Source organism: Equus quagga, chromosome 1 (genome assembly GCF_021613505.1).
Source record: "Equus quagga isolate Etosha38 chromosome 1, UCLA_HA_Equagga_1.0, whole genome shotgun sequence".
NCBI lineage: Eukaryota > Metazoa > Chordata > Mammalia > Perissodactyla > Equidae > Equus > Equus quagga.
The window spans coordinates 160839456-160911544 of record NC_060267.1 but is presented as its reverse complement, the minus strand read 5'-3'; the positions used below and the strand labels follow the sequence as shown (position 1 = coordinate 160911544).

General features: G+C 37.6%; 2 protein-coding genes and 1 pseudogene across 2 annotated transcripts in view; 2 read left to right on the top strand and 1 right to left on the bottom strand.

Moving 5' to 3' along the window:
• KAT2B (lysine acetyltransferase 2B) overlaps positions 1-11253 on the top strand; it is a 94945-nt gene extending 83692 nt beyond the window's left edge. The window contains exons 15-19 of the mRNA XM_046640543.1: positions 3575-3689; positions 5251-5287; positions 5774-5837; positions 5936-6020; positions 9180-11253. Of these exons, the coding sequence (XP_046496499.1) occupies positions 3575-3689; positions 5251-5287; positions 5774-5837; positions 5936-6020; positions 9180-9373 (495 nt within the window). The 3' untranslated portion in view covers positions 9374-11253. The remainder of the gene's footprint in view (positions 1-3574; positions 3690-5250; positions 5288-5773; positions 5838-5935; positions 6021-9179) is intronic.
• Positions 11254-24905: 13652 nt separating this feature from the next.
• On the bottom strand, positions 24906-38513 carry SGO1 (shugoshin 1). The gene is made up of 8 exons (XM_046674912.1): positions 38384-38513; positions 36158-36306; positions 35876-36072; positions 33368-33441; positions 31632-31690; positions 29822-30634; positions 27353-27542; positions 24906-27129 (listed from the first exon to the last, which is right to left on the bottom strand). Exons 2-8 carry the CDS (start codon positions 36297-36299, stop codon positions 27027-27029), a joined length of 1578 nt encoding a protein of 525 aa, XP_046530868.1. The 5' UTR covers positions 36300-36306; positions 38384-38513; the 3' UTR covers positions 24906-27026.
• Positions 38514-43686: 5173 nt separating this feature from the next.
• Positions 43687-45452, top strand: LOC124225472 (transcription initiation factor TFIID subunit 6-like; annotated as a pseudogene).
• The last annotated feature ends 26637 nt before the right edge of the window (positions 45453-72089 follow it).

Sequence of the window (72089 nt, the reverse complement as noted above, 5' to 3'; positions counted from 1 at the left end):
TATTTGAATTTAAGTGTTTATCCTCTTACATAAACATTTATCTTAGTGTGTATTAATCTCTCCTTTTACCTTGCCAGTTCTGAAGGCTTATACTTCTAGGTATTGAGTGATTTGTTATCTGATTTTGGGGTGAAGTCTTTTATGCCTATGAACTAACGGAGAAGAAGTAAAGGGAAAAGTTAATAGATTTGACTATATAGCAATTTTACATTTCTCTAAGACAGAGAAAAGATCATAAACAGGGTACAATTGAGGAGTACACATAGGCCATTTATTAAATGAGTGAACTTTGTGTGTTAAACCCAGGATCACCTCTTTGCTCCCCCTAATTCATTGGAGTTCAAAAACTGGGAGTTTGCAGCTGTGTCATCCCACATCAATTCCACTTTATAATTCTGTTAGTCATTCTAGTGTACTTTTTTCTACCAAGTAACTAAAAAAGACATTTGTCTTAAACCTGTCTTTGTTTTCTGGTTTCTACTAATGTCCCTTAATCCCAGTTCTTAGTTATTTGTCGGCCATCACTGACGTAACAGACATAAAGCTCCTTACACAGTGTCTGGCGCATAGTAGGTGCTCATTAAATATTTTCCTTTTACTAACAGTGGCTCAAACTTGCTCTTATTCTTCCTGTGAATGTGAGCAAAAGGCTTTTTTCAAATTCGAAAATAAAAACAACCTTTGTTGTTTCTTGGTCAAAGATGTCAGCCTAGGAGAGAATTCCAAATAGGGTACTTGGAGAGTTAATAAAAGCCCAGCAGGCTCCTCTCTGTCTCTCTCTGAAGAGCTAGCTTTCTTCATTGTTCTCTTTGGGGCTTAATGAGCAGGTCTGAATTCAGCAGCTCATTGTTCATCATTAGAGGCTGCTGGCCAACTAAAGCCATCACGGTGCAGTCAGCTGCGCTTTCCTAATTCCTCCTCCCAGCAGCACCGGTTCATCTCCACAGTGTAAGCTGAGAGCAGGATTCCCCTGCCAGGGTCTGCAGATTCACATAGTGCAGATCTGTTGGTTCTTCCCATGTAATGGGGAAAGCCATAAGCACAGGGCTAACCAAAGCAGTCAAGTTTTTAGAAGACAATGCTCCCTCTCTCTTCTTCTTTCTCCTCTCCTCTTGGATCTCTTCTCTGTCTCTCCTCACCTTCCCTCTTTGCCTCCAGCCTTCTCTAACACACACCATTGAATGGCTGAGGCTGGCTTGGAGCTGTTAACCTAGTTCTTTTAAAAGAGATTTGGGAAAAAAAGAGATTTGAAGTCACCATAATAATATATTTGTATTCACATAGTATCTTCTTCCACAGAATTCAAATTATTTTCACAAGTATCATTTATTCCAACTTTGAAAACCCCTTTGAGGAAGGCAGGGACTAATGGTGGTAGCAAACAAACTAAATATATGGAGGACTTCCCTAGCCCCCAAAGCATACAAGAGCAGAATAAGTTATAGTTATGGTTAGTGGGGATGGAGAGAGAAACCTGGTACAGTTGGACAGGTGGAGTAGAGAGTGGGAGTGGAGTACTGCTTTGTGAGTGATGACTCCAAGGGAAAGGTAGGGTCCGTAACAGCCTAGCATCATCTGAGATGGCTTTGTGGGAGACGTGTTTTGAATTGGACAGCCTGGTAATGGAATCAGCATGAGCAGAAATTCAGAGTGCAACATAAGTAGATTCATGGGCGCATGAACAACTGGGACCATAGTTGTGTGGGTGATGGAAGCTACTATTTGAGAAATTGTGAATAGGCCATAAGCAGGTAGAATTGAGTGTGTGTGTGTGTGTGCGTGTATGTGTGTGCATATGTGTGTGTGGGCTGGGAGGTGGGATAGTTCTTAAATCTTAATCCATGTGTGAGACTACAAGGGCCTGGGTTTGAGGGGCCAAAGTAAGGGCGAAGCAAAGCAATATGACTTTTGGTAAGAAGACATTTTGAGACTTGGTGACATATTAAAGATGGGGTAGTCTCCCCCAATTTTCTGTTTGGGAAAACTAAAACTGACAGCAAATGAGAGATGGATTTGAGGAGAGGAAGATGATGACACAGTGGGGAAGTGAAGACAGCTTCTAGGGTGGTGAAGATAGGAGACTGGAACAGAAGTAAAATGTCCTCTTTCTCCAAAGTGATCCTTGGAGGCACCGGTCACTCACCAGGAGCCCACCACCTTCAGGGTGTTACGTGAGGGGTATGGAAGCCGCTTAGTCAGGTATCACCTTAGAGAGTATCCTTGGTAAAGAGAAAAAACTTTTCAAATTATGATTGAAATTATATTTTCTGAAGGTGTCCATTTAAGAGATTGCCATTGGGATTCTTTTTACAAAAGACTTTGATTTATAAATAAAGGGAGAGCATCCATCTAGATCAGCCTTGTCCAAAGTGGCAGCCACTTGGATATGTGTGTGGTCAAAGTTGAGATGTGCTGTAAATGTAACGTACACTCCAATTTTGAAGACCAGTATGAATAATAGAATGCAAAATATCTCATAATTTTTTTCTATTGATATTATGCTGCAATGATAAGACTTTGGACATATTGGATTAAATAAAAATATATTGTTAAAGTCAGTTTCACCTGTTTTTACTTTAAAAAAATGTAGCTACTAGAAAATTTAAAATTACGTGAGTGTTTTGCATTATATTTCTATTGGACAGCGCTGAGCTAGATTTACAGGAGTGTCCTTTTACTAGTCCCATTCATTTTGTGAAGTTCTTTGTTTAATTGTTGGGATTATGAATTCATGCTGCAGCGTTTACCGGCAATATGTTTGAGATCAAGCAGTTAGGAACTGGAATTCTTTGTTTTCTTCTTTGAATTAAATTGATGGCTGTTATTGTTTTGGTTTTTCTTTTCCAAAATTTAGTTATGATATGGTTGATTTCAGGATGGTGGTTTTTAAGTTTTTTTTTTCTTCTTCTTTTTTTAAAGGGAAAACTGCACTGTTTTGGAGATGGTAACCTCAGTACATTAGGAATTATATAAAACAAACACCTCTCAAAATTCCCTCACATTGTGGTTGTGGTTGTGTGGCCTTAACAAACAACTCTTTAGAGCTGCTTTGTTGATGCAAATAGCATAGGGTGAGGTCAAGCCTTGAAAAATGTGAATAACAGTAAGGCCATCCTCCCAGGCTGTGGGGACTTTCTGAGCCTATTCATTTGCCCTTGGGTCTGCGGGCACAGTTCCTAGTCCCGGGATGTAAGAGGTGCCGACGCCTGACTGGGGAGCAGATGCACAGGCCTGCTTTACCTTAGCTCTGGCAGAGGCTCTGCGGAAAAGCAGGGCGAAATAATTGACTCTGATGCTAAAGAGGACAGTGGGCCCTTCGGGCAGTGTGTTCCCTCAGGATCAGCTTTTCTGGGTGGCAGAGGACAAGTGTTCAGAGAGTTGTGTGAATGATACTACGTGGGCATGGGGTAATGGCATGTTTTCATGGCTTACCTCTTAAATAGCGTTCACCCCTTTCTCCCTTTTATTTCCTGAAGACTTGGTTTTGTTGGAAGAACGACTGCTTAGGTTGACTGACTTAAACTATAGCCGCAGACTTCTGTCCTTAAACCCATTTTCTTCCTGTGCTTTACAGATAATTAAAAAGCTGATAGAAAGAAAACAAGCCCAGATTCGAAAAGTCTACCCTGGACTTTCATGTTTTAAAGATGGAGTTCGACAGATTCCGATAGAAAGCATTCCTGGAATTAGTATGTATAGATCTTCTTTTAAAAGCAAAATCTTTTGGTAATACTGCGAGATGTGTTTGAAACAGTTACCAAGGTGCAGTGATTCGGAAAGCTTTTTGCCCTGCCTGTCTCCATTTGTGTTATTTCTAGTCTTTTAAGAAGGCAGCAAATGCTTTCCTTTTGTCTCTTTTCTCTACTTCCCAATGCAAATCAACCAAAGAGAGCTTCAGTGACCCCTTGTTATGGTTATTAATGTCCATGTTTATTGAGCGCCTGCGGTTTGTAGCACAGTGCTAGGGCCACCCACATGTGACCTTGAAGGTAGGGGAATTCTCCTTTTACAGATGGGGAAATTGAGTCTCCGAATGCTTAAGTCCTTAGATGGTTAACCTTAAATGGCACCTGGCTGGCAACTGTCAGAATTAGAATTAGAATTAGAATCAGCCCAATTCGATCTCCAAACTTCTTGCTGTCCACACTGTGTCTCATTGCCGTCGTGGGTGCAACCTGCATAGAGCTGGGCTTGGCTAAATTCGTTTCCCCAAACGTCTTGAAAAGATGATTGGAAAGCATATAATTTGTTTCAAGTTCCCTATTTTACAGTATTTTCCCAAGGGTTCTTATCTGCGAGTATGTTAGAGGCGAGTTGTATTGGATTAAACATACAAAGTAGCTATTTTTGTAGATGAGGAACTATCAAATATCAGTGCTTTCATTCGGTTCAAATCCAGGATTTTCTAGTATATTGAAGATTTAATAAACAACACAAAATCAAACGAGCTAAAATTCTCCAGAAAAAAAAAGATATGTAGACAAGGTATATTTCTTCATTACAAAATCTACCCTATTGCAGATCTTAGTTTCACTGGCAGACCCAGAAATCTGACTTCCCTGTATTATCCCTATTAATGGCTTAATAGCTGCCAAATCAGTGAATGGCAGCTTGTGCCAGGCATTCTTCTGCTTTTTTTTACATGCATCAACTAATCTTGAAAGGGATAACAGTGCCTAAGTTTTAGAGTTCTATTTTATAGATTGGTAAACTATAGAGACAAAAGGTTGAGTAGTTTTTCTAGAGTAAATTAGCTTTTAAGGAGAGAGCGAGAAATCAAATCCAGTTCTATTGGATCCAGACTGTGTTTTCTTTCTGCTGCACTAAACCGTCTTGCATTACAAGCAGGGTCTTCGCCAAACAAAATAGAGACCAGGACAGAGTTTGTTCTAAGCTAAAATAACAGCTTAACTCTTTCACATGGTGATTCGCAAAAACTGTGACTTAGAGCTTAAAATATATACATACCCACAGTAGTGGACAGACTTACTTTTTATGTTTTCCTATGAAAAGTTGGGGTTCCTGCTTTAAAAAACACTAATGTATACAGCAGTGTTGTCAGTCTAGGAAGTGTTTCGTGTTGTTAGATGTATAAGGAAGTCACTAATGGCAGTTAATTTCAGTCTCTTCCTAGAAATAGATATTTTTGAGGCATGGCTGTCATTTATTGCATTTTTAATAAGTATTAATTATGTTATTCTCTTGACCAAAAGCAGTTCTCATTCAGTGTTTAATTTCATTGACATATAGGAGAGACAGGCTGGAAACCGAGTGGAAAAGAAAAAAGGTAAGTGTGATGGGCGAGAGATATTAATGGAAGTGATTTTTTCCCCTCCCAGCAACTTAGAGAAAATGGGCAAACTGATTGTAACCACCTGTTCAACGCTTGTTGGGTTTCAAATTTTCATAAAAAATCTGGAATAGTTCTTAATTTTAGGTTTTTGTAAAAATGACCTGAATAGGAATCACCTGGCAGGAGGATAAAAAACTAATTGTTGGGGCTGGCCCCGTGGCCGAGTGGTTAAGTTCGTGTGCTCTGCTGCAGGCGGCCCAGTGTTTCGTTGGTTCGAATCCTGGGCGCGGACATGGCACTGCTCATCACACCACGCTGAGGTGGCGTCCCACATGCCACAACTAGAAGGACCCACAGCTAAGAATATACAACTATGCACCAGGGGGGCTTTGGGGAGAAAAAGGAAAAAAAATAAAATCTTTAAAAAAAAAAAAAACAAACTAATTGTTGTTTCTTGTTGTTCACTCTTTTCCTTTCAAGTAAAGAGCCCAAAGACCCTGACCAGCTGTATAGCACGCTCAAGAGCATCCTCCAGCAGGTGAAGGTGCGTGGTTTCTCTTCATTCGCCTCGTGCAAATATTTTGAAATGATTTCCCACATGGAATTTCTATATTAGATACCTTACTTTTTTCTTTACTCAAGAGCCATCAAAGCGCTTGGCCCTTCATGGAACCTGTGAAGAGAACTGAAGCTCCGGGATATTATGAAGTTATAAGGTTCCCCATGGGTAATGCCATTAACATTTTCTAAGTATAGCTTTAAAACTCTCTGGATGGCGGTGTGGGGGACAATGGGTGCTGAGGTTGATGTACTCTTCTGTTGGAGGGTAGGATGTGTATGAAGGGCGGTGGGATTCCACATTCCCGTGGAGGGCAGTGATATCAGAGCAGAATGGTAAAGGAGAAGTGGGTGGCTGTGTTCTTTAGAGACATTCTGCAGCTGTCTTTTAGAGCCTACACACCAACATCACCAGATGCAGAAGGCCCAGGTGGGGAACTGCAGACAGCACTAGCTCTGAAAGCAGGCTGTTGGCACGTGACCTTGCTTATATTGTACATGGTTGGCTGCAAATGGAAAAGCCTCAGATTGTCCTCTTGATGTATTTTGAGAGTCTGTCTGAGAATTTTTGAAGGCAATACAAGAGAAGTTAGAGTAAGCTGCTTGACTGCTGTACTTTCAGAGGGAAAAATTCTGGTTAATGCAGTTCTTGCTTTTCCATGCTCTTGGTGGATACTGTTAGTGTCACTGTTTATGCTGCTATTTTAAGCTTTGTCTCACATCCAAAACCAAACAAACAAAAATGGCTTTAGAAATGTAGAATTGTGGAATTTGCTGCTGTGCCTGCACCATGATTAATTGAATCAAATAAATGAGTTATTAATTGAATGAACTGAGAATGCCCAAATTAAACCAATTTGGAATTGTGCAGATGACAGACAACTAGCTGAAATGTTTTCTTTTCAGTCAGTTATGTGGCCCTTTTTTTTTGTGAAACCCTCATGGGAGGTTGTGTGAGTTTGGGGAGAATAATTCTCTTTCAACCCCTGTCCACATGTACTCTGAGACCTGCAGGTCCAGTCTGTCGTAGCTTACTTAACAGCCTGCTTTCTGAAAGCTTTTTGCCTGGTCCAGCCTGACAAGGCTGTGGGCCTCTCCAGTTGGCTACCACCTGTGTGCATTGCTGAATGCTCATGAGGGGAAAATTGACCCCATTGAGCAAGGCCAGTGGTAGGGTGAGGTGTATGCTAGACAAAGTTAATTGAAACAGTAAATGGTGCTCTTTAGTGGAGCAATAATATGTTTCTTGGGATGCATTTAGGTGCTGGGTGAAATGTTGTAGCCTTACCCCTAAGATTGACATGTTTTTGAGGACAAGACTGACAAATCAATAATTTTACTTTTCTCCATTGTTGCCTCCTCGGCTTTTTCTAAAAACGTTTCTTCTCTTTCCCCCATTCCCTAAAAAACTCTTTTCTCACACATGAATGAGATCTAACCTGTTTCATTTAGGGAGTCACATTCAGAACAGCATCTGAATAGTTGGGTACAACGTGTCTTCTTACCACACGTGGATTGCTAGGCAAGGTTTTCCTGTTTCCCCAGATTTCCCAAGATGGTGGGAGATGAAAATAGAATAATTTAATGATATCTCCATATTTGGTTATCACTGATGTTTAATCACCTTCTTTTTTTCACCCATGCCATTTGGTCAACTGAAAGAATGTAAGAAGGCTAGAGGAAGAAAGGTGTTATCTATAACTTTAGAATAGAAAGGAAATGTGCAGAATTGATTGTAATTATTCAGAAAGGTCCAAACACTTCTATGATTTTTGTTTTGTTTCTGCTGTATTTTAGGCTCTCCCCTTCTCTTCTTACTCCCTCCTTCTGAAACAGTTTGGAAAATTTTGGATAAACTTTTTGTGTCATTTAATTCTTTTTTTCGTTTTCATTTTCTTTTTTTAGTTGCATGTCTCTTCTTTCTAAACCATTACAAACTTAAGTGGTAGGCATTTAGTGGGAGGAAGGTAAGCATCTAATTTTACCTAAAGAGGCACAATTTCCTTGTGCTTTTTTCATTAAATGAGAGAACATCATCATCTGGTCAGTCATGCTCTGGTGATAGATTTAGTTGGGTATTTGCTGAGCCTTTGTGTATCTTAACACATTTCGATTTTTCTTTCCCTTGAAACTTTCAGTTAGAGAAGAAAGAAATTGAAAGTTGAATTCACAGATGTGATGACATACCTCTAACCGAGATAGGCTTTAATCAAGGGAAATAGGCAGGAACAGATATTTCTCATTTTTTTCTTTGGTGTTTGGTGGTAGATTTAGGATTTCAATGCATATGAATTTCTCCCCATATTGGGTGATGCACATAAATGTATTTATATTATTAAATGATAATACCAATGTATTTAGTTGTAAGTCTCTTTCCCTCTGGAAAATTTGGTGATATAGTGGGAATTTGGGTTTCTGGTTGTCAAAAGTATTTATTCAGCAATTTTGACTTATTTTGCCATGTATAGTTAATATAAATCTTAGTGATAGAACCAGACTTAGATACAACTAGGGACCTATAAGTGGACAAATGTTAGTATCTTCTAAACTGCATGGAATTCTTTAAATGGTCCTGAGAATAAGAATTAAAGAAGCCACATTGTATTCTTATAAGTTTAGATGAAGTACTATTTTCGTTCGTAAAATAATACAATTTAAAGCAAGTAGGTATTGGGAAGATATTCTTTTTATAATAGTCTCACAAGGCTTATTTGCTTTAGGAAATAGATTATTAAGTAAAGTTTATCATTCTTATTTCATTGATGGAGCCTGAAATTAAATTTGTTTGAACCATTTTACATGCAAGGTCAGTGGTGTATTTGCAAATGTATTTATGATCAGTTTTTCTGCTTTAGTTTTATCTCTGCAACACCAAAACAACTGTGAATTTAGTGAAACAAACTCAGTCTCATTGTTTTTATTTAAGTAATGAAATGATTCAATACAAGTGTTCCACCTGCTCTGCTCCGTGTAGATAGAGCCTCTTCTGTGTAATTCTGAATGACTAGCTAACAGTACTTAGCTCACCATACTTACCCCTGCTAATCTACTTAGTTCCCTTGTGCTGAATAGGGGATTGAGCCAGATGACTAATAATGGTTCCTTCAATGTTAAAATGCTGTGATTTTACACAAGAAACCGTCACAAAAGAACGAACATGAAATTTAAGAACTGTTTTCTTTGATTATATGAATTTCTCTTAAACAAAGGCATTGGGATGGTAAAAATGTAATCAAACCGATGACATAGATTTCTTTCCCAATTTCACTTTTGTCAGCTAGTGTTTGAAAGGAGTCAAAGATTGCTAATATTCTTTTTTCCTGTGCAGATCTGAAAACCATGAGCGAACGCCTCAAGAATAGGTACTACGTGTCTAAGAAATTATTCATGGCAGACTTACAGCGAGTCTTTACCAATTGCAAAGAGTACAACCCCCCTGAGAGTGAATACTACAAATGTGCCAATATCCTGGAGAAATTCTTCTTCAGTAAAATTAAGGAAGCTGGATTAATTGACAAGTGATTTCTTTCCCCTGTGCTTCTTAGAAACTCATCAAGCAGTGTGCCTAAAGCAAGGTGGTTTAGTTTTACAAAGAATTGGACATAATGTATTGAAGATACTTGTAAATGTAATAATTAGCACTTTTGAAAAACAAACAAAAAACCTCCTTTTAGCTTTTCCGATATGTATTTAAATTGAAGTCATAGAACGTTTTTATTTTATGGAATAGATTTTAATCTATTTACTACTATTAATGTAAATTTTCTATGGCATGTCCATTAGCTGAATATTCAATAATAGATGATCAGGGGTTTCCTCAAAACCTGTATGTGAGGAAATTGCACATAGTACCAAGATTTGGGGGAATGCAGAAAATTTTCAGACCGTGAATGTTTCCATTTTTTATAATGGAATGTGAGAGTTTATTTTTATTTTATTCTGAAGGACTTTAAGGAAGGAATACATGATAAAAAGCCCGTAAAAGGTGAAATATGTGATATTTGAAGTCTCATTGTAGACTTTTTATATATATTTTTTAAAAACACTCATCTAGATGAGGTGCTTTGAGCAGTTCTGAAAAATGCAGTTCCAGAAAAGCAACTACTTTGATTCCTAAGGAAGAAATTCTAAATAATGCAAACTTTTTTATAAGCATCTGGGTTTTTGATAATTCTGTCTACCTACAACAAACTTGTGAGTGCATAACCACTATTTTAATAATTATTTTCTCTACACAAGTGTGTAATATTATATTTGACTTTGCTTATGCAGGCCATAAGTTCCAAAAGGCAATTTCCTGGCCACAAAGGCATACATTTGAAAACACTTGAGATCGAATCAACGTGCTTTAATAGGAAAACGTGTAATCTATATGTGTATCAAATTTGGTGAATCCTTGTTCTGATAAATGAGGATTTTTTTTCCTGTTCCATGATACACACAACCTCACCAATATGTTTATATGAACATTTTTCCTTTTGCATCTCCAGATTATATTCATTGTCTGAGGTGAATTAATTAAATTACCACCAAGATTTGCTGTCAGTATTTGAACACCTACGCTGGTTTATAGACCCAGGGTAATATCCCACTAAAGCCATCATACAACCTGAGTAACCTGTCTTGGGATTCCAGCTTAGTGCTTGGATTTATTTTCTGATTAACACTACATAGAAAAGTGGGACATCTGCCATCCCAACTCTGGGAGAACCAACTAATGTAAAACAAGTGAAGGCCATCTTGATGGTCTCGACACTAATTTTTATGATACAAATTTATAAACTGATTTTTGTAAAGGACTAGGTTTTAAAAGTGTATTTAACTTGATGTTTTCTATCAGCATAAGTGAATTAAAATGATCATTTAATAGTCATTAAAAACAGTTGCCAGAGATAATCTGCATGAAGGGAAAAAAACCTGCAAATGGCTATTAAGTTGGAAGTATTGTTTTTAATATGTAACAGATATTCAGAATGCTCTCACTGAAAAATGCCTCAGCTTTTGTAAGTATAAGAAACCACCTTGAATGGCATCTAGATTTCTAATGAAGAATGATGATACAGTTTGGATTAAGTATCTTGGACTGGTTTTAAACAGTGCTTTGTACCGGATCTGCCGAAGCATCTGTCCAGCTTGGTATCCTGTGAAAGTCTGTTATTTTCTTGGTAGACATTCTTATAGAGTATTGTCTTTGAAATCAGATTGTCTCTTCTATATTGAAAGCATTTTTATGTTTTCTAATTTAAAAATTAATATTTTCTTATAGATATTGTGCAATAAAGCTGAAGTAGGATGTGTGGTTTTTGCAAATGCTTTAACAGCTGATAAAATTTTACATTTGTAAAATTAATATATTGTACTGGTACAAAAATAGTTTTAAATTATATTTTAAAAAGCTCTCATTTGGGTGGTGTGTTTTCTTCTAGCAGATTATGTTTACCAGGGCAAGTATATAATCTAATGGATGACCATCGACTATGTCCTTAATTCTTAACTCTTAAGCATTTTGTTGAAGATGTTTAGAATTGTTGCATTTGTGGGAAGTTTTATAAAGATTCACGGCCCGTCAGTGAGAGATTTTTTAAGAGGAGAGACACTTACCGTGTCTGTGTCTCTTGAGTGGCCCACTGCATCTTGCCCACTGTTATCATTAAACAAAGAAAAAAAATCCAGCTAAAGAAGAGAGTTTTGGGTTTAGAAATTAAAAGCTTTTTTCTCAGTTTTTCTACTTTGCCTTTGTGAAATAGATAAATGAGAGAGACAGATAAAAATTCAGCTGATTTTTAGACATCTCCCATATGAGTTTCTAATGTTATTGAAAATGCTCACTGTAGGGAAGAATACTGTATCCTGTTGAGGTATCAGAGGACCCACCAATGGGCACCCCTCTTCCTTTCTGAATTCCGAACCAATTGAGAAGTCAAAAGAATAAAGAATATGATGGCCAAAATATCTTTATTAATAATAAAGTGGCTATTGGAGAATGTGGCTTATATATCTGTGGAAAATGGTCTTTCTAACACTGAACCCCAGAATGTGATTGACTTGCCAGTTGCCAGTCGCTTTACACCACTGCTGACTTCGCCCTCCAAGGGCAGGGCCTTTACCATTGAGCTTAGTACACAGCCGAGAGCAATGGTGCTCTCTGAAGCAGGCCAACTCCAATGAGGTACAGGTGAGGGAGGAGCAGAAGAACTCAGTCCAGTTCCTTACCCGTACTCATCAGTGAGGTAAGTCCCTCCAACGGCAAGAATGAGTGAGGGGCAGCGGGAAGCCAGGGGGTGATGGATGTCCTTCTACAGGAGAGTAAACATCTGGAATGGAGAATGTCTCTCTCCCACCCAGCCCCATATATCCATAGTCAAAAATCTCTATAATTTTTTTTGTATTATTATTCATGTATTTAAAAACTGCTTGTATTCTTTAGAAGAAAATAGTGAAAAGAAGACTGAGATTATCATATTACTTGGAAGTAAAATTTATAATTATGGGACCTAAGAAGTAGAAACAGGATCAGAACGAAATATACTATGGGCATGTTAATTGTGTGTCACTCCTTGAAGCTGATATTCTTCAGACCAGCCCTCACTGGTTATTTAAAAGAGATTCTCAGAGCTGCACAAGGGCTGGTTACTGATGGCCACCCTTGGCCTTTTCCATATTGTTCTGAACTCTTCTCTGGCCGTTAACTAGCATTTTCCTTTTGGCAAAGTAAAAACCCCAAAGAATAGAGGGCAGCTATGCTGGAAGATCAAAGGTCATGATGGCTGGAAGTTCTTATTTAAGAAGTAGTAGTTAAGTTGAATTTTTTTTTTTTTTAACTATCTTGAAATGTGTATTTAGATTTCTTGACTATTCAAACATTTTCCTGACAGAAAAAAGGTGTGTGTAGAGGGTGGTGGTTGGGGGCAGGGAGGGTGGTGTCAGCGACTGAAATCAATGCCTCTACTTGAGTCTCAGGCTCTTGCTGGTGGTATTTACTTTCTCCTTTGGGCTCATCAAGTGCTGGTACTATAAAGAATGATGGAGATTGGCAGGGAAAAACTAGCATTAGTAAGGTCCCAGGGAGGTAATGAGATGAAAAATGAACTTAAGGAGGGAAAAAACCAAAACGCAAGTGGAAGAAGAAGGTTTCCAGGTATACTTTGAAGGGTGAGCTTCGACAAAGTAACAGAAGATGTTGAGAGCAGGTAAGAGAACACCCATGAGCATCATGGAAAAGTCCTCTCAGGTAATTTATGTATATTTTTGCTTTCGTTTCTTTGTGGGAGCATCTTTCTTTGTGGAAAAAGAAAGCGAACAATGACAAAGCTGGAGATTTTCTTTGGGTTTATTAAAAATCAGTACAATTTCAACAAAGCAGAGGAAAGCAAGGAGAGCAAAAGTCAACCGTCCTGCTCCCTCTTATTAGTAGGAAGTCCAACACAAGCTTGTCAGAGTTAGTTTAAAAGGTGAGGAACAACATGTGTAATTTGTGTGTGTGTAATTTTCTGAGCTGAACTGAAGCTTAGCAGCTTTAGTTTACCTAGGTTTGACGTTCTTTAAAGAAATCCCTTGGAGAATTTGTTGGAAGCTAAGGACCTTCCCAAAATAATGCGTGTGTTCACACGTGTGCACTTTTTGGATACCACTTCACTTGGTTCTTGGACCCTTCCTAAAACTCATTGGTCTCTGTTCTTTGCTCTCTGTTCACCTCTATTTTCTACAGTTAATAAATGGACATCTAATATCTGCCTAAAAATGTCTAAGAACAGACACTCTGCCTTTTGTTCTGTCCAACAATGGAATAGGCAAAGGGTTATAAGAAGTCCTTCGTTTGGTTGATGTTGGCTGTTTTAAAGAGTTGAATAGAATACACACTTGGTTCATACTAAGTTTGTGATCAAACTCTAATTAAAATCTTTTTTCCACAGAGTGCTATTAAGTAATGTGCAACACTGCTCCTGCTGCTCAACACTCCCAAACACACTTGTCCTGTTGTAGCTTCGTGCACAACTCAACATCCCTTTTATATTTTTTAACATTTAAAAAAATTGAAGTATAATTAACAATATAGTAAAATGCACAGATCTTTGGTGTTCTGTTTCATGACTTTTGACAATTGTATGCACTAATGTAATCACTACCCTAAAGAAGACAGAATATTTCCATCACCCTAGGAAAGTTCCCTCCTGCCACTTTCCAGTCAGTTCCCACCCCATCTCTAGGCAACCACTTCTGATTTCTATTACCATGGATTAGTTTTGTCTGTCCTTTGATTTCGTATAAATGGAATCATACAGTATGTACTCTTTTGGGTCTGGTTCATCCAAGTTGTAGCATATATCAGTCGTTCATTCCTTTTTATCGCTGAGTAGTGTTCTTTTGGTGAAATACGCCACAATTTGTCCACTCATCTTTAGTGGACATTTGGGTAGTTTTCAGTTTTTACAATAAGGCTGCTATAAACATTCTTGTACAGGTCTTTTTGTAAACATATGCTTTCATTTCTCTTGTGTAAATACCTAAGAGTAGAATCATTAGGTTACAGAGTAGATGTGGGCTTAATTTTATAGGAAATTTCTTCTGCATTTATTTGTGCTAACCTCTGAAATTCTTGATTCCAGTTGCAGTATTCACTGTTGTCTGTTCTTCTAGGTTTTGCATTTATAAATTTGATAATGTTTTCTCATATCCCTGTTATGTAAAAATATTAAACAAGATGGAGGAGAGGATGCAACTTTTCATTAGGATGTTAGATACCAACCTCCAAGATGCCAGAGATCAATACTCCTTGGGTGTGATCATGCAGCAGTGTGTGAACCTACTTAACAATCCTCGTCCAGGCCACATATCTCCGTCTTTTTAATAAATACCAAACTGGAATGAATTTTAGATACCTTTCTGTTTTGTTTTTTACTTTGTTACATGTATCTTCTTGCACAAATGCTACTTTCTGACAGCCTTTATGGATGAAACGCATGTATAGTTCTGGGGAAGCCAATTCACCATCCATGTCTATGCCCTCATTAGACAGACACCTTTTCACTCAAAGCTGTGGTGAAGATTGTTTAAATAATGTATGGGAAGATCCTTTGAAATATGAAACATTATATACGTTTTTAAGTTAATACTATAAATTTACAAATTTAGAAAGGCTTTTTACCTAAAACTATTTTCAAATATTGTTAATATACTATGAACATTTTTTTTATCTACACTGGCACTAAGTGGGTTTGAACTAGCAGATAGAATTTAGTGCAGCTAGTCCATCTGGGGATGCTACCTGGATACATATAATCAAGTAATTTCCTTACCCAGGAATCTACCACATATCAAGCACTGACTATGTGTCTTCTAAGTATTTTACACATGTTAACTCATTGAGTCCTGGCAACAATTTAATGAAAACACTGAGATACAGAGAAACAATTTTCCTAAGAAGTCAAACGCAAGGACTCTTGATCCAGAGTCAGTATTCTTAAACACTCTGCAATGCCATATTTACATCTAAAGAGTAATTGTCCTAGTTTGTTGCAGTGTGAGTATCTGGATATTAAAGGCTGCAACTGTAGTTCCAGTTTCTTTTACATTCTTTGCTGTTCACTACGAATTCTTATCTCATTCCACATTGATTGAGCATCTCCTATGTATAAAATGTAAGGATACAAAGATGCGTTTCCAACTTTTAAGACTAAAATCTATTACTGGAGAAGAAATGTGACAAGGTAACTTCTGTGAATTTAGAAGTGAGAGATTGATGTGAGGTTGGGGTGAAGGTTGATGATGTGTTATAGGGATCAGGTTGGATAGAGTCAAGAGACACCTTGCTAAGGAGCCTGGGTTTGTTTTCGGTTTTGAATTATAATTGACGTATAGTACTATTAGCCAGGGCTTTAAAAGTAGGCCCATGAGAGCTCTTGAGACTTAGAGTGTGTGTAGGTACCAAATGTTCAAAGTTGCAACATTTTCATGGGGAGGTCAGACGTTGAACAAGCAATTACTTGTCAAGAGTGCTACAAGGGAAGGTCGAGTACAGTGGTGGCACCAGTGGTGGCTTCAATTAACATATAAGTTAATTGAAAAGATAACTGTTAAGCAAATATAGCTTCAAGATAAGTTTCCCTGGCACTCCCTTGTTCCCTCCCCCAACCTCAAAAAATCACCACCACAGGGCCCTGTCTATAGGGAAATTCTGGTGCTTCCATTAGTAAAGTGCTATGAGACTATAAAAAGGATGGCAAAGGGACCGGGCTGGTGGTGTGGTAGTTAAGTTCGCACACTCTGGTTTGGCGGCAGGGTGTTTGCCAGTTCGGATCCAAGGCGTGGATCTATGGCACTACTCATCAAACAATGCTGTGGCGGCATCCCACATACAGAATAGAGGAAGATTGGCACAGATGTTAGCTCAGCAACAATCTTCCTCAAGCAAAAACAGGAAGATTGGCAACAGTTGTTAGCTCAGGGCCAATCTTCCTCACAAAAAAAAGAAAAAGTATGGCACAATCTGGTAAGTGGGTTCTTAGGGAAAGCTTCTCAGAGGAATTGACTTTTAAGCTGTTTGCTGAAAGATGAATGGGCATTGACTAGGCGTGCCCATTGGAGGATGGCAGGCAGAGACAACACAGGCTGGGAAATCCCTGAGGCAGTAAAGAATCAAAGAACTGAGAGAATCCAATAGGAAGGGAGTGGTAGGGAGCAAAGAGGAGTGGTGTGAGATGGTATAGGGCCATAATAGGCCATATTAAGAATACGGGATATTGCTTTAAGGGAAATAGGAAATGGCTGTTAAACTTGATCAAGTTCTGTGATTTTAAAAAAACATCTTGGCAATGGATTGTAGACTTTTGGTTACACAATATCAAAGAATAAGATAAGTTAAAAACTGCCCCCTAAATACATCTGGAAATGCTGGATAAAATGCAATAAATGTAAGGACATAGCTGAGTTTACAAGGAAGAAAAGGCAATCTCAAAGTGACATAACCAACAGGAAATTAAAAAAACAGAGGAGTCAACAAGGGTCCTGATTCTTTGGTTACTCTGGGAAAGCTGCTCTCTCTGTCATTAAGGGGCTTAGATGTTAATATGTCTATAGATTCAGTGAAACAGGCTATTACCACCCCCAGCCCACACAGACACAGATAAAGCCAGAATCTATAAAGGTCTGCATATGTTAGTAAAAGCATGGACTAAAAAGTCTCCTAAGAATTTGAAGCCCTTGGACTGGACCTCAACCAGGTTTGGGCTTCAGGTTTACATTTTCTATGTGATTGATTCCTAAACAAACCCCCAAATGTAGTATAAAATAAAAATTGGTTCTTAGGCGGATGATATCTCCAGGGCTCCTGGTAGAAGCAAGCACAAAATCAGTCTGCAGGGATGTTTCCACCACCTGGTTCACAAACTTCCCTCAGAAGAAAAAGTAAGTCCCATGAAGGATGAGCTCACAAAAAATTAGGAAATGTGAGCAAACAAATCATTGTCAAAAGTCTACTGACACAGCAAAAAGTCAGGTTTAGACACCTAGAGTGCGAAAACACAATGATACCCTGAAAGAAAATAGGTGGTTATAATTGTTAAAAATAGAGAACAAAACATTAAGTGATGGGTTCAATAGGCTATGATATAGTCAAGGATAGAACCAGTATAGTGGAATATAGAACTGATGAAATAATACAGACGGAGCACAGCTAAAGAGATGGGAAACATGAAAAAGGAGTTAAGAGAGGATAGACTGTAAACAACGCAAATTGCATTAGGGCAGAATATTTGTTTTGCTCACTGAAGTATCCCAAAAGCCCAGAACAGTGCCTGGCACAGTTGGTGCTGGATATTAGTGAAATCGAAGTCCAATAATTATCAGAAGTTGCATAAGGATAGAATGAGGAAAAGGCAATATTCAACAAACGAAGAATTTCGTTACAATCAATAAAAGGCATGAATATTCATAACCAATTGAGTCCCAGGCAGGATAAATTACTGACTTTCACTTCTGCCCATGAAGGCATAACTACTATGGCATGACCGGCTGTGAGAAAATTGGACTTAATATATTAATCAACTGTTTTCAGAAATTGGGTAATAGGTATCACAGGCTCCTTCCTAGAAAGAAGGAAGATAAGTAGAATGAGCCCAATGTTCATACCACATTTCTTCCCAAGGCAGTTTCAGAATTGTGGCAAAGGAGAAGGAATCCAAATAGAGTCTAGCACTATCACTGGTTGAGGAGACAGAGATTGAGGTTTCAAGGAAGTTAGAATTTGCTAGCAGAGCATTGGAGAGGAAGGAGTTATGCAGAGCAATAGCTACAGAATTCTGCTGAGGGGTCCCTGAGTCTTAGCTGGATGCTAATCTGCACATCTGTGGGTGACATTTCATGAACCCAGGGAAAGAACACCTGCAGAGTAAACAACAATCAGAGGGAATGGTAAGCAGAACAACTCTCAGAGGTTACACAGGGCTGGGAATCATTCATGCGCCCAGGAGCTGAGTGGACACACCTTGTTGATTACACGGGACACTCAGTGGAGACCTTAGATGCTTCACATCTTAGTACTGGGGTTAAATGAGACCTAGAGTAAAAGCTACCCTAGACGTACCCCCAAAAGCCTAACACCAAGCCTAAAAAGGATCAAGCTCATCTCCAAGTAACTTAATTGCCCAACAAAACAAAATTCACAATTCTTTAAAGGAATATGACAAAATAGTTTATAAAAATGTTACATTCCCAGTGTCCTGTATCCAATTAAAAAATTACAAGATATATGAATCAGAAAAGTGTGACACATAACTAAAAGAAAAATTGACCAATAAAAACCAATCCAGAAATGAGAGAGAATGGAAGTAGTAGACAAGGATGTTAAAAGTTTTTATAGGGCCAGCTCCATGGCTGAGTGGTTAAGTTTGCGCGCTCCGCTGTGGCGGCCCAGGGTTCGGATACTGGGCACAGACGTGGCACTTCTCATCAGGCCATGTTGAGGCAGTGTCCCACATCCCACAACTAGAAGGACCTGCAGCTAAGATATACAACTATGTACGGGGGGGTTTGGGGAGATAAAGCAGAAAAAAAAAAAGTTTTTATAAACATTATACATATGCTCAAAGATTTAAAAAACACAAGTATGGGGAAAATAGAACATATATTTATATAAAAAGAACCAGATGGAGTTTCTAGAAGTGCAAAAATACAATATCTTACAAAAATTTACTGGATAGGATCAATGAAAGTTTTGATAAAGCAGAAGAAAATATAAGTAAACTTGAAGATACAATAATAGAAGCTATCCAAAATGAAGCATAGAGGGTGAAAAAGGCTAAAAGTCACAAATGATATTAGAAATTACCTTAAACTGAATGAAAGTGAAAAGACAACATATCAAAATTTGTGGGATGCAGCTAATATGGTACTTAAGGGAAAAATTATAGCATTAAAATACTCATATTAAAACGAGAGGTCTCAATTCAGCCTACCTTAAGAAGGTAGAAAAAGAGCAAATTAAACCCCTTAGTAGAAGGCAGCATACGGAAAAGTACAAATCAATGAAACAGGAAATGAACAGAAAAGAGCTAAACCAATGAAATTAGTAACCAATTCTTTGAACAGTTGATAAACTTCTAGGTGGACTGAACTAGAAAAAAGACAAAGCACGAATTACCAACATCAGGAATGAAAGAGAGGACATAACTAGAGATCTTATATGCAAGATGGTAAAGAGATAAGGGAATATTATAAACATCATGCCAATATATTTGATAACTTAGATGAAATGAACAAATACCTTGTGTGACAAAAATTAGCAAAACTGGCTAAAGAAGAAATATGAAACCTAAATATCTCTATATCAATTAAAGACACTGAAATCACAATGAAAAATTTTTCTTCAAAGAAAACTCAAGGCACAGATGGCTTCACTAGTCTGTCAAACATTTAAGGAAAAAATACTATCAATCCTATACACACTCTTTCAGAAAACACAGGTGGGAAGATTTCTGAACTCATTTTATGAGGCCAGTATTATTAGCTTGATAGCAAAGCCAGAAAAATATATTACAAGAAAACTATAGACCAATAACCCTCACAAACAGAGATGCAAAGATCTTTAACAAAACATTAGCAAATGGAATTCAGCAAAATATAAAAAGAATAGATCATGACCAAGTAGGGTTCATCCCATTAACTCAAGGTTGGCTTAACATTGGAAATCCATTAACGTAATTAACTATATGAACAGAATAAAGGAGAAAAAAAAAAGTTTATCTCAATATGCAGATAAAGCATTTGAGAAAATTCAACACCCACTCATGATCTAAAAGAAAAAGAAAAACCTCCCAGCAAACAAAGAATAAAAGGAAATTTACTCGATATGATAAAGGTTATCAATAATAACCTACAGCCAACATCAATGTGATGCTGAAAGACCAAATGCTTCCAAGGTGGAGATCAAGGCAAAGATGTCTGCTGTCATCGCTTCTATTCAACATTACAGCAGAGGTTCTAGTCAGGGCAATAAAGCAAGGAAAAGCATACAAGTCAGAAAGGCAGAAGTGAACTGTATTTGTAGACTATAAGATCCTGTACGTAACCATATTCTAAGGAATATCAGAAAGGTACTAGAACTAGTGAGTGAATTTAGCAAGGTCTGTGTTTGAAAATCAGTTGCATTTCTCTGAACTAGCAGCAAACAAGTGAAAATGAATTTTAAAAATACATTTACAATAGATCAAGAATATGAAGTGCTCTGGATAAATTAACAAAATATGAGCAAAAATTAGACTGACAAATCTTCCCAACAGCAAAATCAAGACCATAAGAAAATTAAATGCTAGGGGAAGTAACTGTCAACCTATACTCAATAATCAAGAGTGAGGGCAAAATTAAATTCATTTTTAGAAAAAAGACTGAGAATGTGACTCTTATCAAATTGACTATAAAAGATATACTTCAGAAACTTGGACTTTGGAAAGTCAGGCATACAAGTTAAGCCATTTAAGGATAACCACTTAACAAAAACTGGAAATAAAGACAACTCCATCAATCTAGTGATTAACAGTAAAAAAGAAAAAAGAGAAAAAGGCAGAGTAGATAGCACAAAAATACTTGCTAAAAATAAGTCAAATTAGGGGCCGGCCCAGTAGTGTAGTGGTTAAGTTCAGGCACTCCGCTTTGGCAGCTCAGACTTTGCAGGTTCCCGGACCTACACACCATTCATCAAGTCATGCTGTGGCAGCCTCCCACATACAAAATAGAGGAAGATAGGCACTGATCTTCCTCACCAAAATAAATAAATAAGTAAATAAATAAATTACAGCAGTTATGACAATAAATGTAAATGGATTGAATTTGCTAGAGAAAAGATTTCAATTCAATTTAGACTAAAAAATGAAATGTAGAAATATGCTGTTTGAAGATGTATCTAACGCATATTAACATAGGAGGGTTTAAAAACATTGAAAAGAAAAATGATACACCAGGCTAATATTAACCATATTCTAGTAAATATTAGCCACATATAACCATATAACCATGTGTAATTTGCCTTAGCTATAGCAGACTTTAAGACAAAAAGCATTATAAGTGAAAAATAGAGTAACTATAACAGTGATAGAAAGAACAACTCGCTAGGAAAATAAAAGTGACAAATCCAGAAATATTGTAGAAGATGTTATACTTCTTTTAGTAAATGATAAAACAATCAGGCAAAATTGGTAAAAATATAAAAATTTGAAAATATATACAACATTGCACTCAACAATTGGAGAATTTATATTTTTCTCAAGCATATACTGTTAAAACTTTTGCAAAATTTAACTACTTACTAGGTCACAAAAGATTTAACAAATACCAAAGAATCAACATCATACAAATCATATCTTTTGATGTATTACAAAAAGAAGTAGAAATCAATAACAAAGAATAACAACAACAGAAATCTCCAATTTGGTATAAAAAACATAATTTTAAATAACAATAGGTCAAAAAAAATCACAATGAAAGGCATAAAATACTTGAAATTAAACTTAAGGAAACTGATATATAACACTAAAGAAGTAGTGCAGTGAAAGTAAAGAGAGGCAAAAATGTATGTCTTTAAAAACATTAAGGGGCTGGCCCCGTGGCCCAGTGGTTAAGTTCGTGCGCTCTGCTGCAGGCAGCCCTGTGTTTTGTTGGTTTGAATCCTGGGTGTGGACATGGCATTGCTCATCAAACCATGCTGAGGCAGCATCCCACATGCCACAACTAGAAGGCTCCACAACGAAGAATATACAACTATGTACTGGGGGGCTTTGGGGAGAAAAGGAAAAAAAATAAAATCTTAAAAAAAACCCCATTAAATTAGTAAGGAAGGCTAGACCATCAAGGAGCTAGGTTAGAAGTTAGAAAAATGACAGTGTAAACCCACGGAAAGTGAACAAAGAAAATAACAATAGCAGAAATTAATAAAGTAGAAAATGAAGAAAAAAACTGAGAATCAACGAAAGCTGGTCCTTTGAAAATATTAGCGAAAGATTAACAACAACTAGCGAAATGGATCTAGTACAAAAGAAAGCAGGCACAAATAGGCAATAAAAAAAGTAATATAATGCCACAACTAGAAGGACCCACAACTAAAATATACAACTATGTACTGGGGGAATTTGGGGAGAAAAAGCAGAAAGAAAAAAAAATATAATTACAGATAGTATAGGATTTGAAAAATTTTAAAATACAATAAATAACTTATGCCATTAAAGTAAAAGAGATAAAATATACAATTCCTGAGGAAATAGTAATTTAAACAGAATCAAGAAGAATTAGAGAACCTGTTAGAACAGTTAATCATTGAGAAACTAAGACAAAAATTTCCACACAAAAGCATAGGATAAAATGGTTTTAGTGGCAAGTTCTACCAAACCTTCAATAGGTACAATTTGTTCCACAGAGCAAAAAGAAAAAAGATTCTCAACAAATTTTATGGGGCTAGTATAGCCTTACTACCAAAAATATGAGATGTATATGGGAAAGGATACAGGCAAATTTTACTTATGATCATATAAAAAATCCTAAATAAAATATTAGCAAACCAGTTCCATTTATGTATTTTAAACAAATTGTGACTTACAAGAAAACATGGGAGGACTTCATGACTTTAGATTTGGCAATGATTTCTTGGATATACAATCAAAAGCACAGGCAGCAAAAGGAAAAATAGATAAATTTGACATAATCAAAATTAAAAACTTTTGTGCATCAAAGGACACTCAGGGTAAAAAGGCAAGCCACACAATAGGGGGAAACATTTGCAAATCACATATCTGATAAGGAATTAATATCCAGAATACCTAAGGAATTCTTAAGACTCAACAACAACAAAAACAAACAACCCAATTCAAAAATGGGCATAGGACTTAAATAGACATTTCTCCAAAGAACGTACACAAATGGACAATAAGCTCATGAAAAGATGCTCAACATCACTAATTATCAGGAAAATGCAAGTCAAAACCATAATGAGACACCACTTCACACCCATAAGGATAGCTATTATCAAAAAACAGAAAACAAGCGTTAGCAAGGATATGGAGAAATTGGAGCACTTGTGCATTGCTGGAAATATAAAATGGTGCACCTGCTCTGGGAAATAGTATGGTGGTTCATCAAAATGTTAAACATAGAATTACCATATGATCTAGCAATCCCACTTCTGGGTATATACCCAAAAGAATTGAAAGCAGGGACTCAAACAGATATTTGTACATCTACATTCACTGCAGTATTATTTTCAATAACCAAAAGGTGGAAACAATCCAAATGTCCATTGATGGACGAATGGATAAACAGAATGTGGTATATACATACAATGGAATATTTTTCAGCCTTGAAAAGGAATGAAATTCTGATAGATGCTGTGACATGGAAGAACCTTGAAAACATTATGCTAAGTGAAATAAGCCAGAGAAAAGGACAAATATTGTATGATTCCACTTATATGAAGTACCTGGAATAGTCAAATTCATAGGGAGAAAAAGTAGAATGGTGGTTACAGGGGATGAGGAGAGAGGTGAATGGGGAATTATTGCTTAATAAGTGCAGAGTTTCAGTTTAGGAAGATGAAACAGTTACAGAGTTAGATAATGTTGATTGCACAACATGAATGGACTTATTGCTAATGAATTGTACGTTTTTAAAAAAATGACCAAAATGATAAATTTTAATTACATTTTAACCACCAAAAGAAAAAAATTATGACTATACAGTTCCCTATACTAGACAAACCAAAGGAAGGAAGTTTAGTACGTGACAAAGATGGCAGTATCCCTCAGTAGGGAAAGGACAGATTAGTCAATGAATAGTGCTGGGACAACTGGCTATTCTCATGGAAAAAAAATAAAATCAGATCCCTACTCCTCAAAATGCAATATGGTTTAAAGACCTAAGTGAAAAGCAAAACCGTACAAATTTTAGACAAAAATCTTAAAGAGGTGATAGAAGATACTAATATTTAAAACTCCTGAACACCAAAAGACACTAAGTAAGAAAAAAAAAAAAAAAGGAAGAAACAGAAGAGTTATAATCCACGTAAAGACAAGGAATAGTATCTAGAATATATAAAGTCATACCTTTAATAAGAAAAAAACACTCTAACACTCTAGTAGAAAAGTGAGCAAAAGACATTAGAAGCAATTCATAGGAGGAATGAGAATGACCAATAAAGACTTGAATTCTCACAAATAATTAAATCAATGAGATAAAATCTCATAAGTTAATTAAAACAAAGAGAAATCATTTCACTCTCATTGGCTTGGCTAATTTTAGTGTCTAATAACACCAAGTGACAGTGTGTGTGGAAACTGGAACTTCAAAACTGCTGTTAGGAGAGTCATATACTCCTTGTGTCAGGAGACTTGGTACAACCACTTAAGAGAGCAACTCCACTTCTAGGTGCCAACTCCATGGAAACTTACTCACACGTGTACAAGGATGGAGAATATTTACTGCAGCACTAATTTGTAGTAACGAAAAAGTAGAAGCAAATTATCTCTCAAAAGAAGATTCAGTCTGATTTATTTATATAATAAAATACTGTACAACGATGAAAATAATCTACATCTGACAACACGGATAAATCACAAAAACAGTGTTGAGTTAAAAGTCAGTTGCAAAAAGATATATACAATATAACATTCACGTAAAATGTTAAAATACAAAACAATTCTTAACAGTCCAGAGATAAATGCTACAGGAAAAATACAGAAATATTAAAAGTACAAAAACTATAAAAATACAAAAACACAAAATTTAGAATGATTGATTTTCGAGATGAAGGGAAGGTGAGGATCAAAGCTAGATCAGAAATGTCGGAAGAGAAAGATCTGTAAGTAAAAGCAAACGCAGTCAATGGTCTAGAGCAGGAGTTGGCAAACATTTTTGGAAAAGGGCCGGAGAGTAAGTATTTTAGGCTTTGCAGGCCAAAGAGGCATTTAAGTACTTTATTGGGGTTCAAAGTTAGTGTTTTCTGTCATCAAAATTGATAGCAAGTGTCTGATTTTTTTTCAACCATTTAAAAACACAAAAATATTTTTAGCTTCCAGATCATACAAAAGCCAGCAGAGGGCTGAATTTGGCCCATATGCTAGTTTGCCCATTGCTGGCCTTGAGCAATTGCCCATTGCTGGCCTTGTCCAATAGAACTTTCTGTGGTGATGGAAATGCTCTATATCTGCATTGTCTCCAATATGGTAATCACTAGCCACATGTGGCTATTGAGCACTTGAAATGTGGATACTGTGACTGAGAAATTAAATTTTAAATTGTATTTAATCTTAAGACAGCCATTCTAGAGTTTCTATGAATTTAAAGAACAGCTCTAAGGGAAGTGGTTGAACAAACAAAAGTGGTTGAAAAGCACGCGATTGTTGCTGGGAGAGTAGGACATATGAATCAGCAATTCCATCAGGGATAGAAAATCTTGGCTGATGAAAAGGTTTTTGGATGTGATTGATATGGAATACAGAAAGACATGGAGATACAGTCAAGAAAACCTGAGGTCAAGACTGGAAGAGTCACCCAGTAAAACAGAATTTGTTGATCATGGACCTGGAGATGCCACAATGAAAAGTTGAAAGAGAAGAGAAGTGTTAGGTTGAGAGTATGGTGGGGGCAGCTGAGAGTTTCACGGCAATGCCTATAGGGAAAACCAAGGTGGAGGGAGAGAAATGTCCAAGAAGGATGAGAACAGTAAAGGCCAGAAAGTAAGATGATCAGATAGATATTCTATCTTTGATATTTAAAGAACAGAAGAAAAACACAAGCACTATCTTATATAACTTTTATTGCTCTTTAAAAATGGATAACCTACAATGCTTTAAAGTTTAAAGAGGAATTTACAAGTATAAGCTTCAAACTTTTAGAACTGAACTAGTTCCCTCCCACTAGTTGATCAAAAATACAAAAAAGCCCTCGGCATTCACACATTTAATATTTGAGATTTTTGACTAAATAAGGAACTATCCGGAAAGTCCATGACATAGTAATTTGTGGTTTTGCTGAGGTATCACTTTGAACAATGTACACCTAGATCTTGGGGTTCAGAGCTAGTCACTTACCTAGTCCCTGAGCATAAAAAACCATCAATTCTCTCTATTCATGATCTCATACGCATTTTATTAAAAAACATTGAATATAACAATGACATAAGGGATCCACAAACAACTTAGGGTATACCCTACTATGAATGTCAAGAATTTGCTTTATTCAAATATTATATAAAGAGTTTCAAAATATTCTCAGCCTGTCTTCAAAAATCATTCATTCTAGTGTCCCCACTTAAGGGAAAAATGAAGATGCCAGAAGCTTATAATTAAAACATCTTAATTTGAATAATCATTATTAATTTTCAAAATGTTGGCATAAGATATATTTCTACTAAAATTAAGGGTTTTAGGCAGTGTAAGAAATCTATACTAGTATAGTGCTTAAGTCCAGCTACTTATATTTAAAAGAAGAAATAAACCGAATTTATTAAAGGCTTAAGAAAAAAACACTTTGGAAGTTTAGTTTTGAAGAAATGTTCATGATCTAGAGTCCTGTCAAGAGAATTTCTATGGCAATAGTTCGACCCACTTGTGTACTATCTTACAGATTCTCTCTTGGAGCAACAGAAGGGAGTGTAAGATGAATTTAAATAGCATCCAACAAACGCTTCATTGTATTTGCTTCAAACTTTTTTTTTAGAACTGCATCTGGAATCCTTTCTCTGCTTGAAAATAGGCGAATTCAAGAAGCACAAATCTGTAAAAGGGTCCCCTCTTCTCAGTTTCCTATAAGGGTAAAAAGAACTCTTAGGTATAGTTATAAGCATCCCAATACTAACTTACTCTTCGATATAAAGTTATTGTAAAATATGCCAGTGTTAATATTCCCACTTCAGTTTTTTATCAAAATTTTATATTTCAAATAAGACTCACTCGTGAACAAAGCTCCATAACCTTACTCCTCCAACATGGATCATTAAAAGTGAGTTCCCTCAAATCCAATACTCACGAAGCGAGTGTGGGTTCCTTGTAGTTCACACTGGCGGTGCACCTGCGCTTAGGCAGAGACGCTGCTGGGCTTTCTTTATTCTTTTTGGGAGAAAGAGATAGTTTTCTGATTTTCACTACAGGATCCATGGGGACATTGGTGATATCCTTCAGGCTACGATGAGATGACTGGTGAGTTTCAGGTAGCGCACCTACAAAAACAATTTTTACTGAATATGGTTCCAAAAAAAAAAAAATCACAGGAACTAAAATTGTATGCAATTACATATCTAAATGTATGTTATAAAATCCAGCATTTTATAATATATATACATTCCATATATATATGTAATAATATATAATCCATATTATAAAATCCAGCATTTTATAATATAGATTTTTTAACATGTTCATCAGTTTTTCATTGCAGATAACAGTGAAATATTAATTATTGTAGACATAAAGAACTAATAAGACAGTTTACTAAAATTAAAATTCTTAAAAAACATTAAAACTCTTTAGGGAATTTCATTTTAGTCACACCTTGCTCTTTAGAATCATCAAGGCCTCTCTCTCTCTCAATACCAAAGTTTATCATCAAGTGGCTTCCTATAGTCTTATAAAGCCACATAAACCCATTCTATTAAATAAATGAGAATTCTAAATCATAGCCTCTGTGTAAACCAGGAGAAAAGGGGTTCCCTCCAGTAAGGTTAGTAGGTTAAAAAGTTTTTCCTATCATAAGCATCCTGGTTAATCTACACTGAGCTGCATCCATATTGGGAGACAGGTACCCAGCACACAGTAAGGATACTGGAAGACAAACTGTCTCTTCAAACAGCTTTAAAAAGTAAATGGTTTCCCAGGAAAAACTAAATTGTAACTGTAAAATGACTTTATATTTATCAACCATGTTCTCCAGGGTTATCTGGGTTTCAAATATTGGTTTTGTTTTTTGTTTTTCTTTTGTGAGGAAGATTTGCTCTGAGCTAACATATGTTGCCAATCTTCCTCTTTTTTTCGCCTGAGGAAGATTAGCCCTGAGCTAACATCTGTGCCAATTTTCCTCTATTTTGTCTGTAGGTTGCCACCACAGCATGGCTTGATAAGCGGTGTAGGTCTGTGCCCAGGATCTGAACCTGTGAACCCAGGCCGCGAAAGCAGAATGTGCCAGACTTAACTATTATGCCACTGGGCCGGCCTCCTCAAATATTCTGTCTTTTTTGTACTCGTATAAGCATATTACACTATACTAATTATTCCAACTTTCAGTTTGGAAAATATGGTTAAACAAAAATATCAGATCAGTTGCTACATTCTGGAACAATCTTCTCAAACTTTAAAGTACATACAAATCCCCCAGAAGAACTTATTAAAAAGATGCAGATTCTGATTCAAGGGTGAATGGTATGGCCTGAGATTCTTCATTTCTAAGAAGTTTCCAGGTGATGCTGATTGTCCGGGGAACAAACTCTGAGTAACACTACTTTAGAGTGTATTTCTGTTCTTTTAAAAAATTATTATGGAAATTTTCAAGTGTGCACAAAGATGGAGACAATAGTACAATGAACCTTGTTTCCCAGCTTCCATTATTGTCAATATTTTGCCAATCTTGTTTAATTTACTCTAACATCATTTCAACATATTTTTTAAAAAGATATTTGCATGCTAACATCCCCTAACTGGTTGACCATGAAAAAGCCATTTAACTTTTTTAGGCTTTAGTTTCCCTACAAACAAAACAAGTATGATGACACCTATTCCTCACAGAATTGTTCTGACAATCAAATGAACCAGTATGACAATATTTTGGGAATGATACAACCTGACTATGCATGTTAATTTTACTATACTAACTAGAATTCTCAGATGAGCATCTTTGTGGGCAGGTGCAGGCTGTATCATCAACATCTGAATCACTTTTGATCTAACTCATGAAAGCAAGATTTCCTAAGCCACAGTTTTCGATGTCTTACAAAAGTCTTACAAAAGAATACTAAACCCATCAATTGAGAAAAAAGTCTTTTGGTCTTATCAGGCCACCTTCACTAACTAGAAAATTATTTTAAATCATAGTTTCCTGTCAAAGTGAATATAAATGACAGGTCACTGGATTCAATTTTGATTTCATTTTCAAGATGATTTTCAGGTGAATGTATAAAAGATATTTTAATTCAACCTAACTCCACAAAAAAATTTTTCCTTGCCTTGGAAGCCTTCATTTCCTGAAAGTAAAAATGCTCTCTCCATAACAAGTAGTATTTGTTCTTAAAGCGGATTTAAATTAGCTTAAAGCAGGTCAGAGCAACACAACTGTGATTTCCACCCCCAACCTCCTAATATTTAATCAGCCTGCAACTTCCCCTAAAGAGACAGATGGTAAGTCTCTATGCTCCCCCAGAGAAACAGATGGTAAGTATAGTATGTAAGCATCAGGAGTGATCATTTATCATAAACATTAAAAATGCAGGCGAACAAGGAGATCACTTACTGGTAGGAGTTTCTGTTGGCTTAGGACCCTCTGTCTCTTTTCCAGCCGAATATTTTAGCACTCTTTTAGATTGAGGCCTGGTGACTGGGCCCCTATTTGATTCGCTGGTGAGATCTTGACTGGACTTGCAAGTGGGCAAATAGAGGTCATCAGAATCATCTCCTGAACCACCTGATTCACAAATGCTCACTTCAGATTCATAGCTGTTTTCTTCTCTTGTAGAATCATTGCTCATTTTTTGTCGGAAAGGAGTGAGATGAACACCCTCTTCCAAATTAAAATTGTAAGCATCATTGGAAGTGATAGATCCATCCAACTTACTTTTGGAAACAGTTATTTTATTTACACTTTTGCTCCATTTATACTTTGATATACATTTTGATTTTCTCCTTCTGTTAGCTTTTCTTTTCTCTTTTCTTCCGTGCGCACCTCTATGCTTTCTTTTAGTTGGTTCAGATTTATACTCTAAAATGTCTTCGTTCGTTTTAGTAGATTTTTCTGGGTGAATGAGCTTTGGTGATAAGTTAATTTGATCCTTGTTCCATTGACAAACATTTTCTTCTACATTTTCAGGTATGTGCACGCTTATTAGTGGGTCTACAAATCTAATTCTTTCCAGTTCAAAAGACTGTCCTGACAAGTGACTGATTTCAAAATCATCCAAGGTATCGAATTGACACAGATTGTTAAAACGTTTCTTTAAACTGCGACGGAGAGATACAGTTCTAGGTAAGACATTATCAGTAGACTTATCTTCACCTGAATCCAAATCAAATCTCTGTCTGTCTTGATTAGGAATGGTAGGTATTTGCTCTGAAAATTTAAAAAATAAATGAGAAAAATAGTTTCACTTTATGGCAATTTAAATTTCAAGAATCTTAGAATTCAAAGTTTAAAATGGAATGAATGAAAAGTCTTTCCGTAGTTTCCTCACATTTACTGTAAGTAAATAAAAATGTGGGGACTTTAATATTACCATCTATTTATTTGGCAATGATCACTTGATGGCTTCTATCTGTCTGTGAAGGAATCTTATATAACATTCAAAAATATTCCAACTTGGGTTTTACGTGCCCCTGGTTTAACAGTTTAAAGAAAAACTAGTAGTCTATATGTATCTGTGTGTACAGGATTCAGAGGAAGAGAACCTCATAATCCAAAGTAGGACAAATACACCAAGAAAGTGGGGGCTAAGTTGTTCTTTGAAATATGAGTAAGATTGGGATAACTGGAAAGACTTTCAAGTAAGAAATATAATCTGCAATTTTAGGAAAGGTGAGGACATTTGGTTCTCCTTATTCAGATGTTATCCTTTCTTTCATGCTTAGTTCAGGTAGAGAGGATTGATATTTGAGAAGAGAGACACATCAGTTTAAGAGCAGAAAGAAGGCCATGGCCTCAGAGGTCAGCTTTGAGTTTAAACTCTAGCTCTTACCATCTGGGCTATTTCTTGTGAGACACTTTACTTCTTTGAGTCTACCTAAAATGGGATTGATTGTACCTATATTCCAGGGTTGTTGTGAGGGTTCAGTGAGATAATGTATGTAAAATGCCTAACAGAGCTTGACACACAGTAGGGCTCAGTAAATTGAAGCCATAGTTATAGGTATCTGATTACAGATTTGACAAAATAAATGGATGTATGTTAAAGCTTATTATTCTGTGTAAAATAAACAGATTTGCTTTGAGAAGAATACCGGATGAGCAAATTTTAAAAATTTAAAAACAAATTAGAGAAATTTAATTATGTTACTTGTTCTCAAAGATCACATCTTGCCCTTAATAATATTTTTAGATTCACATGAATTACCTTCTATCTGGAACGATTCTCCTGGTCCTGGAAGGTGAGCTTCCTGAAGAGGAACTTGCCTTAGAAAATACCAAAGAAAAATAGAACTTTATTTAACAACTGTATAGTAAAAAACAAATTTAAGATTTTCTTAAAATTAAGTTTTTTTCTTTCCTTTAGTATCATTTCATAATTCCATTCTAAATCAGCACATCTGTTCTGTACCGAAGGGAACCAAAAAACATTTATGCTGATTATGTGGAGGCTGATTTGTTATGACTGACATTGAACTCTCACTGGAAGAGCTAACATATCAAATTGGACAGTTCCTCCTGAAAACATGCCATAACTCATAATTTCGTTTAACTGGAGAAACAGCCAATCAGAATTGACTTATAAAATATATTAAAGAAATGCAGTTTGATTAGTCAGCCCTTTAGGAGCCTGCTTTATCGTTAGCTGAGCAGTGAATTTTTTGGCAGTACATGCTTTTATAGTGCTTAACTACTGACTCCTCTGAGGTTAATACTCTTCATTTTCTTTAAAAATCTTGTCCCTCTTTGGTTCACAGAAGAAATTTTCTTTATGCTTTAATAATATTACTGGCTGTTTCATTCTAATTATAATTTCATTCTTTATTTTCTGTAGAGAATTTTCCCCTCTAGACATCAAAAATTAAATACAGCTTTAGGTAACAGTATTATGGTAACCAACAACAATTTTAGAAATCTTATAAAAACTCAATTACCTCATCTTACTTTTTGCCAATTACAAAAATATTTTGTCAGATCTTAAAGTTCAACAGTGTTAAAACTATTCATGATTAAAATTAACATGGGGCTAGAAAGTGATTAGTTCTGCGAGGAGAGGGGCATAGACTCAAAAGGGATATGAAGGAATGGTTTATTGAGTAGTTCTTACTTGCAGACAATTATGGCCCCCAGGGGATATTTGGCAATGTCTGGAGATATTTTTGGTTCTTATAACTAGGAGAAGGGGGTGTTACTGGCATTTAGGAGGTAGAGGCCAGGATGCTGCTAAATATCGCACAATGCTTAGGACAGCCGTCCACAACAAAGAATAACCTTGACCAGAATGTCAATAGTACTAAGACTGAGAAACCCCAGGCCAGAGTGATGGCCATGCTCTATATCTTAATTGAGGTTTTAGTTCTGTGGGTATATACATGGTCAAACTCATCAAACTGTGTAATTTAGATCTGTGCATTTTACTCTATGTAATTCTATCTCAATAATTCATAAGCAAATAAATAAACTACACCTGATTCAAGAGAAGGGAAAGAGGGTATATGGGGTCTGATTGCATTTAAGAATGAATGGGATTAGCCAGACAGTGTGACAGCTGTGTTAAATATAATCTTTTATTATATTCCTTGTCTAAACCAGACTATTTGAGTACTGGAAAAATACTATCATTTGAATAATCTATGCTTCTTAGAATAAAAACATGATGCAAGAAAAACATAACTGAAGGGAACAGTTTAAAAATTCTAGAGAAGCTTCTTATTCATAGACATCAAAAAAGTAACTAAATATAAGTAAGCTTTGGCTTGGTTATATATAACAGAATTCAACATATTAATTTTCTTAAATATATTCTCAGTAGAGAGAACATCAGACTCAGAAGAGAGAGCATCAGAAGGTCAAGAGTCATTATGATACAATTTTCCTTTCATAAATGGATCACAGGATTAAATCTTTCTTGGTATTAATAATAATAATGAATTTGATACTAACGGTAAATCCGTCACAAATAAATCCCTGGAGTTGTCACCATTGGAATCCATTTCAGAAAGACATACTTCCTGGTTCTGTTAATGTATGAAAACAAAGAAAATACTGTTACAACTGAAATATTCATAACAAAGTATTCATTTATTCAACAATAAACACTCATGTATTGACAGTCTACTATGGTGCCAGGCACTGTTTTAGGAACTGGGTCTATAGCGGCTAAAAAGTAGATTAAGTCCTAACCTCTTAAAGCTTACATTCTAGTGTAGTGAGAGAAAATTAAAAAAGAAAGAGATATATAAATAATCTCAAATAGTGATGAGTGCTGTGAAGGAAATATTCAGGGTGAAGTGCCAGAGAGTAATTGGGGTTGGAGGGCTCTTTTAGATATAGTGACTTTCATCTGAAATCTGAAGAAGGAGATGAAATTTGGAGATGAGAAGAAGGCAACCTGATGGACAAGGGGAGGGCTTGGCCTTCGTTAGGAGCAGGGACAATTCTGCCACTGCAACAAGAGGGAAGAAGGGGAACACAAGTATAGATACATGCAGATTTGTAGCTCTGTATTAGGAAGATGAGGTCCAGTGTAAATCCTTAGAAGGCATTCTCAGTTCAGTTGTTTTTTGAAATTTGATGCACATATAATATGCTGACATTATAATGAATAGTCTAAAAAACTGTTCATCAGAAACAAAACCATTAGAAATTTAATCCTGTTAAAGTTTTAAATTTATTATCAATACAGCTAATGTTCTAAAACTAGCATTATTACTAAAGTAATAATAAAGGTAAATAAAGGAGAATATTTAACTATAGAGTGATATAATTTAAAAACACTATTCAAAAGATCCATTACAAAATTTATGGAACAAACAGCTTTTAGATATTACTTTCTGATTAATCCTTATAAGGTAACTATTGGTAGGCAACAAAAATATTCTTATTAATGCATTTTAAGCTTCTCCATCAATGCTAAAGTGACTTGATAAACATGGAAGCATGAGGGTAGAATGATGGTTGAGAACGAGTGACACATGTAACAAGTGTATGGCAGAAAACAAACCTTGATATTTTAAATACTAAGAACACTTTCACCCAGCAACTAATAATATGTTTTAATAAATGCTCAAAATCATTGATAAATGTTGAGAGGCCCGCAATAAGAGAACTTTTCTCCCAACTGTTTGAGTGATTATCTTATTGGGTACTCATTTCACACTATTCAATGTGTAATTTCAGCAAAAACTTTGGAAAGGTAAGAGGAAGATTCAAATGTCTTTGGAGGGATCTTTTTCCTCATGAGTCGACCAAAGAAAGAATAGGAAAAATAGGCAAGATTACATTCTGAAGGAAAAAATTTTTTAAAAACAATCTAACTCTCACTTATGAAGGTAAAGAAATCATATCTAATCTTTATAGAGACAATTCTTTACTACATTGTATATGTATTTATGTGTGTATATATAAACACATACAAACATACATTCTGTGTATCACACATAGACAAATGTGGAATCACCTTAGTTGCAGGGAAGCAAGAACTCTTTCACTGACCCCTCCTGTCAATGGAGAGGCGACTTTAATTCCTTTCTCAAGTCCATACCCCTACCCTAATCTCTCTCGTCTGCCTTTCTGCTCTGGTCTCCTGGCCTAAGTGACAACACAACTGTCTTCACTGGCACAGCAAACAGATGGCTACCCAGGAAGAAAAGTAAACTGTTCTGTTAACACCTGACACTCACCACTCCTTTTCTCTGTCTCTGCCCCAGTTTCCCTGCCAGTGGCTTCTGGGAAAAGGAAACGAGAAACTGGCTCATCATTACTCTTCTCAAGATTAACTTTCAATGAGACACAAAGAATATCCTAAATCAAGCTTTCTCCACTTCTGTTATATTTTGGTTGGCCCTGCTATGCAACCTTGGACATAAACAGAACCAAACTAAAAAGGTGGACAGCAAAATGTTCAGGATATTTCTTGTTTGGGAGTTAATGTATAGTCTTCCTTATTTAGTCAACTAGTAGGTAAAAATGATTCTCCAGAATGCACTTAAATACTTCCCACTATCCAAATGAAGGTAGTCTTTATAAAATCCCACTGGATGTAGCAAAACTACATAGAAAAGCTAAGATTTATAGCACTGATTAAAACTTTTGGACTAGTCCACTTCAATTACCACTTTTAGACCTTTAGTTTCATTGCCCCATCTTTGACTCACTTAGCTGAACATTCAGAGGAACTGGCAGTGCAAAAGGCTGAACTACGTTTTCTGTGCCTTGTCTTGCTACCTGCAGAACCAAGTTATACAAGCACAAGCTTCAATCACCTATATTCTTGAAGCTTTCCTAACTGGCTACACACAACAGCTGTGCTGGAGCACTGGACAGATGTTTTGATTAATTCACTAATAACAGAGCTATCAGTAATTAATTTAAACAACATAATTGATGGAAACTACTAATTCATGGCTTTAACATTTTTCTGAAGAAATTCAGGCTTTGTAATGAAAATACCTGAGCAGTTCCTTCTGCTTCTTGTGAAGTAAGTTTTTCCTTCAATGTATATAGCTGACATGTGAGGTAGTAACATTCTTTTCTCAGCTGTAGGATGATATCTTCGGCTTCTCTCACTTTGGATTTTTCATTTTCCAAAGCTAAAACTAACATTCTATTGTTGTCTTGGTAGTTTTTTAGCAGTGTAGAAGTGTTGGCTAAAAGAGATAAAACAAATTTTATTAGTTATTAAATCTAAACTTAAAAAGTGATGCCAAAGGACAACATGAGAAAATCTCTTACTGATTATTTGGCATGGTGCGGCTATAAAAGACTTTCGTTTGCCAATCTCTGCCAAATTTTTATTCCTTTTCTCTTTCATTCGTTTCTTGATGTCTTCAAGACTATCTTGAAAGGACTTTTTAAGGCACCTTTCCTTGGCCATCTTCTGCCTAGGAATTTAAAACAATAAAAAATATTTAATTTTTCTAAGAGATAATATCATTGAATATAAAACAAGATTGAAAACACAGGTTGTTCATAAAGAATGGCTTAAATAGAGACTTTGTAACTGTCAAATTAGCTCAAGGTAAATAGCTAATCTGGTGATAACTTAGATTTTGCAGCTTTTAAATCTCAATATTTTTGGCATATTATCCTCCTCAGGTACACTATTAGGAAAGTTTAATAAATATGGATTTCCAATCCAAAGACTGTAATATGCTACCTATTTATTCTTTAACAAATACTCATTGGGGCTTACTATATCTTAGGCACTATGGGAAATGCTTAATATTATATTTTGATGTTTTTATTTGTTTCCTACAGACAATGTTCATGACCAACTTTTAGTGTTTATTAGGCTCACAGCATTAATTCAGAGGCAATCATATATCTGGGCTTTTTCCCCAGTTCTTTATATTATTAATGTATCAGGTTGGGTCACTTATTACTTACCTCTCTCTTCCACACTCTTTTAACCCAATATTATGTAAGATATGCACACACTCTCAAGAAAGTCAAGGTGATCTTCAGAGGTTTAGTTGAACTATGTAGCACTACATATAATTTTATTAGGCCATTATAACAATTATAGAGCTAGAAAGAGTAGGTACTGGGGCAGAAGAACATGCCAGTTTTCTCAAAGTAATTTCTAAAACTCAGATCTGCTAACTCCCAGTAAATCATGAATATAGCAAATAAGACAAATGATTGTTCTACATACAGTTAAAAGTAGCAAAACATGCATTGACTGGGGTATATGCTATTGAATATATTAATACATAAGTATACTTAAATGTTTCAATGCTGCAAATCAGATACACTTCAGTATTCTGCTACTAAGCACATCAAATTACTTCTCATGAACATCTTTTACCCTAGATTGCTCTTTGCAGATCTTAAAATAGAAAAAATAATTGTTTCTTACCACAATCTATCTATACAATTTTCACTACAAAGGATACCTTCATCTCCTCTAAGTTAGTCAAATATTTTCCTGAACCGTACATTTTCTTGAGTGTTTTCTCCAGGCCTTACTTATTCTCTTCTATGCAGTGCCTAGGGTCTTAAAAACAAGATAGTGTAAATCTCATTTAAACATTTTCTTTTTGCCAATGTAGATACAACATACACTGGGGTGCTTCCAGTAGAGCAAGCACAACTATTTTTTTAAAGCACTAATGTTAAGTGGGTTGTATAAAACAACGTACCACAAGGGAGTTTTTCAAGTTCAAACTGAAGATGTTTGAGAGCCATACGGATTATGTAACCGATCAAGGTAGTTTAGTTAAGGTATTTTGAAAGCAAAGCCTTACCTAAAAAAACTTTCATTTAATCACGTTAAAATCACAAAAGAAATTTGCCGTATCACAAGTTTTATGTCCTGTCTAGGCCGATGGTGTTAAGAGGGGGTGTGGTGGAGAGAACGAATGAAAACAGCTCACAGTGCGCGATGACAGTCTCAATGGGTATAGTATGCGGGTAAGGGGTCTGGATTCAAAAGAGCCTGGAATATTTGATCTCTGTCATAATTCTTTCATCATTCCTGATGCTGAGGCACCGGTCAGGGCCGGCTACTCCAAGGCAACCGAGGAAGCCGAAGAGAAGGACATCAAGGGTATCGCGCCGCACAAAAAATAGCTGCCGATTCGTGTGCCCTTAGGTTGAGCCCGGCTTTTAACTACCGTAAATGCTTTACTTACACATCACTTAATTCACACAAGTCTGCACAGCAAGAGGTATGGGTGCCCATTTATTTAACAGAAGAGGAAATTGAAGCATCGGAAAGCGCAGGTCGAGGGGCTGAGCAGAGAAAGACACCGGTTAGTCCGACTCCACAGCCTGAGCTTTTGGCCGCCGGACTTAGGCGGAGAGAGAGACCCCGAGGGAAGAACAGGGCTTACGACGCCCCCGTTCCACACCTGAAAACCCCGCGGCCTCTTATTTCTCCCAGGGGCTCTCGGAATAGGGGGACGGCCAGAAGAGGACCGAGGGACCCGCCCCCCACAGGTACGTCTACATCGTTACCTTGGCCTCCGCTTCTGCCGCAGCGGTCGTCCTCCTCCTCACATTCCAAGGCTCCGCGAGGCTGCCCGGCCGTGTGCGTCCCTCACTGCGGGCCCCGCTGGTCTTCGGCACCGTCTCCCGTGGCCCGCCGACTACCGCGATCACATTCGAAATTCTCCGCCGCGCTCCCCCATTGGCTGGATGGGAGGCGGCTACGTGACGCGACGACGCAGCAGAGACGCAAGCAGAGTCCCGCCCCGCCGGGCGGCCTCACGTGACGCACTCTCGCCGAGAATCCACATCCGGGCATCTACCGCCGCCTCCCCCGGGAGGGCGGAGCCAGTTGTCAGGTCGCGGCGATCAACCAGCCTGTTTTTGCGGTGGGTTGTTAGCTTTTAGGGGTGGAGCAGCTCGCAGACCTTTAAAGCTGGTATGTTAGGGCGTCAAAAGCTTCCTGTTTCTTTAGTCTTGCGGTTTCCCATCTTCGAGGGTGTGCTCAGGGGCTCCCTCTTGTGAGAAGAATTTTGGTGGGTGGTTGCCCGCCAAGCGGTCACCGTGCTGCAAGGAGGCAGCCTTCAGGGATGGTAAAACCAAAACAGGGAGCAAGTTTTAGGTTAACGGGGTATTATTAGGGAAGTTGCAGGTATCTGAAATATTCGGCTCCAGGTTCTTTTCGCCCAGCTGCTTCTGGCTGTTTAATCCTCGGGAAATGGCAGCAGCATCCATCCAGCTACCGACCCAGAAGTCTGGGGACTCTTCCTTATTGATTCTTTGTTCTCCCTTAGTCTTTCCGCGTCCAGGCAGTCACCCAGTCCTGTCAATTCTTCTTTCGAAGTATTTCGCATGTCCAAATCCCACTATTTTCCCATCCCCTAATCCAGGCGACTACCTGATCTCTTTCTATGAACTGCACAAGTCCCGACTCTGATCACACACTCCACCCCCTTATATTCTTCCTAGAGTGATATTTTGAGAAAGCAAATGTGATTGGATATGAAACTCTTAAATGGCTCCCCAGTGCATTTAAGATGAAGTTCAAAATCCTTAAGGAGTTTAGTCCTTAAGAAGCCCCATGGTTCCTGGTTCCACCTCTTCTGAATTTTCTTTCATTTTTTTGTAATTCATCCGCGCCCAGGACTCAAACCAGCGGAACCCCAGGCAGGCCGCAGCAGAGCGTGAATTTAACCACTCGGCCATGGGGCTGGCCCCTGACTCCAATCTTTGTAAATTTTTCTTTCTTTCTTTTTTCTTTTTTGGTGAGGAAGATTGGCCCTGAACGTTCATCTGTGCCAATCTTCCTCTATTTTATATGTGGGATGTTGCCGCAGCATGGCTTGGTGAGCTGTGTGTAGGTCTGCACCCAGGATCTGAACCCATGAACCCGGGTCACCAAGGTGGAGTGTGCAAACTTGACCACTATCCCACGGACCCAGCCCCTATCTCACTGCAGTTTTGATTTGCATTTCTCTGATGTGCTAAGGATATCAAGCATGTTTTCATGTGTTTATTGGTCATTTGTATATCTTTTTAGAAGTATCTATTGAGATAATTTGCTCATGTAAAAAAATTGGGTTATTAGTTTCTTTTTTTAAAGACTGGCACCTGAGCTAACATCTGTTGCCAATTTCTTTTTTCTTCTTTTTCTCCCCAAAGCCCCCGAGTACATAGTTGTGTACTATAGTAGTGGTCCTTTTGTTTATGTTATATGGGACACTGCCTCAGCATGGCCTGATGAGCAGGTACCATGTCTATGCCCAGGATCTGAACCAGCAAAACTCTGGGCCACCCAAGCAGAGCACGCAAATTTAACCACTCAGCCAAGGGGCTGGCCCTGGGTTATTAGTTTCTAGTACTAAGTTGTAAGAGTTAAGTTCTTTATGTGTTTTAGAAAAAAATCTCTTATCAGACATATGATTTGTAAAGATTTTCTCCCATTCTGTAGGTTATCTCTTCACTTTCTTAATGAAACACATTGAAGGATAAAAGTATTTAATTTTGATAAAGTCCAATTTATCTATTTTTTTCTGTTGCTTGTGCTTTGGTGTCATAGCTAAGAAACCATTGCCTAGTCCAAGGTCACAAATATTTACACCTATCTTTTCTTCTATGAGTTTTATAGTGTTAGCTCTTATGTTTAGGTCTTTGTGGTTTATCTTGACTGTGGTGGTGGATACATAAACCTATACAGATAATAATATAGCGCTTAATACACACACACACACACACAACAGATGAGTACAAGTAAAACAGAGAAAATCCTATTAAGATTGGTAGATTATATCAACGTCGACATGCTTAATGTACTATTACAGTACAATTTGGCAAAATGTTACCATTGGAGTAAACTGGGTAAAGTGTACAAGGAATCTCTGTATTAGTTCCTACAACTACATGTGAATCTAAAATTATCTTGGTAAAAATTTCAATTAAAAATAATAATCTGTGGGGCTGGCACCGTGGCCTAGTGGTTTAGTGCTCTCTGCTTCGGTGGCCCAGGTTGGGTTCCTGGGTTCTGACCTAAACTACTGATCCACAGCCATGCTGTGGCAGCAACCCACATGCAAAATAGAGGACGATTAGCACAGATGCTTGCTCAGGGCAAAATGTCCTCAAGCAAAAGGAGGAAGATTGGCAACAGCTGTTAGCTCAAGGCGAATCTTCCTCAGCAAAAGAAAGAAAAATAATCTGTAAAAATTGCTTCTTTTCCTTTTCTTGCCCAAGTAGTAGTTACCTTTTGATTGTTTTGCATCTAAAAGAAGGGCAACATAATAGCAATTATTGCCAGGTGAATTAAGAGCATTATGTGAGTGTGGGTAATTCCTGTCTTTAAAAATAAGCAGTAGGCATGTAACAGTTTTAGTGTTAATTTTACATACATTCCTGTTTCAACATGTAGTACTGATTTTGATTTCCACCAATAAGTATAATGGTATAGGTAAGTGAAAATTTGGTGAATAGAAATAGTTTTAGGTGGGCTAATACCTCTGAAAAAGTATCTACACGTTGGAATATATTATACTTAATACATAAGTAATTAAAAGCACAGATTAACTACTTCTAGAAATTTTAAAATCAGATCTTTCTGAACAGTTTTATTTTTGCTAAGCTTTAATCTTTTTTTTAAAGGACAACTGTTGTTAGTAGGCAATTAGCTGCTTTATTGAATATAATGAGAAAAACTATCATGTACCATATTGATGCAAATTGTTATAATAAGTACAAGGCAAAGGGCACAGTAATCCTTTGTGGTTTTATTCATCTTTGGAAGAGGTTGGGAGAATACTGGCTTGAATTCTGTCATTCTGTCTACTTACTTTACTGTGTTCTTAAAACTACTGTTCATAGAACTTCTTAGGTGACAAGTTAAGCTGAGTGTTAATGGAATGTTAATGACACACATTCTTTATAAATGTCTATCTTAAGGGTTTTTTTTTAAAATGAATTAGAATTTACCATGGAATCTAAGGCTTCCTTGTTTTTCAAGAATTTTCTTTTAGTTTTTTTAAATGCTAATCTTTGACATAATAAAACTTTCTGTTTTTGCCCTTTGAGAATTTTTTTTTTTTGAGGAAGATTAGCCCTGAGCTAACTGCTGCCAATCCTCCTCTTTTTGCTGAGGAGGACTGGCCCTGAGCTAACATCAATGCCCATCTTCCTGTACTTTATATGTGGGACGCCTACCACAGCATGGCTTGCCAAGTGGTGTCATGTCCGTACCCGAGATCTGAACAGGCAAACCCCAGGCCGCCAAGAAGCGGAACGTGCGCACTTAACCGCTGAGCAAACTGGCCGGCCCCTGAGAATTTTTAAATACAAATTGAGTTAAAAGATTCTTCCAAAATCTGCTGCTTCATCAAAACGCATTAAAACATTTCTTATGGCAGGAAAGGATTCTATTAGTCTTTTAGTTGCTACTGTCAGGGATTAAGAGACAAGAAGAAACCAGGTAGGAAATGGCTAACAAACTGGAAATATTTGCACATATCAAAATACCACTATTTCATTTTCTTTGTATCTAAGTGGTCTTAGGACAATTCTTTTGCTCCTCGGCAGGTGTGTGGGGTGCCCTATAGACTGGCTCCTGTGATCTGGCCAGTATACTCTGCTGTCTCCATCTTGAGGAGTAGAGGATTATGCTGTCTAAGGAAACATTGTCAATGAGACCAGTAAACAAAGTTCTGCTGTGTTGGAGCTCCTCAGCCTGAGTGCCAGCAGGTGGAAGAGAATCTGGGCCAATCTTCCAAGTAGGTTTTCTGAACTTGCCACTCCATCTGTGCCTTTTCTTGGAATTTTTCAATCTGGCTTGTGCTGGTCAAACGTGGATGGCTGGGGCTAAGGAGAACTATAGCTTGAAGTGTATGCATACTCACAGCTGTCTATATCCAGCTTCGCCAGACTGTTAGAAAACTCCTAAGATTCCAGATGTGCCCCATGACTTGCTTTATCCAGTGGTGAATATGAGCTGCGTGCCACTGGGTGGCTCCAGGAAAGCCAGAATCACCTTCTGAGTTCCAGCTTCCTCTGGGCTGGTCAGGATGGACTGCTTCTTGGGGGATCCGGCGGCGTCCACTGCGGTGACTCTCTGGATCTTCTGTCCCATCTGCTGGTCTGTCACGTCTCAATGCGCTGAGGTGAGGCTGCCTCAGAGTGGGCTGAGATTATCTGCATGCGCGGGGAGAGGCTGGTCCTCCCTGTAGATTCTAGCCGAGAGATCTGTGTTCGTGGTACCTCAGCCATCTGCTGGGTCCCCACTCTGTGCTGGACCAGTCTCCCCATATTTGTAGCCATGGTGAAACAAGATCATTCGAGAACCTCAGGATTTGGCACCAGTGCGGCCTAGAAGCAGGTACTGTGTCTGCAGCTGGCAGCCCAGGATGGAGGGCAGCGTCTAGGGAGGGAGGGTGTCTGCCAACGTGGGAGCTTGGGTCAGGGTGAGGTGGCGGCGGGGGGGGGGGGCGGGGGGGGGGGAAAGCCTGGGTTACAGGGAAGGGGAGGACGTTACTGTTTTTGTCAGTGAAAGGTCAGAGTTTATAACCCCGGTGCTGCTGCCCCTGCCCATGCCCTTTTATTCCTTAAGGTTGGAAAAATTATTTTATGAAGCCTTAAGAAGTACTGAATATAATTAAACTGTAGTCCAAAGTTAGATACAATTTAATAGCAGTTCAGTTCCAAAATAAAACTCATTGTAGGTGAGATCATGAAATTTCCTAACACAACTTTTAATGCATGGCGCTAATTTTCTTAAACAACTCAGAGGAAACAATATTTACGGTAGATGGAGTATTTATGAAAAATCTGGCATCAGGTATATTATATATGTGTGTATAGATATATGTACATGCTATGAATAACTAGGTTATATATATGAACTAGGAAACACGTATATGTCAACAGCAGTTTTAGAGTTCAGAGTTTGAGAGTGGGATTTATAAATGCTTTTCAAAGTGTGGGGTTTGGAAAAGGAGCAGACATCTTGTTTTCAAAATCTGAAGTTTCTCTCAGGACTGAAGTAAAAGTTGTAACTACCACAGAAGAGGAAGAAAGGGAATATGAATGTGGTATGGAACAGCCTGGCCCTGCTGGTCTATCTGATGCACGTGGTGAAGGCCCTGATGGATAACCCTGTGCTGTATCTAGAAAAATATGTGTATGAATTGATTCCGTCTGTGATGACCTGCATCGTTAGCAGGCAGCTGTGCCTGAGGCCAGATGTGGACAATCACTGTGTGATCCAGGACTTTGCTGCCCACCTGGTGGCCCAGATCTGCAAGCATTTTAGCACAACCACAAACAACACCCACTGCCAGATCACCAAGACCTTCACTGAGAGCTGAGCGCACTGAGAAGACTCCATGGACAACTCATTATGGCTCCATCACAGGCCTGGCAGAGCTGAGACACGATGTGATTAAGACTCTGATTCTGCTACGGCTGCAGCAGGAGGGGAAGTGGATCCACACTGTGCTGGATAGCCTTGTGCTGAGCAATATTGACTATGTCTGAGATGACCATGTGCAGAGTCTCCTCCTGAAACACTGTGCCCCAGTTCTGGCAATGCTGCACGCACCATCTGACAATTAGAATAACTATGGGGCAGAATTTGGGTCCCTCGGGCCCCTCTTCTGCTCCCATGTGGTCAAAGCCCAGGCCCAGGCTGCTCTGCAGGCTCTGTAGGTCAACAGGATCACTCTGACCATCACTCAGCCCCTGCCCACATGGACCCTCCTGCAGGCCCCTCAGCCTGGCCCTCGGACTCTTGGCTTGCTGAAGGTTCCTGGCTCCATGGCATTGTCAGTCCAGACACTGGTGCCCCGCCTCAGCTTTCCCCTCTCCCACACAAGTTTATTGTAATGTCATTGTCCTCCAGTGACTCATCCACCCAACAGATCCTGTTCCTCAGTACCTCAACCCCTGGCTCAGGCTCTACCACTACCTCTCCCAACTTCATTATGGTCCGCAGTGTGCAGCCCATTGTCAAGCTGGTCTCCACTGCCACAACCGTACTGCCCAGCACTGCTCCCTCTGCTCCTGGCAGTGTCCAGAAGTACACTGAGGTCTGTCTTCCCCCAAAAGAGGAGGGCAAAGGAGGCCCCACCTCTTATCCTTCTCCAGCCCCTGCCCTGTCCTCAGCCCCTTCCTGCTTGGGGGTATGGAGCCAGTGCCTTCTGTAGTGGGGAACAGGAAGTTGGATAGTCCTCCTACAGCTCGAGGGACTCCAAAGTCTAATTGCTCTCAGCCCCCTGGATCTGGCTTCTATCAGTCTGCTCCTTAATGCTGTCACACATCTGCTAACTTTCTTCTCTCCCCTAAATTCTTGCACACATAATGGGTGGAAGGAAATAGTCTGCTTCCCCTACATTACTTTCTTTTTAGATATTGTACAGCCAACTCCTCATTATAAAAATTTGATTTGTAAAAAAAAAAGGCAAAGAAGACTTGTAGGTAAAAACTGAAACCATAAAACTCCTAGAAGAAAACGTGAGTGGTAAGCTCCTTGACATCCCTCTTGGTGATGATTTTTTGGATTTCATGCCAAAAGCAAAGTCAACAAAGCAAAAGCAAACAAGAGAGACTACATTAAACTATAACATTTCTGCACAGCAAAGGAAACCATCAACAAACTGAAAAGGCAACTTACAAGAATGGGAGAAGATATTTGCAAATCATATATCTGCTAAAGGGTTAATATCCAAAATATAGAAAGAATTCATAAAGCTCCACAGCAAAAAAAATCTGATTTAAAAATGGGCAGAGAATCTGAATAGATATTTTTTCAAAGAAGACATACAGATGGCCAACAGACGCTTGAAAAGGTGCTCAACATCATTAATCATCAGGGAAATGCAAATCAAAACCACAATGAGATATCACCTCACACCTGGTAGAATGGCTATCATCAAAAAGACAAGAGATAACAAATGCTGGCAAGGATGTGGAGAAGAGGGAACCCTTGTTCCCTGTTAGTAGGAATGTAAAGTGGTGCAGCCGCTATGGAAAACGGTATTTTTCTCAAAAAATCAAACAGTTTCTCAAAAAATTAAAAATAGAACTACAATATGATCTAGCAATTCTACTTCTGGGTATTTATCTGAAGGAAATGAAAACGCTAACTCAAAAAGATATATGCACCCCCATGTTCATTCCATGTTCATTGCAGCATTATTTACAATAACCAAGACATGGAAACAACCTTAAGTGTCCATCTATAGATGACTGGATAAAGAAAATGTGATATGCACACACACACACAGACAGACACACAACAATGGAATATTATTCAGCCATAAAAAGAAGGAAATCCTGCCATTTGCAATGACATGGATGGACCTTGAAGGCATTATTCTAAGTGAAATAAGTCAGACAGAGAAAGACAAATACCATATGATTTCACTTATCTTAATCTTAAAAATATCTTAAATCTTTAAAAATTTAAGAATCTTAAAAAAAAAACCCAGAACCTAACTCATTGGTATAAGAACAGATTGGTGGTTGCCAGAGGAAGGGGTGTGTGTGTTGGGGGGGTGAATGGGTGAAGGGGGTCAAAAGGTACAAACTTCTAGTTATAAAATAAATAATTCCTGGGGATGTCAAGTACAGTATGGTGACTGTAGTTAGTAATACTGTGCTATTTACTTGAAAGTTGCTAAGAGGTTAGATCTTAAAAGTTCTCGTTACAAGAAAAAAATTTGTAACTATGTGATGATGGATGTTAACTCAACTTATTGTGGTGATCATTTCTCAATATTTACAAATATCGAATCATTATGTTGTCCATCTGAAACTAATATAATGTTATATGTCAATTATATCTCAATTAAAAAAAGAATTTAGAAAAACATTTATTAGTTTTTTCTGTATACAAAAATTTATAGAAAATTGGGTCATAATTCTCTATACAGATAACTTTTGTTGACATTATTAAAAATTAATAATTCATGTATTATATCTATATATAGTATATATATCTATTAGTATATAGTATACATATGTAAATGTGGCAGGAAAAATTGTGAAAAACTTTGAAATAGGTAAGAAATATTACTAAGTGTCCTGTTCAGTGTACCATTCCAGCTTATCTTAGCCTTTCCTTGTTTTGGAGCTGTTCTACAACTTTGTATATTGTAGAAAATTGATAATAATGCACATAATTCTTGTCCGTAGAAATGCAAATGAATTGTGTGTAGTAGAATTCAATTGATTTTTGTCCTGAGAATAGATCCATTTTGTAGCTATTTATAAATCATTTTAACATTTCTGATCTCCCATATACATGTGGTTCTTTGAATTCTTCTTTGAACTGGTTATAACATCTTATGAGTTCCCTCATTAATTAATGAATTAAATCAAATCTCTGCTATCTATTCGTTTTAATTTGTATGAGAATCATGATTTTACTTTATTTAAAAAAAATGCTTTAATAGATGGCTACAACATTTGAACAATATAAAATGGAATAACACGAAAAGCAAAATCTTACCTAGTTTCAGTCCAATGATGAAGAGAGATATTTATCATAATGTAAGATAAATGTAAAATTACATTTATGATAAGTGTGATGAAAAAGTGGAACTCATTACTGTGAGAGCAGGTAAGAGGATGATTGCACTTAGCCGGGGCAATCTGGAAAGGCTTCTCTGACATAGTAACAAGTGGGCTGAGATCTGACAGTGAGTCAGGAAAACCATTATTTGTGAATGTAAAATGAGACACATTTGCCCTGTCATGTGACTTCCTCCAGGAGCACTTGGTTGATTGATTGCAGACATGGAAAAAGCAAGAGCCTGGGTGAATGCAGGGCTGGGAGAGGAGGGCAGGGGGTAATGTTAGGATGTTGGGGAGAGTGTTATTGAAATGGTAGCTCATGGAATCTAAAGAGGATAAGTAAGGAAGTAAAAAAAAAAGAAGACGTAGGTGGTTAGGACTGATAGATTGAGAGAAAATTGAGGCATTTATAAACTTGAAGTTCTGATGAAATTCATGATACAAATTGGAAGGAGAGGCAGTTTTGAGCCTGGGTTGTGTGAAATAGAAATTTTTGAGGTGGAGCGGTTGCAGGAAATGAGAAAGTTCAAGGTGTCATCATGGGAGTGGTGAAATGAAAGATCCTGGAGACGAAGACATCATGGACTGCTGAGGCCAGTTATTCAACTGGGTGCCTATGTGGACAGTGAGGTTCCCCGGCATTTATTGATGGCAGGATCTGGGGGTGAGTCATGTGCCAAGTCACAGGTGAATGAAGAGGAATGACCAGAAAGAGGAAAAACAGAGAGAAAAACAAGGGGAGGAACAAAGGCCTGGAGGAGGCCCAAAGGTTCAGGAGTACAAGAGATTGTTCTACTATCACCTGGGGCGGCTACGGGGCCAGCAGTGCCCTTGGCGAGAGCCAGTCTCAGTTAATTCAAGGTAGTGGAGGAGAGGCTCTGGGCCAGGATGAGATTATAGGGAGGTTGCAGATATGGGTCAGGAGTTATGTGGGTGCAGTAGAATGTTTTGGGAAGTGGATGAAGGGTCTGTGACTAGGTCATGGGCAAGGAAGGATGAATATTAAGGGATGGTACCCTGAAATGGTGTTAGGGTGGTGGTTTACAGTTTGGATGTTGTTACATCAAAGCAACAACTAGAGGCAATGTGGATTTGACTCTCAAACATTTTTTCGAGGACAAGTAGGAACTAATGAGTAGCAGCTAATAAGACTTTTTCTTTTTTGGGAGGCAGATAGCAGCTAACATTATCGAGTCCTTTTGTTTCTTCTTGGGTGAAAAATGATATCTCCTTGCTGCTTTAAGCTGCATTTCTTTAATTTCAATTGAGATTGGGCATATTTTCATTTATTTTTAAAAGAATTGTTTTAAATTGGATTGTTTATCTTTTTCTTCTTGATTTGTACCAGCTCTTAGTAGATTAAGCAAATTAGCTCTTTGACATATGCATTACAAAAATTTTTTTCCATTAGTTGTTTGTCTTTGTAGTGTTTTTGCCATGTAGCAGTTTTTAAAATTTATTTTCTGGATTTATCAGTCTTTCTTTCCTAGGCTCCTGTGTTTTGTGTTCCTGGGTTTCTGCTCAGAAGGAGCTTTTCCCTCTAATATTATAAATAATTTTACTTGTGATTTGTTCTAGAAGTTTTCTGAATTCATTTTAATAGCCAAATCTTTGTTCTGCCTGGAATTAAATTTGATATAAGAAGTGAGGAAGGGATCCAGCTTAATTTTCTTTCTGGATATATGTTCAGCTGTCTCAACACCAATTAGCTACTGATATGAAATCTCACCTTTGTCATAAATAAAATTCCAATGTAGAGTTGGGTGTATTTAGAAGAACAAAAGGTTTATGTGAGACTGCATGGTATACTGGAGAGGCATGTCTTGGAGTGAAGTAGACTTTAAATCCTGACTCTAGCACTTGCTGTTGACCTTGGCCAAGGGTCTTAACTTCTTGGGTTCCAGTTTTTTCTCATCTTCAAATTGGAATAATCATAGTCTTTGAGGATTAGTGACAACATATGAAATACATGCACCACGGTGGCTAGAGCAGAGTGAACCAGAAGGAACACAGAAGAGAGGAGATGAGAGAACTAACAGAGAGGTAGGTTATCTAAGACCCTGTGGGCCATTGTATAGACTTTGGTTTTTCTTCTCTGAGTAAGATAGGAAGGCTCTAAGGATTTTGAGCAGAGACATGACAGGATCTAACATATTTTAAAAGGCTTTTGTGTTGAAATTATACTGTAGAAGGAAGCAGGTAGAAGCTAATTGCAGTTTTGAGGAGAGAGATGATGATGGCTCAGATCAGGATGGGAGCAGAGAGTTGGATAGGAAATAGTAGGATTTTGGATGGAGTTGCCATCAACTGCAATGGAAAGACTTGTGGGTAGAGTAGGTTTGGGGGCAAAGATTAGGAGTTAGGATTTGATTGTCTTAAGTGTGAGAGATCTGCCACATATCCAAGTATAGATGTCAGGTAGGCAGTATACACACTGGGGGCTCAGGAGAGAGATCTAAGCAGGAGATAAAAATTTGGGAGTCATCAGTGTATAGACTGTATTTAATGTATTTCAGGTCATGTGACTGAATGAGATCACCAAGGGAGCGAGTATGCAAAGAGAAGGAAAGAAGTTACAAGGCTGAAGCCAGGGACTCACCAATATTAAGAGGTTGAGGAGAAAGGAGAAATCAGGGAAGAAAGCTGAGGAGTGTCCAGCAAGGCAGGAAAAAACTGACAAGCAGTGGTGTTTTAGAAGCCAAGTGGTAGAGTGGTACGGCTGAAAGCATGATTGGAGTGGGTTTAAGAGAAGAGCAGAGGAGAGAAATTGGAGAGAGGGAGTACATGAAGCTCTTGTAAGAAGGTCAGATGAGTGGGAGGATGGAGGAGATTGTGCTGGGGAGGAGGAGAAAGGAGAGGATATGACATTGTTGCCTAGGAGAGTCATGCATTTGTTGACTGACCACGAGTATTTGGGTTGGTGTCTCCCAGAGCGTGTCCAGCATACCACTGTTGATATGTGAGATGATTTCAAGTAGTACTCAAATGCCTACTTTTACAATTTTACTTGTTAAATTTTGAGTCTAATGTGTATGTGAAAAATACAACTAGCGTTTATAGTGATATAAAAGTAATGGTGTAAAGTTCATTTTGAGATAAATATATTTCAGTAGAAAAGGTGGATCAGTTTAAAGGAAAATGCTAAAAGCAGTACAGGCAGTTTATAGACGTGGTAGGGTTATACAAATAATTTACATTTAGGAAACACATACTTAGAGCATTCACAGCTCTTTATAATCTAGCTCCTTATCTGGCTGAAGTCACACTTTCTCAACCTTCCTAGAGAATTCCTCTCCTCACTATTTATTTATTCCCGTCCTTACTGTCCATAACATGTCCTCTCTGAATCCTGCATTTTGACATTAGACTATATTGTCACTTGTTTATATATTGTATCATTTATCTTATCAACAAGAATTTCGATCAGCTTTTACCTTCTCCCACACCAATGTACAACATGTACACACATTCCGCCCCCCCCCCCCCCGCCCCCCCCGCCTCGCACAATCCTCTTTGGAAGTATATTTACTACGGGGCCTGCTGAAACCTTTGCAATGTTGGGGTCTGTGGGAAGGTTGAAAAGCTAGGACTAGGGTAGTGTCCAGTAAGGTGGGACCTAAGCTACTGCAGTGGCTGGTGGGGGCTAGAAGAGCCAGGCAGTTCCAGGCACAATGTCCAAAGGTTACACAATCGCAGAACCAGCTCAGGTAGTTGTCAAGATAAGGGGGTCAGGCCCAGTGATCAGAACATGGCAGTGAGCACTTCCAGGTAGCAGTCCATGGGCAGTCAGGCAGGGGCAGTTATGAAAGCAAGGGAATCTGCACATCCTCAATTAGACCATCGCTTACTTACCTGGTGGGTGACAGGAAGGCCTCAGGAAGGAGGCCCACCAGACTTAGGTGAGTTTCAGATTCTCCCAGCTCTACCAAGGAAGACTCCTGGTTCCTAGAAGCTTATTTTGGTGGGATAGATCTGGATTTGAATCCTGGCTTCATGTAGCTATGTGGCCTGTTTCTCATGTATAAAATGGGGACAATAATTCCTAATAATTAGGAATTAATTAGTTACATGTGAAGAGAACCTAATATAATAATGAAGATTGTTGGTAATAGTACTTTAATTGTTATTGTAGTTAAAAGAAAGTGGAGAATCCTAACAGAGGGACTAGTGAGTGACCAGGTAATGGCTTTACCAGAACTTAGAACTTGGGCGCAATAACTTACGTTCAATAAAAGGATAAGCTCCTGTATTATCTTAAATAATTGGTAGAATGAGCTGGTGGTGCAAATCAGTGTGTCAATCATCCAATACCATGAAGGGGCAGTATTATTTCTAATGTAAACAGGACCTATGGGGTCCTGGATGTGATCCCACTGCTATATTTAGAATGTTAGATCACTTTTGAGTGCTTTTTCTAGTTTTTAAAAGAATGTGTACAAATTAAAGAGGACCCAGCCCATAAATTATTAAATGTATGTGGTCTTTTGTTTAACAAATATTTATTGAATGCCCACTTGATGAAGGCGCTATGCTAACAGGCCCTGAGAAGATGGTGATGAATAAGACAGGGACTGTCCCTGTTCTTATGGAGACAAATAACAACTTATGTCTAATTAGTTAATTATAATTGTCATGCATACTAGATGAAGTACAGGCTGCTAAGAATGCATCTAATAGGTATGATCTAATCTAAGGGTGGTTGTCAGGGGTTTAAAATGAGATCTCAAAGATGAATAGAAGTTAGTTGGGTAAAGTAGGGGGGAAAAGACTATTTCAGGAAGGAAGAGCATGTGCTAAGGCCCTGAGGTTGAAGGAGCACAGATTTCCCAGAACTAAAAGATGTTTAGTGTGGCTGGAGTGCAAAAAAGAATCAGTGTTGCAGAATGTTATTGTGATGTGGAGAAAGGCCAGTAAGGCAGGGTCTTCTGGGTGATATTAAGGAGTTCAGATTTTGTCTTTAAAAAACTGGGGAAGCCAGTGCACCTTAGTGAAATGAACTCAGAGATCACTCTGGCAGCAGTATGGAAGAAGGTGGGGAGTGGTGCCAGAGTCAATGGGGGAGACCGGTTAGGAAGCTACTGTAGTGCTCTGCGTAAGACATGGTAGGAGTGTACACTAAGGTGGTGGCAGCAAAGAGAGATGCAGACCAATTTGAGATATGTATAGCTCCCTTGGGAATAGAGACTACTTTTTCCAGAAAAGAGAACCCAAAGGTTTTAGTTTTAAAGTGTTACTATAAGAGGATATTGGCTGATTGTCTTCTATCTCCATAGAGAAGGGAAGAAGAAATCATCTTACAATTTAATGAGGGAGAATTTGGGATTTGTTGTTATAGAAACGGTGTAATTTTTATGTGAAGAGCTTTTAAAATAACATAGAGAAGTCAACCCTGGAGGCAAAGAGATGAGCCCAATGACCTCTTGAACTATTTTCTACTTTATAATGTATTATTCCTCACTAAATTTGCCTAGTACGTCATAATCTCTTATGATCACTAGGATAAATTTTATTTAAAAGTGGTCCTGATCTTGAGCACTGAATATTCCCAGAAGTTTTGCTGAAGCACTTAGACCTCTTTTCTGTGTGAGAAAGAGAAAAGCAGATTTGAGAGCCAGGAACAGGCCTGGAGCACATAGCTAGGCTGAAGTGTTCTTCTGTTGAACACCAGCACCAACCCCAGACAAGGCCACGCTGTGACCACGGTGGGTCAAGACAAAAACATGACCACTCAGTAATCATGTTTAAACATGGACAAAAACATGAAAAATATCCAAACCACAAAAATGACCAAACATCCCCCGTATCCTGACCAATATGAATGACTGCTGCTTCTTTACCAATGACAGCCTCACTCCAATCTTCTCACCTTCTAGATTAGAATTATTAAGATACCCAATCACAGAATTACCCTATTTCCTGATAATATCCAATCCAGGGCAAAGCCCTGCTTTCTTGAACTCTCCCCCTCATCACTTAAGCCAAGTCCAAATCCTATTATAAGTCCTTTCTAATACCTCTCAGTGAGACACCCTGTGGTTCCCCACGAGGTGTGTTCTCCGTTGTTGCAACAAGTCAAGAAACCCAACTTTGTTCACCTACAGGTATATTCCCACTGGTGTTTGGCTGAAGAGCACTGGCAAGTGTAAGGAGCAGTCTGTGAGTTTCGTTTCTTTCCCCACCCTTTTGCTATTGGAATAAAAAGTTGGAATTTTCTATGTCCTGCTATATCATAGGGCAGGTGTCTTCTAATTTCCTATGTGATGTCTTGATACCTGTAAGATCACAGCATTCTGGCCAGGTTCTCTGTTTGTTAAAATATTGCAGCCCACTTCTTTGTCTTTTTATATTGCCAAGTTCTTATATTAGGGGAAACATAACCATTGACAAAAATCTTTGACTTTCTTGTTATCGTTTTGCATATGGAAGAAGCATTATGCAAATTGATGATATAAAAAGTTTAACGATCTTAACAACTCAGCCAAATCATACTGCTTGTTTGTAATTATGATTTTCTGTTGGCAGCAAAAGTGGCTTTTTGTATATTCAACATTCTTAGTTTGTCCACGTCTGTGAGAGAATTCCCAAAGGAACTTTGGTCTCGTATATCCACGGATGAGTATTCACGGATGGTGCTCATGGTTCATTACCTGTACATGGGCAAACTGCTGAAGAAGGACTTCTTGCATATAGCTTTCTCTTGCAGCTAATTCTGCGTGTAGAACACAGTACTCAGCAACGTTGTGTACACAGCAGATTTGTGACAGACTTTTGGGGGAGTTTGGCCATTTGTGGGTACCTACATTAAATGGCTGTCTGTGTTTGAGGGCTGTTACTGTGGGGAGACATGCTGTAATGTTATTCAGAAAACTTATTTCAGAATTACACAAGCCCTCATGGCAACTTGTGCCACACACTGGTGAAATATACTCAAATAAAAACATGATCTTTGTTTACATGCCTTTTGTGGTCTGTTTGTACAGTTAAAGTGATTGTGTATTCATCACTCAGATGCTTTTCTTAAGTCAGTGGCCAATCTCCCCCACCTCTTCCACCTGTTCTTTTCTGGATGGAAGGCTCTCCCTTTTGCGAGGCAGCCATAGTCATGAAAGGTTAGAAGAGATGAAGGAAGGAGGCAGCAGGGGATTAGTATAGGACACTGGCTGTTAAAGGATAACTTTACTGTATCATTTTACCATTCTTTTGGGATCAGAATGAGCATGCGGTAAAGGAGAAAGTCTGAAGAACAACAATTTTTTGGCAGCTAAAACTATTATCAGTTCCTACTACATAATATTTCAAATCTTGACTACTCTGAGAATGTCACCCATTTTGACACTAACAGGGAAGAGAGAGAACCAGGAATGTGGAAAACAATTAGAACGTGGTCAAGATCTTGAGTCTCTTATGGGAAATCATTTCTATTTTATTTCATAAGAAAATGTAAATATTATCTTAAATAAAATAATTTAAACCTTTTGAACAGTCATGAATAAATATTAAATGTATTTGTGACATTACTTATGATTCGTAATTCTCAGATAGTAAATGTTAACTGATAAAAAGTCACTTTTAAATTATTAACTCTAATGTTTTAAGAGAGGTATTGGTTTTACAATCTGGAAACTATTTTTTTTTCATTAATCAAAAGACAACTGAAAGTTTTCCTCTGGAACAGTTTCATAAAGAAGAGGATAGGACAAATATCTATAATTTTCAGTGTTCTCATATTAAAAAGTTATTAATATTTTAAGAAAATCAATACATTATTTTGTACTATTAATAAATGGAATACCTTAAAACTAATTTCTATTTTTGTCTACCCTTGTAAGGGACTTTTTCTTCTGTTTTATTTACAGTAGATTTTTTTTCTTTTTTGTTTTTGAGGAAGATTAGCCCTGAGCTAACTACTGCCAGTCCTCCTCTTTTTTGCTGAGGAAGCGTGGCCCTGAGCTAACATCGTGCCCATCTTCCTCTATTTTATACATGGGATGGCTTACCACAGCATGGTGTGCCAAGCAGTGCCATGTCCACACCTGGGATCCGAACTGGCGAAGCCTGGGCCACCGAGAAGTGGAACGTGCGAACTTAACCACTGCGCCACCGGGCTGGCCCCTACATTAGATTTTTAACCTTTCTTATTTTGAAACAATTTCAAATTTACAGAAAAGTTGCAAAAGTAGTGCAAAGATCCGTAGAGTTCTGTATATCCTTCAGCCAGATTTCCCAATTGTTAGCATTGTCCATATTTGCATTCTCTTATGCTCTCTGTCTCCCTACACACACACACACACACACACAAACACACGCACACAAATACATACACATGCCTATTACTGTGAGTTTTTCTTTTCCTGAACTATTTGGAAGTAAGTTGCATACATGATGCCCTATAACTCCTTAATATTTAGGGTGTATTGTAGAGCAAAAATCAAAATTATGAAATTGACATTTATCTGATATTACCATCCAATCCACAGATCACACTCAAAGTTTGCCTATTTTCTCCAGAATTTCCTTTATAGGTCGAAGATCCAATCCAGGATCATGCATTGCATTTAGTTGTCATTCCAGCTTGGAACTGTTCCTAAATCTTTGTCTTTCATGACCTTGACATTTTTGAAGAGTAAATCCCACTTACATTGCAGAATCTCTCTTAATTTGGAGTGGCCTGATGTTTCCTCATAATTTGTGCATTTGGGGCAAGCATCGTCTTAACCTTTTTTATTTTCTGTTTTTGTGTATGGTACCTGATATAGATAATTTATCAGAAAAATAGCACATGTGAATAATTTACAAACAAACAAATGGAGGCACCTGCTTAAAAATGTTTTTACTGATGGTGATACCTGAAGATAAAGAGTTGGAGACCACTGATCATGGTAAGTGATCAGTGAGGGTAACCAGCCACAATCTAGGAGCTGGGTCCTAGAAAGAGGAGTATGGGCATTTCAACTTGGGAATTGTTATGAGATCCCAGGAGCCTTGAGTGACTGAATTATTCTGGTTCTGGATTAAGTACATAATTCTAAACCTCTCATCATTGGCTGATTTGATGCTTCACTCTAATTCAAAAACTTGGTTTAGCATTTTGTGATGTAGAAATTTTAAAACGTATGTTTTCAATTTATTTAGATACTTGATTTTAATGGCTCTCCTACTTGAAAGAGTTCTTCCAAGAATATGTAAACCCAGATGGAAGAAGTGTATCTTTGATTGTGCTTTCCAAATGATAATACTCATCCTTCAAAACTAATCCAAAATTATCTAAATATTTTTGTTGAAAAAATAACTAGGTTTATAATTTTTAAATTTTAACATTTGGTTTAACATGTACTGAAACTATTGAAAAATGTTAACAAGTTAAAACAATATTTCCAAATTTCTCAAATGTACATGTATTAGAGTTTTCATAGGCTACATAATTTTTGGAAACAAGAGCATGTAATAATGGAAACATTCCAAACTTCTGTTTTCAAAAAGCTCTCTCCAAAGCATAAATGTCTTTCAAGAAGTAGTTGTTTCCTCATTTTATTGTTACAGTGAATTTTTTGTGGTGTGTCACATCCTCGAGTTCATTAGTCTTCCCTATGGAAAGGTCAGAGGACATTTAGATCTCTTGATTTTTTTGTGAGACAAAAAAAAAGAACTCCAACATCCATTTATGATAAAAACTCTCAATAAAATGGGTATAGAAGGAAAGTACCTCAACATAATAAAGGCCATATATGACAAACCCACAGCCAACATCATACTCAATGGGCAAAAACTGAAAGCCATCCCTCTGAGAACAGGAATGAGACAAGGGTGTCCACTTTCACCACACTTATTTAACATAGTACTAGAGGTTTTGGCCAAGCAATTAGGCAGGAAAAAGAAATAAAAGGCATCCAAATAGGCAATGAAGAAGTGAAACTCTCACTGTTTGCAGACGACATGATCTTATATATAGAAAACCCCAAAGAATCATTGGAAAATTATTAGAAATAATCAACAACTACAGCAAAGTTGCAGGGTTTAAAATCAACCTACATAAATCAGTAGCATTTCTATGCTCTAACAACAAACTAACAGAAAAAGAACTCAAGAACACAATCCCAAGAAAAAGAATAAAATACCTTGGGGTAAATTTAACTAAGGAAGTGAAAGACCTATACAACGAAAACTACAAGACTTTCCTGAAAGAAATTGATGATGACATAAAGAGATGGAAAGACATTCCATGCACATGGATTGGAAGAATAAACATAGTTAAAATGTCCATACTACCCAAAGCAATCTACAGATTCAACACTATCCCAATCAGAATCCCAAGGACATTCTTTACAGAATTAGAACAAAGAATCCTAAATTTCATATGGGGCAACAAAAGACCCCGAATTGCTAAAGTAATCCTGAGAAAAAAGAACAAAACGGGAGGCATCACAATCCCTGACTTCAAAACATACTACAAAGCTACAGTAACCAAAACAGCATGGTACTGGTACAAAAACAGGCACACAGATCAATGGAACAGAATTTAAAGCCCAGAAATAAAACCACACATCTATGGACAGCTAATCTTCAACAAAGGAGCTGAGGGCCTACAATGGAGAAAAGATAGTCTCTTCAGCAAATGGTGCTGGGAAAACTGGATAACCACATGTAAAAGAATGAAAATTGACCATTCTTTTTCACCATTCACAAAAATAAACTCAAAATGGACCAAAGACCTAAAGGTAAGACCTGAAACCGTAAGGCTTCTAGAGGAAAATACAGGCAGTACAATCTTTGACATCAGTATCAAAAGGATCTTTTTGGACACCGTGTCTTCTCAGACAAGGGGAACAGTAGAAAGAATAAACAAATGGGACTTCATCAGACTAAAGATCTTCTTTAAGTCAAGAGAAAACAGGATTGAAACAAAAAAACAACCCACCAATTGGGAAAAAATATTTGTAAGTCACATATCTGACAAAGGGTTAATCTCCATATATAAATAACTCACACAACTCAACAACAAAAAATCAAACAACCCGATTAAAAAATGGGCAGGGGACATGAACAGACATTTCTCCAAAGAAGATATACGGATGGCCAATAGGCACACGAAAAGATTTCATCATCACTGATCATCAGGGACATGCAAATCAAAACTACACTATGATATCACCTAACACTCGTTAGAATGGAAAAAATAACCAAAACAAAAAGTAACAAATGTTGGAGAGGTTGTGGAGAAAAAGGAACCCTCATACACTTCTGGTGGGAATGCAAACTGGTTCAGCCACTATGGAAAACAGTATGGAGATTTCTCAAAAAATTAAAAATAGAAATACCTTATGACCCAGCCATCCCACTACTGGGTATCTATGCAAAGAACTTGAAATCAGCAATTCCAAAAGTCCCATGCACCCCCATGTTCATTGCAGCATTATTTACAATAGCCAAGACATGGAAGCAACCTAAGTGCCCATCAACTGATGATTGGATAAAGAAGATATGGTATATATACACAATGGAATACTGCTCAGCCATAAAAAAGGATAAAATCGTCCCATTCACAACAACATGGATGGACCTTGAGGGTATTATGTTAAGTGAAATAAGCCAGACAGAGAAAGAGAATCTCTGTATGACTCCACTCATAGGTGGAAGTTAAACATGTAGACAAAGAGAACAGATTAGTGGTTACCAGGGGAAAGGGGGGTGGGGAGTGGGCACAAGGGGTGAAGTGGTGCACCTACAACATGACTGACAAACAACAATGTACAACTGAAATTTCACAAGGTTATAAACTATCATAATCTCAATGAAGAGTTAAAAAGGAACACATAAAAACAAAAAAGAACTCATCTTTAAGTCTGCAGCTCTTTTAAGGACTTCGCCCCAATCTCATGTGCAGTTCTCTGCGTGACTGCTTTGGTGGATGCTGTGGTGCACTGCTCACAACCCTGCACACTGTGTTGGTGGCTCACAGGTCATTCTCTAGGTATTGCTCTCAGTGGAAGAAAGCTGCCTCATCCAGAGTCACACCCTCACCCAGCGGGCAGCTCTCATCTAAAGACTGGTCAGTACTGGACATAAAGGCTCAGCCAGCTTGTTGCAAGGTGGGACAACATTGAAGGGTCATCCCAGCTCCAGAGCTCCCCTATGGGATTGGTTGAGGACACTGCAATTAAGTTCAGTTTCTCCTACTCAATCCTGCCTCCTTCATTTTCCTGTAGTTGATCCTGAGGGCACTCTCTGAAAAAATGTTTTATATGTGACTCTCCTTCTCAGAATCTGCTTTCCGGAGAACCTGATCTAAGACAGTTACTCTTTGTAAAGAAGTTCAAAGAGACTTCTACTTTTAAAGTGTCTTTTTTAAAAAAAAATAATAAAACTAACCTCACCCTGACATCCTGTAGCACTTTGCTCTCTTGTGGCTTCACTGTTCTTGTTGCAATAGCTTGCCCGTGAATGTTAGAGAGAATGCATTTCATATGGGATATTTTATCTGTATCCTTGCTTGGGAATTTTTTTATTCCAATTCAAATAGTTGCCAGTAATTTTCTGTATATCATATTTTTTTCCAAAAGACATTATTTGCTATCAAGAGAAAATATTATTTGGTCTGTTTCTTTTTTTTAGTGGCTCACAAAAATAGTTGGAAACAGAATCCAGAAAATACCATAAGCTGAAAATGTGTTAGAAACATCAGTGCTTCCTCCAAATATATAGCAAAACTTTAACGCGATGTAATTTGTTCCAACATTTGTTTCTTCACTCTTCTATAATGCTTTCCATATATCATCCAACAATATTTGCTGACAAAGATATACATTTTAGGTTTCACCATATGCTGTGTTTTTTTTTTTTTTGTATTATTTCAGCCATTTTAACTGTGACAGAAAGAACAAATGTCTCTCCAATGGATGTGGCTGTGTTTTTTACCTTTGCTGTAAAATGAGAAACCTCAAAAGAAGCTTCTAAATATTTATTACTACATTTCATGACACTTTGTAGAGTTCTATATTTAGTGTTGCATGACTTTATCAATCCCTGAAAAATTATAGTGGTTTTCCCTCAGGTTTGAGATGCTTAGTTTTAACATATCCTACTAATGTTTATGGCATTGTGCTACCATTTGCTACTTCTATTTCTGGCAATATGGCAAATTAGATTACCCAGAAAGCTTCCTGCTATAAAACACTTAAGACATGCTGGATAAAATATAAAAAATATCCCTTTTTAAAATGTGTAGCTCAGCTAGAAAGTATATAGGGAAATTCCCAATGAGCTAAAATTGAATTAGGAACTGAAAACCAGAGCCATACCACACTGGATGATGTTTTGACAGCCTGGAGAGTGGGATCAGGAGAGGGTGATGGCGTCCTTCTCTCAGTCACATAGACATTGAAATCTCAGTGTCTATCCAACAACAGGAGATAATGCCTTGAGATTCGCTGAGTTTCAAGATTGCATTTGAGACCCCCAAAGAAAACCGAGACCTTTGAAGACTCACACTAAAAAAACTATCTACCCACTGGTGCAGAATCGTGTCTGAAGGATGCGTGTCTGTCTTCCTTTAGATTTTAGAGAAAGTCTACAGCCTGGGGGCCAAATCTGTCGATATAACTATGCCCTTTTGCTTATCTGTTATCTCTGGCTCTGTTCGCCGTAGTACAACAGTGGAATTGAGTAGTTGTAACAGAGATTGTATGACTCCCAGGGAAAGGCTGGTCCTTTACAGAAAAAAGTTTGCCAACTCCTGCTATAGGAAATACATATTATAGTGACAGCTACCAATTATTGATATTGTGGCACACTATACCCAGTACTTTATGTGGGGTAGAAGTCTCTTATCCAACATGGCCAGGACAAATTTTAGTTGACTGAATCATTCCATCAGGCAACAAATATATAGAGTAATTACCATCTACCAGGCAATGTGTTTAAGGGGCTTGGAATTCAGGGGGTGAACAAAACAAACAAAAATCACTGTTTTAACCGAGCTTACATTCTAGTTGGCTACGGTAGGGCAGGACAGAAGACAACATAGAGGAGATGGAAAATAACTGAGTTAATATGTAAGGCAAATAGTATGTCAGCCATGAGAAGTATGTGTGAGAAATAAAGCAGAAAGGAAGGGCTAGAGGCAGGGCTTTAAATTGAAAATAGAGATGTCGGAAGTCTCACAAGGGCACCGGTACTTGAGTGAGGACCTAGGAGGTGAGGACAAGGCTTGCAGATATCTCATGGCAGAGCCTTCCAGGGAGAGAGAACAACACTGCAGAGGCAGGAAGAAGAGGGTGGGCCTCATGTTTTGAAGAAAAAGTAAGAAGGCTCATGTGTTTAGAAGGGAGAAATAAGTAGGAAGTAAGATCAAAGAGCTAAGAAGAGATGGGGGCAAGGGTGGCACAGATTATGGGCCATTGTGAAGTCTTCGTTTTTTCCTGTGAGTGAGATGGGAAGCTGTTGGAGAGTTCTGAGCAGAGGAGTAATATGAACCTGCTTAACTGGGTACCTCTGCTGCTTTGTTAAGAATAGATGGACATCAGGCAAGACTGAAAGGCCCTTAGAGAGGCAATTAAGGAGTATTTACAATAATCTACGTAAGAGCTGGTGGTTGCTTAGGCCGTTGAGGTGGTGATGCAGGTGGGTGAAAATATATATGCAAACTTTTCATGGAGGAAACCTTTGCATATATACGAAAATTGAGAGAACAATATAACAAAACCCTTCAACTTCAAAAAAATTTTTAGCTTAGGACCAGTTTTCTTTCATCTATAACCCACTTAATTCTCTCCCACTATATTATTTTGAAGAAATGTCACATAATCCAGGTGATTCCAATGTGCAGCCAAGTTTGGAAACACACTGCTGCAGCCCCTGGCTACTCAAGGTGTGGTTCTCCATCCAGCAGATGTGGTCCTTCCACTGGCAGCATTGGCATCGCCTGAGAGCTTGTTAGAAATGCAGATTCTCAGGCCCCACCATGCCATCCTGAACCAGAACCTGCATTTTCACAAGCTCTTCCAGTAATTTATGTTCACATTAATGTCTGAGGAGCACGGTGTCTCTCTCTTGCTTTTACGTCTGTGCAGAAATCGTCTTCTCTGTCGAGTTGCCTGCCTATCCATCCTGCTGGCTCATTCTCATTTCTCCTTTAATATTAACCTCAGTCATCCCCCTCCTAGAAGCCTTCCCCATCCTTCCTACCACATGCTCAGGCTATCCTTCTGGGGATGCCCTCTGTTTACCTTTATTACATCCTTTATTACAGCTTACTGTCATTGTTGGTTTAGCCAATACTCTCCTAGATTTTGAATCCACAGTGACAGAGATTGTATCTCTTGTAGTAGGTGCTCAGTCAGTTTTGTTGAATTGAGTGGCTAAAGCAGAAATTGGCCAAATGGGCCTCCCAGGTCTAGATGGCAGGGCCCTGCATCTGTCAGATCAAACTGGAGATGCTGTCTCTAACAAGCAGCAGATCCTGAGGTGTGTGAGTGCAGATCTTCCAGCTGCATGAGGCTGTTGACTCTCTTTTATCTTCCTTGCTGTGGAGAAGGAGACTGTGGCCTGCAAGGTGTGTGCTCATAGCCAGAGGGGAAGTCTGAATTCTTTCGGTGTGCCTTCCTTGTAGCTGCGGCAGACAACCAGGAGGTTAGGATAGCTTGCATTTCTTCTAAGATTTTATTAAGATTGTTTCCTCTGATAACTTCTTTTCCTAACTGTGAAACCAGTACGGAGAAAAACACAAAGAGAATGTAAATTATTTGTAATCCTGTCACCAAGAAAAAAAAAATCAACCTTTTGGATTTACATTTTTCTAGTATTTATATGGAGAAAATACTACTACACGATGTTTTATAAGAACTCTCATCACCTGCCCCGCTCAGTACCTCTCTGACTTCGTTTTCTTCTACTTGTTCCCTCTACTTGGGCTGCATTCACCGCATTGCTGTTGCTTATGCACACCAGCCACACTCTACCCTCAGGGCTTTGTTCTGGCTCTTTTCCAAGTGGGACGATCTCCCCCAAAATCCCTCACTTTCTAGTCTTCGCTCAAATCTCACATTCTCAAAATAGCCTAGCCTAAACATCCTGAATAAAACTGCAACCCCCCCCACGTTTCCTCAACCCACCACCTCCAGTCCCCGCTAGCTTGCTCCATGCTGCTTTTTTTTTAAAACAGAATTTAGGATTTTCTAACATGCTGTAGAGGTACTTATTTTAATATATCTACGTTTATTGCCAGGCTTGCTTCACCTCTCCTCCTCCCAACCCTTCTAGAATGTAAGCTCTTCAGGGGCAAAGGATCTTTGTGAGTGTAACAGTGATTGGCAGATAGTAGATGATCCATAAATATTTTATGAATGAATGAATGAATGAATGAGTATATAATTGTACCTGAAATAGTAAAATACTGTGACATGCTTTTTTGTGGACTTAGCAATATACTGTTGCTGTTTTTAACTTAGGAATATACTATGTCCACCTCTTCACATGAATAAATACTCTTTAATGTGGCTATATCCTTGAAAGTTTTTATGATTCCAAACAGTTTCTGTAAGCATTATTAAGCTCAAGCATCCATAAAGATATGAAGCAAGACTAGGGAAGAGCTGACTACACCTCACTCATTACATTTATTCACATATATTTGTTGAATAATGAATATGTGTTTTATTATATATGTAAAAAAATAGATTAGGAAACCTGATTCCAAAATGGAGTCGAGAAGCCGTGAATGGAGAGCTCTTGAGCACATACCGCTCACCTCAATTGGCACATCAGCAGGAAGAAAGAAGGTTCCCACACACCTCAGTACCAGCAGACTGTCCGCCACTTGCAGCCAATGAAAAGCCGCCTCTCTGAACTCTCATTTTCCTCCAATGAACTTTTCCGTTTAAAACAACTCTCTATTCCCTCCCCAAACCTAATAAAAGCTGACCTTCCCTTTGTCTCTTCAGACTTGCCTAATCTGCTTGTCCTTATTGCAATTCCTTTGCCATTCCTGAATAAACTCATTTTTTCTTAAATAAAATTGCTCTTTGCTCTGTTTAAGGTTGACATATAAATATAACATTTTAATAAATATTATATATATTTATATGTATTTCATGTAATAAGATATACATATTTTCGTTATTATATATGTATTTTCATATACAGGTAGTCTTGACTTATGATGATTCAACTTACGATTTTTCAACTTTATGACGGCGTGAAAGCGATATGCATTCAGTAGAAACCATACTTCAAATTTTGAAGTTTGATCTTTTCCCAGGCTAGTGACAGGTAGTATGATAACCTCTTGTGATGCTGGGCAGCAGCAGCGAGCCACAGCTCCAAGTCGGGCACGCAATCACGAGGGTAAACAATCAATACCCTTACAATCATTCGGTACTCATACAACCACTCTATTTTTCGTTTTCAGTATAGTATTCAGTAAGTTACATGAAATATTCAACATTTTGTTATAAAATAGGCTTTGTGTTAGATGATTTTGTCCAACTGTAGGCTAATGTATGTGTTCTGAGTATGTTTAAGGTAGGCAAAACTAAGCTATGATGTTCTGTAGGTTAAGTGTATTAAATGCATTTTTGACAATGATATTTTCGACATAAAATGGGTTTTGTAAGTTGAGGAAGATCTGTATATTCTATGAAAAAAATGGTGGTAGAGAAGCTGAGGGAATAAAAATTCAAATCATATGTTGAAACAATATCTATGCAGGCACATGTTATATGTGACAACTTCCGCCCCAGTCATGGGTATACGGCAGAACCTCTGTCCAGCTCTGTTTGGGGTTATCCCATTGTCACTGCAGTGGCTGCTACCAACTTGCATTGGAGGTGTCTGTGACAGCAGCTGCCCCTCCTTGTATAGGAGAGCAAACCCAGCAGCTTCTCTTCCTCATAGCCTCTGCCCAGTTTTCCATGGGTTACTTGTCCTATGGTTGGTGACAAAATGACTCCAGGCTAAAATGTACTTTTTATTCTTAGATATCATTTTCGGATTTAGGGGGAAATTGTGTGTCGTGGGGAAGAAATAAGCTAAGACTCTTGTGATTGATGGAAAGAGAGAAATCCATTTTGCCCCTAGTCCCTTTCTTTGTTCTTTGGTCTGTCTTGCTGTCCTTTATCCATTGTCCTTCCACTGACCATTGCGATTGTGCGGCTGCCTATGGCCTTTTCATCTAGTTAGCAGCATAGTTCACACGTTCCAAATACCAGCAGAGACATTAGGATCTATAACTCAAACAGGGAAGATGGCCAGTCTTCCTTATTGTTCTTCTTTGGCATTTGTGTTCTTTTTAATTACTCTTTCTCGCTAATTATTGTGGGAGACAGTGAGTGTTAAGGGCCTTACATTTGATTACAAATGAAGTCAGAGAAGGATGGCATCTTCGATTTTCAGGAATGAACTTTTAAAAAACAAACCTTCTGAAGTGTAGATTACTCTTTTCATTAGAATGAAGAAAAGTTCCAAGACGACTGGTATGCTAAACGCCTTAAAGAAGAACTTCAATTGAGATGCCAAACGAAAGTGTACCAAGAATTTCTTATGGTTTAAATAACTGAAGGATAAGAGGCATCTATTGTTACTATTCTGTCCATTTTTTCTCTTTATCTCTTCTGTATTGTGTATTTGTCATCTTTTTTAAAAAACTGTATTTCAAAACCCATTACATCTTTCAGCCCAAGGAGATTTGAGAAGTCCTGTTCGTGATGGAAAGATGGATTTACACAATAAAATATAATTCGTAAAGATAATTTGAACATAAAGTAGACTACAAGATCATCTTTTCTAGAGTTGGAAGATGAATTTGGTAAGTGTGACATGTACACATAAAAATTATACAACATATTTGTGAGAAATGAGAGTAGATTATCAGTATTCTTTTTGAGTAGTCCAGATAATTAGAAAAGAAGTAGGTGGGGGGACCCATTAGAAAAAAGATTTGATTTCATGTGTAATCAGAAGAAATATGCCAAGTAATTCATCACTCAAGAAAAATCTAGGGAAAGCCCTAGGAAGCATAATTAGCTATGCAGAAGGTTGAAACATTTGCAAAATGTCACAGTTATAAATTGCCATTTTTTTTCCCATGAGATCTGAGCAATGCTTCATCAACAAATCCCAAAAGACTTTTCAGCAAGTCTCAACAGGAAATACTTGGACTTGAGCTTGATGCAGGACTTCCATTTAGAGAGAGAAGTGGCTGACTTTGGAAGGTTAGCTTCTTATTTTTTGAAAAGCTTTCTGGAAGTCTGCCACTTATACTTTTTGGGATTCATTTTCTCTTCATGAAAAATGGGAGGAACTGTGCCTGTCACCCATTTGTCTCCCACGGGTGTTGTAGAGCATCTACAGGAAGTCCATTTACCCACAATCCTGTGCTGTGAATGACATGCCAATGGGTCTCTCTGGCCCAATAATGTGTTCTTGATTTCTTCTGCCTCAGGGAAGGGAGTGTCTTATTATCCCCTAAACTCCTATTGGTAATATTTATTTGCGACAGTTCAGACAGCTCTTGATTGAATACAGAACTCAAAAACCTGTCTTAGACAGGAACCTTGACCAGAGAACTCATTTCTAGGTCTGGCTGCCGGAAGTCTTCTTCACAATGCATGCTGGGAATGGGGATCAAAAGTTCTCATCACTGTGGTTTCTGGGTATGTCCAGGACTCTTTCTTGATGTCATTGGTTATGTCTGAGACTGTCTAGCTGGAAATTTGGTTGGGATGGGGGGTGGGGGAGATCTGGGACTGGGGGGTGCTTTTTTTATTTCCTGAATTCTCTTCCTGGAGCTTATAGAGCTACTGGAATCTCACCTCTGTGTCTTTGGATAGCAGGTGTGGGGAAATTTACCTTCTAATTCCTGAGCTACATTAAGAGGAAACAAGCACTATAGTGTTTGGGGTGGAAGTTGCCATCAGTTTTCCCTGAGAACCAATGCTGTCAATGATGGTTGGGTTCTGTGGGCCTATTAGTAACAATATAATTCATCTATGGTGTGGGTTAAATGGACTTCTGTGGCCTGTTCCAGACTGTCTCTAACCTTGTTTCTGTGAGAATAATGTATCCTGAGTTCCAAAACAAGAACTTAAAAACAACTGGAAGGCAAACCATTTCTCAGTGGGGACTGGAGGTCTGATGTGGGGCAGCCATAGTGGAGAGTCCAGGAAGTATGGTCCCAGCTGACATTCACTAGTGCTTGCAAATTTCAGTCTGCTAACTTGAAGTGTCTTGATAGCTCCTCATTTCTCTACTTTGTTTAGGAGATTGAATGTATGCAATACTCTAGTCAGTTGAAGAAGTTTATTTTCTGTTCATCCCCTATCCATGATTGCCCTAAAGCTTTCTTTTTTAAGGCAATATTTTATTTTTGTTGTTAAGTAAAAGTTTTTAAAAAAATTTAAATTATTAAATAATGAATGAATGTTGAATTTTCTTAATTGCACAGGTCAAACTTTTGGAATCACCCTTGACTCCTGTTTCTCTCAGACTCCATACCCAATCTGCCAGCAAAGAATGTTGTCTGTACATTCAAAATATATTCAGAATTCAAAGACTTCTCATTTGCTCAGTATTCCCATTCTGGTCCAAGCCATTGTCATCTCTTGCCTTGATTATTCCAATAGCATCTTAACTAGTCACCCTCTGTTCATCCTTTCCTCCTACACTCTGTTCTGATACTCTTGTCAGAATGATCCTGTTAAAGTATAATCATATCGTGTCACTTTTTTTTTTTCCTTAAACTCCTTCAATGGCATCCCATCTTCCTGGCAGTAAAAGCCAAAATCCTTACAAAGCTGTATGCAATCTGATCTCATTTCCTACTCTCTGATATATGCTTTGTCACCCAATACCAGCTCCTTCAAATGTCCCTCCTTCTCTCTGCTCCACACACATATTTCTTCAAATACTCCAGGCACCCTGCTGTCAAAGCCATTGCACTGGCTGTCCCGTCTGCCAGAATTCTCTGACTTCCATGTATCTCTGGGGAGTGGTCTCTCACCTCTTTCAGGTCTTCTCAGATGTCACCTTCTCAGTGATGTCTTTCCTGGCAATCTGACATAAAATTTCAAACTCCTACCCCTTTTGGGCATCCCACAATGCTCTCCCTTGCTTAATTTTTCTACATAGTATATAACACCATCTGCTGTACTATGTATCTTGTTTGTTTGAGTACATGCATACAAACTTCATGGATGCAGGGATTTTTTTCCTCACCTGGAACAGTGCCTGGCACATAGTAAGCACTAAAATATTTGTTGAGTACATGAATGAGTGAGTGATGAAATATTTTTTCTGATTCTATTGAGATAATCGTGTGATCTTTCCTCCTTAAGTGGTAATAGGGTAAATTATATTAATAGATTTTTTTAATGGGAAACCAACCTTACATTCTTGAGAGGAAACACAACCTAGTCATGTTGTATTATCTTTTAAATTAGATGCTGGATTCAGATTGCTAGTGTTTTATTTACGATATTTTAATCTATGTTCACTGGTGATATTGCCCTTTCTTCAATATTATCTTTGGTATCAAAGTTGTGCTAGCCTCATAAAATGAGTAGAGAGTGTACCGTATTTTCCTAGTAGTCTGTGTAAGGTTTTATGTAAGATTGGACCAAGAAATACATAGATTTTTGATTAAAATTCACCTGTTAAAATATATAGGCCTGTTTTATTTGTGTGTCTGTATGGAAATATTTTGGATAGTTGACTCTATTTCTTTAATAACTAATTGGATTAATTAGTTTTAAAAAATTTCCCCTTGATTCAGTTTGGGTAAAGTTATATGTATGTATGATTGTATGGGTGTGTGTATATAAATGTACATGTATGTATGTGTATATATGTATATATAAATATATATTTGTATATGGAATTTGTGCACTTCATCTAAGTGTTTAAATTTATTGAGATAAAGTTATTCATAATAGTTCCTTTTTAATCTCTATAATGATGCATCTGTAATAATGCCCACTTTTTCATTTTTAACATTTTTGGGGAAGGCTTCTCTCTTTTATTCTTGATCAATCTTGCTAGAAGTTTGTCAATTCATTAGTATTTCCAAGAGCCAACTTTTAGTTCATTGATCCTCTTTCTTTGACTCTTTTATCCTATTAAATTAATTTCTAGTCTTATTATTTTATTTCTTTTTTTTTTTAGGAAGATTAGCCCTGAGCTAACTACTGTCAATCCTCCTCTTTTTGCTGAGGAAGACTGGCCCTGAGCTAACATCCATGCCCATCTTCCTCTACTTTATATGTGGGACATCTACCACAGCATGGCTTTTGCCAAGCCGTGCCATGTCCGCACCTGAGATTCGAACCTGCAAACCCTGGGCTGCCAAAGCAGAACGTGTGCACTTAACCACTGTGCCACCAGGCCAGCCCCATTTCTTTTTTACCTTTATTGTTTTGTTCTTTCTCTAAAATCTTACATTAAAAGCTCAATGCATTAGTTTTATGCTTTTCTTCTTTTTTAGCAAACTAAATAATGAAATTTTAATTGGTATTATTTTCCTTATAAGTCAATTCTATGTATTCAGAATTTCATTTCAATGCTTTCTTTTAGTTTGAATTATTTAGAAAATTTCTTAATTTCCAAATGTGTTTTAAAAATTATCTTTGTAATGTCATTTAAAAATTTCATTATGGTCTATATGAAAACAATCATTAAAAATTTGTTGAATTTTGCCTTATGGATAGCATATGGTCAATTTTTATATGCATTTTTATGTTCTTGAAAGGGGTAGGTATTTTTTTAATGTTGGTTTTAATAGTCTTTATATACTCTTTTAAATACGCTTGTTAATTATGTTGTTCAAATTTTCTATAGGCTTACCATCTTTTTTGGTAAGTATGTAAGAATCTAATATAGCAATAACCAAAAGTGTATAAAATTTCATATACAATAGATGTGTACAAGTTTTAAATCTTTATATCATTTTGTTGAAATAACCCTTTTAATCATGAAGTAGTAAAATTCTTTTTTGCTTTAAAGATTATTTTATCTGATATTAATATAGCTATGCCATGTAAAATTGTGTATTCAGAGTTGTCTATTGTAGAGAAAAATTGGCAGCAACAAAAATGTTTAACAGTTGTACACTGGATATACAAAGAGTAATATATTCATATTTTGGAACACTATTCATCTATATAAAATAATGTTGTACCTTATAACCTCCGTTAAGCAAAAAGAAAACTAGAAACTAACTTGTATTATATTGATACTATTTTTGTATCCCCTGGATATATATGTGTGAATAGCAAATAGACTGGTATTATCCACCAGAATGTAATACTTGTTACTTTTGGGTGAAGGAATTATGAATGGGTGAAGGAATTATGAATATTTCTAAATATTTTTGTTCTCTTTTAAAAATATATTTCCTGGTCATGAGTTAATTATTTATTTTGAATATTGCACATGTTACTTTTATTAATAGAAACGCAATATAAGTTTTTATTTAACAGAAAATGGCCTCCACCATAATTCTGTAGTTTAGAAACAGGACTTTTGAGTGAGAGAAACCCTTATTGTTCAAAAATTGTATTTTAAAAATGTCCATGATGCTTTCTTATATGCTGCATAGAGTTTTAAAGAATAAGATGACTACTCTGAGTTATATAAACTTTGATTTCTAAGACACAAATATCTGGGGAGAATAGGAAGCTTGCATCCAACATTTCCTCAACAAAAATAATTATAAATTCAGAATGAAATGTGAAATAATGAATTTCAAAAAATTCTATTATTATATGATTTTCTATTTCAAGCTGATATATTTTAGGAATGCAGAGTGGAGGATAGAATTTTGAAGTTCAAATGCAAGATTTTTTTTGAACCATAAATGAATAGAGAAACCCCCCCTCAAGTTTGACCACCTCGATGAGCACGTTGTATGTAGAATATGTTATTTGGTTAGTATCCCCCTCAGTGGTTAGCAGATGAATAGCAGCAATATGGCAACAACATAAAACTGTCACTTGGTGGAGCTAGAATACTATGCAATTCCAATATACTCTTTCAGCAGATTTCTTGGGAAAAATGGTTTAATGGGAAAATTTAAGACTAATACCACCAGTTGCCAAATGTTGGGATATGTAGCCTTTGGGGAAACCTGTTTTTATGGTTTTATTTATTAATCTGCTAGAGTTTAAGTAAATGCCAAACTTGTTGGGCATAAAGGTCTTTTGCTTCTGGCAGTCAGTAAATTAGATTTTCATCAAGCCAAATTCAACACTATAACCCCCCAACCTCAGGAGTCAGTTGTATGGGTATATCGTCTACTGATTCAGTGACATCTTATAGCACATTTCATGTGGCACCCAAAAGCCCATGGTTATTTCACTTGCTATGTCAATTATTGTAAAATCAAGATGGGCTTTTAGGTAGCTTATGATGCCCAGAACAAAACAACCGATATGTGTTGTTACCAAGTGTTTGTTGATGGATACCAGCCTTTGGGATTCTCTGGGCAGGATGAAGATTTTAGAACCACACCAAATATTGACCAAAACTTTTAAGATGAAATTTTAGGGTGGCCATTAATGAAAGCTACTATAGACTTGGGAAATCCTTCCCAGAAATGAATTGCATTCTTCTGGAAAATTCTGGATCAGAACCTTTCTTGCTTGGATCTTCCAAAAATTGAAAGGTCAAAGACAAATTTTTGTATTTATATTTATGTGTGGGT

Excerpts from the sequence above, each read along its gene's own strand:
- SGO1 (XM_046674912.1), bottom strand. The coding sequence starts at position 36,299 with ATGGCCAAGGAAAGGTGCCTTAAAAAGTCCTTTCAAGATAGTCTTGAA. Across the intron at positions 36,073-36,157 it reads CGCACCATGCCAAATAATCA|CCAACACTTCTACACTGCTA; the intron begins GTAAGAGATTTT and ends TATCTCTTTTAG. Across the intron at positions 27,130-27,352 it reads AAGGAACCCACACTCGCTTC|GAAACTGAGAAGAGGGGACC; the intron begins GTGAGTATTGGA and ends TTACCCTTATAG.